Source organism: Brachyhypopomus gauderio, chromosome 20 (genome assembly GCF_052324685.1).
Source record: "Brachyhypopomus gauderio isolate BG-103 chromosome 20, BGAUD_0.2, whole genome shotgun sequence".
Classification (NCBI taxonomy): Eukaryota; Metazoa; Chordata; class Actinopteri; order Gymnotiformes; family Hypopomidae; genus Brachyhypopomus; species Brachyhypopomus gauderio.
In genome coordinates, this window is record NC_135230.1 from 440,550 (window position 1) to 507,022 (window position 66,473).

General features: G+C 46.0%; 1 protein-coding gene across 1 annotated transcript; it reads right to left on the minus strand.

Annotated features, from left to right (window-relative positions):
• Positions 1-31,463: 31,463 nt before the first annotated feature.
• LOC143483966 (uncharacterized) lies at positions 31,464-45,901 on the minus strand. The gene is made up of 7 exons (XM_076982352.1): positions 45,785-45,901; positions 44,176-44,204; positions 44,028-44,049; positions 43,869-43,899; positions 33,666-33,711; positions 31,941-32,084; positions 31,464-31,854 (listed from the first exon to the last, which is right to left on the minus strand). Exons 1-7 carry the CDS (start codon positions 45,846-45,848, stop codon positions 31,657-31,659), a joined length of 534 nt encoding a protein of 177 aa, XP_076838467.1. The 5' UTR covers positions 45,849-45,901; the 3' UTR covers positions 31,464-31,656.
• Positions 45,902-66,473: the final 20,572 nt, after the last annotated feature.

Consider the following 66,473-nt stretch of genomic DNA (forward strand, 5'->3'; position numbering starts at 1 on the left):
GTTCTCTCTACCTGGCTGCATCAAAGTAGCTACCTAGAGACGAAGAGCGCGCACACCTTCGGGAACAAAGCGGTATTGGTTCTGCACTCGAACCCTGTGCAGCACGCGACGCAAGAAGTAACTAGTTCGCTACTTTTATTTCTTTTGCGGAGTTCGCTAAAACCAATCGCTTCAGCTAGCCGACGATTAAGAACGGTTTGAACATTCGCGCGACGGCCGGACCTCCGCGAGTTCATCTTAACGTCGACAGCGACCACTTCCCCGGGACACCACGCAACGGACCATCGAGGGACCGCCGATTGAACAGCCACCACAGCTTCCCCTGGACGGAGCAACGCGATCCAGCGGAACCTTCTTCACGAAAGCGCACGAAAGAGTCCTCCTCAAGAGGCTACCTGGCCTACTGCGCGGGCCGCGGACTGAACAACTCAAAGTAAGACTGTGCATCTGGGCAGACTTAGAACAATATCTTGTTTTACCGTTTTCTGTGTGCTTAAATCGATGCTTTGTGAACGCTTGTTTGCAGTGGTGTTTATAATCACGTTCATGTTAAACCGTACTCTGTTTAAGGCTTAAAGAGATATTCTGTTCAAAGCTTAAATAGGTATTCTGTTTAAACTTGTTCGGTTATTCACACTGATTCTTTTATTTCATAGTTAATACTTAACTCCTCGTATAACTGTTAAACGTGTGTCCCACTATACGCTCGTTGAGGTTGTATAGTGACCGACGATACCGTGTCTTAGTTGGAGGAAATTTGCGTTGTGTTTGTGGCTGTAGTGAGAACTCGGTTTAAGTTTTGCGCCATCGAGTTTCTCTTTGTCTCAAAGATCTCCGCGCGCACTAGAATACACATCCACACACACACCCGCATACACACACACACACACACTAGTCTACCCTCCTGTCCCCTTTGTTTGCTATGCTTTTATTATTATGCTTTGTGATCAATAAAAGTTTTTATGTTTAAATACTGTCGTTTGAGTCGTTGTTTCTCTGTTACAACCTGAAGCCAGAACTATTATTTGAACTGTAACCTTCAGATTTATAGTTTGTTAATCAAACAATTTGGGCTACGGGAGTTGACCACAATTAGTGGCGACCTTAGTTAAATGAGTTTATACAAAATTTGGATAAATTTAACACGGTCTGAACTCCCACCATTTCGTAGGTAATTTTATGAGACTGATTACTAAATAAATTTGGCCAGCACCTACATAATTGGTGCGCCGCGTGAGGGATAGTTGCTTGGCTTCAGTTGTAACCGCGACAACGACTGCGCAGTAACAACCGCATAGTTAAAGGTATATACACCCATCCCGCCACTAGGTGGCGCCAAAATCTAAAAACAAAGGTTTTGTTTCATATACACTCATCCATACCGGATAACACTAGATGTAATTTCAACACATAAATACATCACATTTTCCCTAAGAATAACAACTAACCATACTTCTCTAATTTGATCAGTGTTAATTAATGAGCAACCACCTTTTACGGTCGAATCTTATTAATTAGGACTTTTGTTGATCACATCTGGGGTGTTGTTATTCAGTAACCATTGACTGGTAATGAATTAACTAAGTTATATTGATAAGCACTGATGTTTTGATATACTGATGTTGATTGAATTCAGAGTAGCCTTTTCACCTAACTGAAAGTTCGGTTGCTTGCTCCTGTTGAATAGAATTTAATGCTGGTACACATCACTGGAGGTAGCTAGCGCATGTGCTAACTGTAGTCCACCCTTGCCGCAACTAGAATAGATCCCTTAGCCGCTCCAGTACATTGGGTTTGCAGAAGTTGCTGCTCCTCGCTTGTTGCCCTATTTGATATAGTCAAGGCTTGGTGCTAGCTTCATATTCCCTTTTAATACACTGCTTGTGGTTTCTATTTGAGACATTCAAGGCTTGGTGCTAACGTCCTACACCGTTTGAGTACATTGCTGGTCCCCATCTGATAGATTCAAGGTTTGCTGCTAGCTTCAGATTCCTTTTGAGTACATGCTTGTTGTCGTTTGACCTAGTCAAGGCTTAGTGCTGGTCCTATACACATTGAGTACAGTGCATAGCCTGCTTGCCCCTAGGAGAACTGAGCCCTAGTCATAGGCCTGAGAATGAGCACAGCATCAGCATCCCGACGCAACTCTGGGGAGCAACCCCAGCAACCCCCTCACATCTCCCTTCCCAACCTGATCAGCCAACTCATCCGGCTGCCTGAAGAAGAGGAGAACAGCATCCAGCAATATTCCAGGGAGGACTGTGAGAGGAAGATAGGTGAAATGGTGGCTTTTATCCAGCAAGCTTCTGAGGTCAACATTCAGGAGGCCATTGGTCGAATATTCCTGCTCTTCCACAAGAAAACCAGGATGGAGCTAGATGCCCTGCAGGAGGAGGTGGATGACCTGACCAGTGCGCGACAGAGGCAGGAGGATGCCGGCTCGGGAGGTGAGAGCGACCTGGAGGTGAGGACCATAGTGAAGGCAGTCAGCAGGATGTCCCTTCGCTCCCAGAACCCCAGAGATGGCCATGTCGTGCCTCCCTTGGAGCCAATACCATCTCGCTGGGACTCACGAGGTACCAGACAACCCAGCCTACGCCTCAGTCCGCCACGGCCAGCAGTATCAAGGACTGCTCCACGCCACCACACTTCAAGTTATGACTCGGAGGAGGAACACCCTGAAGAGCTCCGCCCAATACGGGCTCCCCGAACCCCCTCCAGGGTTCTCACGTCCCGCCACGCGCCTGAGAGACCCCGAACTACGCATCAGCACTACTCCTCCATGTCCCCCTTTTTCTTCTCACCCCCACGACGAGAGTCAACTCGCTGTTTGTTTGCTCGCTCTTACCGTTCTGACGCTCAGCACCAGGAACAAGTTCGCTTTGCTGACCAGCAGCGGAAGGGCCTCCTAGAGGTGCGGAGAGCTGCACACTCCAGACCTCTCTACCAGGACTTCAGAGACTACGGTCCTGATGACTACTCCCCGGAAAGAGAAGAGCCCCTGCACCACGACAGATATGACGGACGCATCCTCCAGTCTCCTCAGCGTGGCAGGTACGAGCCACATCACTATAGCTTCGCCCGAGAACCAAGACCTAGTGATGCCCCACGCCTGAAGCAGCTGGACGCCCTCGCCAAAGACATTGAGCGCTTTGATCCAGAGAAGCGCGACCACAACGTTGAAGACTACCTCAGAGAGATAAGGCATTGTCTTCTCGACCTGCCTCACTCCACTCACAGAGAGAAAGTCAAATTAATCTGGAAGACGACTTCCAGATCGGTCCACGCATTCATAGAGGCCCAGCCAGCCGACACCCGTGATGACTTTGATCTGCTCTGTGAAGCTCTAGCAGAGGAATACTCCCCGTTTGCGGATGAGACCTCTGCGACCATTTCAGCCATCCAAATCAAGCATGGCCGCAACGAACATCCCCGTGACTTCTACACCCGCTTGAGACACGCCTACTTCCAAGGAAGAAATGGCCCAGGACTGGAAGAAGACAGAGCCTTCAAGTCACTCTTTCTGCACAACCTGCATCCATGCGTGCGCACCCACGTGACTCTCCTCACCCGGCAAGGTGACCCATCCATGCGTGACATCCGGAAGATGGCACAGATGGCCTGGGAGACTGTTGTCCGATCGGTGGATAAGAGAGAAGAGAATCCCCAAGTACTCGCCATGCAGAACTCCGCGAGCGAACCCATAGAATTGGAGGGCGCGGAAGTACCAAATGGTAACCGTGTCCACCATGGGGCTAGCCTGTCTCACCGCTCCCACTTGGAGAAAAAGCCAAGGGATTGGAGAGACGGACACAAACAGTCCAAGGGGGGTGATCTACACCAGTCAAGGGCACCCCAGAAGAGCCGTGGCAACCACTACTCCTCCCATGAGCCTAAGCGATCACCTAGAGAGAACAGATGGGACAACCAGGATTGGACCTCTCGACGCCAAGAACACAGAGACCGAGGCAGAAGTCCAGAGACAGAGTCACAAGACACTGCTGAATTAAGGACGGAGCTTCAGCTTCTCAAAGATGCAATCACAAAGATGTCCCAGGAGAAGGACATGAACACCAACCGGCCAACCAAGGACCGTGAGAAACGCTCTTGTGAGGATGGAGGCCCCTCAGTCACATGACTAGGCCGAGAACCCTCCTCACCGCTATCCCGGATCCATCTCATTGGCTGGGGAAGGGAACTATCAAGTGAGAACGCACCGCCACCAGCTGCAGAGCAAACTTCATCCATCCTTTCTACTTCTTCCTCTCCACTCCTGCAGTTCCTGGGAGACCTGGTCTGGAAAGGCAGCGCCCAACGCATCTATACCAGTGTCTTCCGAGAAGATCACCAAAGTGTCAACACGCTACTGGATACCGGATCAGAGATCAGCCTCATCCGCACCGACACATTCTCCACCATGAGACAGGCCTCATCCGCCATGGGGAGATGCCTCAACATTGAGTCCCGTCAGCTTAGCATCACCTGCTATAATCAAGACCATGCCCCAACCAACCAGAGAGCTTGGTTGGAGTTCACAGTCCCAGAGATGAAGCACGTGGACCCAGTCAACATCTCTAAATTTGACGCGTAACAGCTGCCCAGCGGTCAAGACCTGCTCGATAGGCTGGCTCCTCTGATCAGGTGGTCATGGACCCAAGTCACAGTCTGTAAGCCTGTCAGTGACAGGACCAAGACATACAACTGTGACTGGAGAACAATTCCCCAAGCATGTCAGGTGGTAAAAGGGTTGGACTTGATTGTCCCAGCCAGGTCTGCTGGCATTCCGTTTCGACTCATGGTCTTGAGAAGACAGAAGTTTGACTACCCAGGGGCTTTCTTTCATCCCGCACCGTGGTTCCTTGAGCTGAACCTCACCACATGTGGCACTCCTCTCCTTGAATTGACCAGTCGTTCAGCTTACCTTCTGGTACAGAATCCCACTAACTGTACTATCCAGGTGCCTGCTCGTACAACGTTGGGCTATTTGATCGACAGCACATTCCATGACTTTGAGCTGTCCATCCCCGTGATTGGCGAGTTGCCAAGCCTACTTGAAGGTCCCCAGATTCACGACGACGTGTTCTTTACCCTGCCTTCGAGAATGATAGCCATCGTTCCAGACAGGATGCCAGGCTCGGTTTGTCGAGTTGATCTCAGTAAGAGGAACAAGATGCTTGTGTATGCAGTCATGCATAGTAGTCAGACCCAACCTTCTGTGAATGAGCTGACCACTGACCTTCCCAAAGAACCTTACCCAGGGTTTGAGGAGGAGATCCGGCAGCAACCCTCTGAAGAAGCTGATGTCCTGACAACAGACCTTAATCAACAAAAGCTGCGAGGACCGGGAAAAGCACTGCAGGGCATGATCATCTTACTCAACGCTACCGCCCAGACCTTTAATCATCTATACCATGTAGTTGAGTCAGAACTTGTAGAGCTCAGTAGGGTTAAACAGTTCCTACAGGATGCACTGAATGAGGTTAGTTCCTCGATAACTAGCCTGAGCAAGGGTAGGATACCTCCTTACTCTGTCCCCATTGAATGAATGAATGAATGAATGTTCGATTTATATAGCGCCTTTCCAAATTCCCAAGGCGCTTTACAATTTAACACAGGTACAAGTCACAGACAACCAATCACACACCGGCGAGAAGCGGCAGCCAATTGCGCACAGCGTACTCTCTACCGGGATCCACAGCCCCCTGGGGGACTGAATGGGGTGCAGGAAGGGGAGAGAGGACAGACCCTAGTGGCAGAGCACCATCCACCACTGGGCATACAAGCACACACACACACACACGCTCAGACACAGACACTACATTTTTTATTGAACATAGAGACACAGACAACCACTCAGGGAGAATTTTTTGTTGACTGCCAATTTACCTAACCTCCATGTTTTTGGACTGTGGGAGGAAACCGGAGATCCCGGAGGAAACCCACGCAAACACAGGGAGAACATGGAAACTCCACTCAGATAGGGACTTGAACCCAAGACCCCAGTGCTGAGAGGCAAACGTGCTAACCACCAAGCCACCGGGTTGCCCATTGAAATAGTCGGAGGCATCATAAAGTCAGCAACTGTCGCCACAGATGGAAAGTGCAAGGCCCTTATGTCAAGTAAGGGTGATGTCACCGAAACTAGAGTAGAAACGGCAGGTGACAGGTGTCTTGTTAACACACCCCAGCATGAGGGTGTAATGACATATGAACGCCATGACACGGCTATGAGGATGAGGCTCCCAAACCAGACTGTACTCATTAGGGTCCCACCAGGGGCCACTATACACTTAGATGACGCTGTCCTGTACCACCTCAGTTCTAAAAGATACGAAACAGAAATTGAGTTAGTTGATGTCTTTAGAGGCCATAGTTTGCATCTAGGAGATGCCCTTCAACAGCAGCTTCTGCTGGAAGGGACTAAAACAGTGCAGGTCAGCCTGGACGAATCAGGGATCCAGACAACCTGGCTGAGCCCCATAGCAAGGAGACCTGTGGGTCAGTGGAACCTGGTTAACACAGCTGTCTTTGGCCTTGTCTTCACCGGTTGGTTCATAACTGCAGGTGTCTGTCTGATGCTCCTGAGGTACACCCGAGCTCCACACACTCGAATTGACTCACTCACAAACATCCCTCAACACCTTCGCCTTCAACCACCACTTGACAAGGCAGTAGACCCTGACCGTTCCTCTCCACAGTTGTATAGACATAAAACCCATACAACCCATACCTTCATTTTAATGTTAGAAAGATGCCACACCGACACTACCTAGTGCAGGTGTAGTTAGTTGCTTATAGTTTGTTGTAGATTTTGATTGCCTTTTACTTTCTTTTTCCCTCTTTATGTATTTTTCCCCAATATTGCATGTGATCTGCACAGATGTTAGAGTAGATATTCTGCCCAGATGATACAGTCTAAATGTTCTGCTCAGATGTCAGTCATCACTTCCTGCCCAGTGTCATGTTTCATGATCTGCCCAGATGCTGTCAGTCTTGAATGTTTAGGTCAGTCGACCCAGGAGTGAAAAGGACACTGCATGGACATTGACAAGGCGCTGGGGACCAAGGTGGGTGCTCACTAATCGGCGCCTGCTGTGGATGACAGGTGAACAGCGTGCTCTGAGGGCTCTACAACTTCACTATCAGACCAAGGGGGGAATGTAGGTACCATGCCTCCACAGACAAAGGAAGGGGGGTGCTCCCCCTAGGTGCATGGCCCACGTCAGGACGGATGTGGAACTACGTCATCAGATGAATCCCCTTTAAAAGGGGGGATCCCCCTTTGTTCGTTCTCTCTACCTGGCTGCATCAAAGTAGCTACCTAGAGACGAAGAGCGCGCACACCTTCGGGAACAAAGCGGTATTGGTTCTGCACTCGAACCCTGTGCAGCACGCGACGCAAGAAGTAACTAGTTCGCTACTTTTATTTCTTTTGCGGAGTTCGCTAAAACCAATCGCTTCAGCTAGCCGACGATTAAGAACGGTTTGAACATTCGCGCGACGGCCGGACCTCCGCGAGTTCATCTTAACGTCGACAGCGACCACTTCCCCGGGACACCACGCAACGGACCATCGAGGGACCGCCGATTGAACAGCCACCACAGCTTCCCCTGGACGGAGCAACGCGATCCAGCGGAACCTTCTTCACGAAAGCGCACGAAAGAGTCCTCCTCAAGAGGCTACCTGGCCTACTGCGCGGGCCGCGGACTGAACAACTCAAAGTAAGACTGTGCATCTGGGCAGACTTAGAACAATATCTTGTTTTACCGTTTTCTGTGTGCTTAAATCGATGCTTTGTGAACGCTTGTTTGCAGTGGTGTTTATAATCACGTTCATGTTAAACCGTACTCTGTTTAAGGCTTAAAGAGATATTCTGTTCAAAGCTTAAATAGGTATTCTGTTTAAACTTGTTCGGTTATTCACACTGATTCTTTTATTTCATAGTTAATACTTAACTCCTCGTATAACTGTTAAACGTGTGTCCCACTATACGCTCGTTGAGGTTGTATAGTGACCGACGATACCGTGTCTTAGTTGGAGGAAATTTGCGTTGTGTTTGTGGCTGTAGTGAGAACTCGGTTTAAGTTTTGCGCCATCGAGTTTCTCTTTGTCTCAAAGATCTCCGCGCGCACTAGAATACACATCCACACACACACCCGCATACACACACACACACACACTAGTCTACCCTCCTGTCCCCTTTGTTTGCTATGCTTTTATTATTATGCTTTGTGATCAATAAAAGTTTTTATGTTTAAATACTGTCGTTTGAGTCGTTGTTTCTCTGTTACAACCTGAAGCCAGAACTATTATTTGAACTGTAACCTTCAGATTTATAGTTTGTTAATCAAACAATTTGGGCTACGGGAGTTGACCACAATTAGTGGCGACCTTAGTTAAATGAGTTTATACAAAATTTGGATAAATTTAACACGGTCTGAACTCCCACCATTTCGTAGGTAATTTTATGAGACTGATTACTAAATAAATTTGGCCAGCACCTACATAATTGGTGCGCCGCGTGAGGGATAGTTGCTTGGCTTCAGTTGTAACCGCGACAACGACTGCGCAGTAACAACCGCATAGTTAAAGGTATATACACCCATCCCGCCACTAGGTGGCGCCAAAATCTAAAAACAAAGGTTTTGTTTCATATACACTCATCCATACCGGATAACACTAGATGTAATTTCAACACATAAATACATCACATTTTCCCTAAGAATAACAACTAACCATACTTCTCTAATTTGATCAGTGTTAATTAATGAGCAACCACCTTTTACGGTCGAATCTTATTAATTAGGACTTTTGTTGATCACATCTGGGGTGTTGTTATTCAGTAACCATTGACTGGTAATGAATTAACTAAGTTATATTGATAAGCACTGATGTTTTGATATACTGATGTTGATTGAATTCAGAGTAGCCTTTTCACCTAACTGAAAGTTCGGTTGCTTGCTCCTGTTGAATAGAATTTAATGCTGGTACACATCACTGGAGGTAGCTAGCGCATGTGCTAACTGTAGTCCACCCTTGCCGCAACTAGAATAGATCCCTTAGCCGCTCCAGTACATTGGGTTTGCAGAAGTTGCTGCTCCTCGCTTGTTGCCCTATTTGATATAGTCAAGGCTTGGTGCTAGCTTCATATTCCCTTTTAATACACTGCTTGTGGTTTCTATTTGAGACATTCAAGGCTTGGTGCTAACGTCCTACACCGTTTGAGTACATTGCTGGTCCCCATCTGATAGATTCAAGGTTTGCTGCTAGCTTCAGATTCCTTTTGAGTACATGCTTGTTGTCGTTTGACCTAGTCAAGGCTTAGTGCTGGTCCTATACACATTGAGTACAGTGCATAGCCTGCTTGCCCCTAGGAGAACTGAGCCCTAGTCATAGGCCTGAGAATGAGCACAGCATCAGCATCCCGACGCAACTCTGGGGAGCAACCCCAGCAACCCCCTCACATCTCCCTTCCCAACCTGATCAGCCAACTCATCCGGCTGCCTGAAGAAGAGGAGAACAGCATCCAGCAATATTCCAGGGAGGACTGTGAGAGGAAGATAGGTGAAATGGTGGCTTTTATCCAGCAAGCTTCTGAGGTCAACATTCAGGAGGCCATTGGTCGAATATTCCTGCTCTTCCACAAGAAAACCAGGATGGAGCTAGATGCCCTGCAGGAGGAGGTGGATGACCTGACCAGTGCGCGACAGAGGCAGGAGGATGCCGGCTCGGGAGGTGAGAGCGACCTGGAGGTGAGGACCATAGTGAAGGCAGTCAGCAGGATGTCCCTTCGCTCCCAGAACCCCAGAGATGGCCATGTCGTGCCTCCCTTGGAGCCAATACCATCTCGCTGGGACTCACGAGGTACCAGACAACCCAGCCTACGCCTCAGTCCGCCACGGCCAGCAGTATCAAGGACTGCTCCACGCCACCACACTTCAAGTTATGACTCGGAGGAGGAACACCCTGAAGAGCTCCGCCCAATACGGGCTCCCCGAACCCCCTCCAGGGTTCTCACGTCCCGCCACGCGCCTGAGAGACCCCGAACTACGCATCAGCACTACTCCTCCATGTCCCCCTTTTTCTTCTCACCCCCACGACGAGAGTCAACTCGCTGTTTGTTTGCTCGCTCTTACCGTTCTGACGCTCAGCACCAGGAACAAGTTCGCTTTGCTGACCAGCAGCGGAAGGGCCTCCTAGAGGTGCGGAGAGCTGCACACTCCAGACCTCTCTACCAGGACTTCAGAGACTACGGTCCTGATGACTACTCCCCGGAAAGAGAAGAGCCCCTGCACCACGACAGATATGACGGACGCATCCTCCAGTCTCCTCAGCGTGGCAGGTACGAGCCACATCACTATAGCTTCGCCCGAGAACCAAGACCTAGTGATGCCCCACGCCTGAAGCAGCTGGACGCCCTCGCCAAAGACATTGAGCGCTTTGATCCAGAGAAGCGCGACCACAACGTTGAAGACTACCTCAGAGAGATAAGGCATTGTCTTCTCGACCTGCCTCACTCCACTCACAGAGAGAAAGTCAAATTAATCTGGAAGACGACTTCCAGATCGGTCCACGCATTCATAGAGGCCCAGCCAGCCGACACCCGTGATGACTTTGATCTGCTCTGTGAAGCTCTAGCAGAGGAATACTCCCCGTTTGCGGATGAGACCTCTGCGACCATTTCAGCCATCCAAATCAAGCATGGCCGCAACGAACATCCCCGTGACTTCTACACCCGCTTGAGACACGCCTACTTCCAAGGAAGAAATGGCCCAGGACTGGAAGAAGACAGAGCCTTCAAGTCACTCTTTCTGCACAACCTGCATCCATGCGTGCGCACCCACGTGACTCTCCTCACCCGGCAAGGTGACCCATCCATGCGTGACATCCGGAAGATGGCACAGATGGCCTGGGAGACTGTTGTCCGATCGGTGGATAAGAGAGAAGAGAATCCCCAAGTACTCGCCATGCAGAACTCCGCGAGCGAACCCATAGAATTGGAGGGCGCGGAAGTACCAAATGGTAACCGTGTCCACCATGGGGCTAGCCTGTCTCACCGCTCCCACTTGGAGAAAAAGCCAAGGGATTGGAGAGACGGACACAAACAGTCCAAGGGGGGTGATCTACACCAGTCAAGGGCACCCCAGAAGAGCCGTGGCAACCACTACTCCTCCCATGAGCCTAAGCGATCACCTAGAGAGAACAGATGGGACAACCAGGATTGGACCTCTCGACGCCAAGAACACAGAGACCGAGGCAGAAGTCCAGAGACAGAGTCACAAGACACTGCTGAATTAAGGACGGAGCTTCAGCTTCTCAAAGATGCAATCACAAAGATGTCCCAGGAGAAGGACATGAACACCAACCGGCCAACCAAGGACCGTGAGAAACGCTCTTGTGAGGATGGAGGCCCCTCAGTCACATGACTAGGCCGAGAACCCTCCTCACCGCTATCCCGGATCCATCTCATTGGCTGGGGAAGGGAACTATCAAGTGAGAACGCACCGCCACCAGCTGCAGAGCAAACTTCATCCATCCTTTCTACTTCTTCCTCTCCACTCCTGCAGTTCCTGGGAGACCTGGTCTGGAAAGGCAGCGCCCAACGCATCTATACCAGTGTCTTCCGAGAAGATCACCAAAGTGTCAACACGCTACTGGATACCGGATCAGAGATCAGCCTCATCCGCACCGACACATTCTCCACCATGAGACAGGCCTCATCCGCCATGGGGAGATGCCTCAACATTGAGTCCCGTCAGCTTAGCATCACCTGCTATAATCAAGACCATGCCCCAACCAACCAGAGAGCTTGGTTGGAGTTCACAGTCCCAGAGATGAAGCACGTGGACCCAGTCAACATCTCTAAATTTGACGCGTAACAGCTGCCCAGCGGTCAAGACCTGCTCGATAGGCTGGCTCCTCTGATCAGGTGGTCATGGACCCAAGTCACAGTCTGTAAGCCTGTCAGTGACAGGACCAAGACATACAACTGTGACTGGAGAACAATTCCCCAAGCATGTCAGGTGGTAAAAGGGTTGGACTTGATTGTCCCAGCCAGGTCTGCTGGCATTCCGTTTCGACTCATGGTCTTGAGAAGACAGAAGTTTGACTACCCAGGGGCTTTCTTTCATCCCGCACCGTGGTTCCTTGAGCTGAACCTCACCACATGTGGCACTCCTCTCCTTGAATTGACCAGTCGTTCAGCTTACCTTCTGGTACAGAATCCCACTAACTGTACTATCCAGGTGCCTGCTCGTACAACGTTGGGCTATTTGATCGACAGCACATTCCATGACTTTGAGCTGTCCATCCCCGTGATTGGCGAGTTGCCAAGCCTACTTGAAGGTCCCCAGATTCACGACGACGTGTTCTTTACCCTGCCTTCGAGAATGATAGCCATCGTTCCAGACAGGATGCCAGGCTCGGTTTGTCGAGTTGATCTCAGTAAGAGGAACAAGATGCTTGTGTATGCAGTCATGCATAGTAGTCAGACCCAACCTTCTGTGAATGAGCTGACCACTGACCTTCCCAAAGAACCTTACCCAGGGTTTGAGGAGGAGATCCGGCAGCAACCCTCTGAAGAAGCTGATGTCCTGACAACAGACCTTAATCAACAAAAGCTGCGAGGACCGGGAAAAGCACTGCAGGGCATGATCATCTTACTCAACGCTACCGCCCAGACCTTTAATCATCTATACCATGTAGTTGAGTCAGAACTTGTAGAGCTCAGTAGGGTTAAACAGTTCCTACAGGATGCACTGAATGAGGTTAGTTCCTCGATAACTAGCCTGAGCAAGGGTAGGATACCTCCTTACTCTGTCCCCATTGAATGAATGAATGAATGAATGTTCGATTTATATAGCGCCTTTCCAAATTCCCAAGGCGCTTTACAATTTAACACAGGTACAAGTCACAGACAACCAATCACACACCGGCGAGAAGCGGCAGCCAATTGCGCACAGCGTACTCTCTACCGGGATCCACAGCCCCCTGGGGGACTGAATGGGGTGCAGGAAGGGGAGAGAGGACAGACCCTAGTGGCAGAGCACCATCCACCACTGGGCATACAAGCACACACACACACACACGCTCAGACACAGACACTACATTTTTTATTGAACATAGAGACACAGACAACCACTCAGGGAGAATTTTTTGTTGACTGCCAATTTACCTAACCTCCATGTTTTTGGACTGTGGGAGGAAACCGGAGATCCCGGAGGAAACCCACGCAAACACAGGGAGAACATGGAAACTCCACTCAGATAGGGACTTGAACCCAAGACCCCAGTGCTGAGAGGCAAACGTGCTAACCACCAAGCCACCGGGTTGCCCATTGAAATAGTCGGAGGCATCATAAAGTCAGCAACTGTCGCCACAGATGGAAAGTGCAAGGCCCTTATGTCAAGTAAGGGTGATGTCACCGAAACTAGAGTAGAAACGGCAGGTGACAGGTGTCTTGTTAACACACCCCAGCATGAGGGTGTAATGACATATGAACGCCATGACACGGCTATGAGGATGAGGCTCCCAAACCAGACTGTACTCATTAGGGTCCCACCAGGGGCCACTATACACTTAGATGACGCTGTCCTGTACCACCTCAGTTCTAAAAGATACGAAACAGAAATTGAGTTAGTTGATGTCTTTAGAGGCCATAGTTTGCATCTAGGAGATGCCCTTCAACAGCAGCTTCTGCTGGAAGGGACTAAAACAGTGCAGGTCAGCCTGGACGAATCAGGGATCCAGACAACCTGGCTGAGCCCCATAGCAAGGAGACCTGTGGGTCAGTGGAACCTGGTTAACACAGCTGTCTTTGGCCTTGTCTTCACCGGTTGGTTCATAACTGCAGGTGTCTGTCTGATGCTCCTGAGGTACACCCGAGCTCCACACACTCGAATTGACTCACTCACAAACATCCCTCAACACCTTCGCCTTCAACCACCACTTGACAAGGCAGTAGACCCTGACCGTTCCTCTCCACAGTTGTATAGACATAAAACCCATACAACCCATACCTTCATTTTAATGTTAGAAAGATGCCACACCGACACTACCTAGTGCAGGTGTAGTTAGTTGCTTATAGTTTGTTGTAGATTTTGATTGCCTTTTACTTTCTTTTTCCCTCTTTATGTATTTTTCCCCAATATTGCATGTGATCTGCACAGATGTTAGAGTAGATATTCTGCCCAGATGATACAGTCTAAATGTTCTGCTCAGATGTCAGTCATCACTTCCTGCCCAGTGTCATGTTTCATGATCTGCCCAGATGCTGTCAGTCTTGAATGTTTAGGTCAGTCGACCCAGGAGTGAAAAGGACACTGCATGGACATTGACAAGGCGCTGGGGACCAAGGTGGGTGCTCACTAATCGGCGCCTGCTGTGGATGACAGGTGAACAGCGTGCTCTGAGGGCTCTACAACTTCACTATCAGACCAAGGGGGGAATGTAGGTACCATGCCTCCACAGACAAAGGAAGGGGGGTGCTCCCCCTAGGTGCATGGCCCACGTCAGGACGGATGTGGAACTACGTCATCAGATGAATCCCCTTTAAAAGGGGGGATCCCCCTTTGTTCGTTCTCTCTACCTGGCTGCATCAAAGTAGCTACCTAGAGACGAAGAGCGCGCACACCTTCGGGAACAAAGCGGTATTGGTTCTGCACTCGAACCCTGTGCAGCACGCGACGCAAGAAGTAACTAGTTCGCTACTTTTATTTCTTTTGCGGAGTTCGCTAAAACCAATCGCTTCAGCTAGCCGACGATTAAGAACGGTTTGAACATTCGCGCGACGGCCGGACCTCCGCGAGTTCATCTTAACGTCGACAGCGACCACTTCCCCGGGACACCACGCAACGGACCATCGAGGGACCGCCGATTGAACAGCCACCACAGCTTCCCCTGGACGGAGCAACGCGATCCAGCGGAACCTTCTTCACGAAAGCGCACGAAAGAGTCCTCCTCAAGAGGCTACCTGGCCTACTGCGCGGGCCGCGGACTGAACAACTCAAAGTAAGACTGTGCATCTGGGCAGACTTAGAACAATATCTTGTTTTACCGTTTTCTGTGTGCTTAAATCGATGCTTTGTGAACGCTTGTTTGCAGTGGTGTTTATAATCACGTTCATGTTAAACCGTACTCTGTTTAAGGCTTAAAGAGATATTCTGTTCAAAGCTTAAATAGGTATTCTGTTTAAACTTGTTCGGTTATTCACACTGATTCTTTTATTTCATAGTTAATACTTAACTCCTCGTATAACTGTTAAACGTGTGTCCCACTATACGCTCGTTGAGGTTGTATAGTGACCGACGATACCGTGTCTTAGTTGGAGGAAATTTGCGTTGTGTTTGTGGCTGTAGTGAGAACTCGGTTTAAGTTTTGCGCCATCGAGTTTCTCTTTGTCTCAAAGATCTCCGCGCGCACTAGAATACACATCCACACACACACCCGCATACACACACACACACACACTAGTCTACCCTCCTGTCCCCTTTGTTTGCTATGCTTTTATTATTATGCTTTGTGATCAATAAAAGTTTTTATGTTTAAATACTGTCGTTTGAGTCGTTGTTTCTCTGTTACAACCTGAAGCCAGAACTATTATTTGAACTGTAACCTTCAGATTTATAGTTTGTTAATCAAACAATTTGGGCTACGGGAGTTGACCACAATTAGTGGCGACCTTAGTTAAATGAGTTTATACAAAATTTGGATAAATTTAACACGGTCTGAACTCCCACCATTTCGTAGGTAATTTTATGAGACTGATTACTAAATAAATTTGGCCAGCACCTACATAATTGGTGCGCCGCGTGAGGGATAGTTGCTTGGCTTCAGTTGTAACCGCGACAACGACTGCGCAGTAACAACCGCATAGTTAAAGGTATATACACCCATCCCGCCACTAGGTGGCGCCAAAATCTAAAAACAAAGGTTTTGTTTCATATACACTCATCCATACCGGATAACACTAGATGTAATTTCAACACATAAATACATCACATTTTCCCTAAGAATAACAACTAACCATACTTCTCTAATTTGATCAGTGTTAATTAATGAGCAACCACCTTTTACGGTCGAATCTTATTAATTAGGACTTTTGTTGATCACATCTGGGGTGTTGTTATTCAGTAACCATTGACTGGTAATGAATTAACTAAGTTATATTGATAAGCACTGATGTTTTGATATACTGATGTTGATTGAATTCAGAGTAGCCTTTTCACCTAACTGAAAGTTCGGTTGCTTGCTCCTGTTGAATAGAATTTAATGCTGGTACACATCACTGGAGGTAGCTAGCGCATGTGCTAACTGTAGTCCACCCTTGCCGCAACTAGAATAGATCCCTTAGCCGCTCCAGTACATTGGGTTTGCAGAAGTTGCTGCTCCTCGCTTGTTGCCCTATTTGATATAGTCAAGGCTTGGTGCTAGCTTCATATTCCCTTTTAATACACTGCTTGTGGTTTCTATTTGAGACATTCAAGGCTTGGTGCTAACGTCCTACACCGTTTGAGTACATTGCTGGTCCCCATCTGATAGATTCAAGGTTTGCTGCTAGCTTCAGATTCCTTTTGAGTACATGCTTGTTGTCGTTTGACCTAGTCAAGGCTTAGTGCTGGTCCTATACACATTGAGTACAGTGCATAGCCTGCTTGCCCCTAGGAGAACTGAGCCCTAGTCATAGGCCTGAGAATGAGCACAGCATCAGCATCCCGACGCAACTCTGGGGAGCAACCCCAGCAACCCCCTCACATCTCCCTTCCCAACCTGATCAGCCAACTCATCCGGCTGCCTGAAGAAGAGGAGAACAGCATCCAGCAATATTCCAGGGAGGACTGTGAGAGGAAGATAGGTGAAATGGTGGCTTTTATCCAGCAAGCTTCTGAGGTCAACATTCAGGAGGCCATTGGTCGAATATTCCTGCTCTTCCACAAGAAAACCAGGATGGAGCTAGATGCCCTGCAGGAGGAGGTGGATGACCTGACCAGTGCGCGACAGAGGCAGGAGGATGCCGGCTCGGGAGGTGAGAGCGACCTGGAGGTGAGGACCATAGTGAAGGCAGTCAGCAGGATGTCCCTTCGCTCCCAGAACCCCAGAGATGGCCATGTCGTGCCTCCCTTGGAGCCAATACCATCTCGCTGGGACTCACGAGGTACCAGACAACCCAGCCTACGCCTCAGTCCGCCACGGCCAGCAGTATCAAGGACTGCTCCACGCCACCACACTTCAAGTTATGACTCGGAGGAGGAACACCCTGAAGAGCTCCGCCCAATACGGGCTCCCCGAACCCCCTCCAGGGTTCTCACGTCCCGCCACGCGCCTGAGAGACCCCGAACTACGCATCAGCACTACTCCTCCATGTCCCCCTTTTTCTTCTCACCCCCACGACGAGAGTCAACTCGCTGTTTGTTTGCTCGCTCTTACCGTTCTGACGCTCAGCACCAGGAACAAGTTCGCTTTGCTGACCAGCAGCGGAAGGGCCTCCTAGAGGTGCGGAGAGCTGCACACTCCAGACCTCTCTACCAGGACTTCAGAGACTACGGTCCTGATGACTACTCCCCGGAAAGAGAAGAGCCCCTGCACCACGACAGATATGACGGACGCATCCTCCAGTCTCCTCAGCGTGGCAGGTACGAGCCACATCACTATAGCTTCGCCCGAGAACCAAGACCTAGTGATGCCCCACGCCTGAAGCAGCTGGACGCCCTCGCCAAAGACATTGAGCGCTTTGATCCAGAGAAGCGCGACCACAACGTTGAAGACTACCTCAGAGAGATAAGGCATTGTCTTCTCGACCTGCCTCACTCCACTCACAGAGAGAAAGTCAAATTAATCTGGAAGACGACTTCCAGATCGGTCCACGCATTCATAGAGGCCCAGCCAGCCGACACCCGTGATGACTTTGATCTGCTCTGTGAAGCTCTAGCAGAGGAATACTCCCCGTTTGCGGATGAGACCTCTGCGACCATTTCAGCCATCCAAATCAAGCATGGCCGCAACGAACATCCCCGTGACTTCTACACCCGCTTGAGACACGCCTACTTCCAAGGAAGAAATGGCCCAGGACTGGAAGAAGACAGAGCCTTCAAGTCACTCTTTCTGCACAACCTGCATCCATGCGTGCGCACCCACGTGACTCTCCTCACCCGGCAAGGTGACCCATCCATGCGTGACATCCGGAAGATGGCACAGATGGCCTGGGAGACTGTTGTCCGATCGGTGGATAAGAGAGAAGAGAATCCCCAAGTACTCGCCATGCAGAACTCCGCGAGCGAACCCATAGAATTGGAGGGCGCGGAAGTACCAAATGGTAACCGTGTCCACCATGGGGCTAGCCTGTCTCACCGCTCCCACTTGGAGAAAAAGCCAAGGGATTGGAGAGACGGACACAAACAGTCCAAGGGGGGTGATCTACACCAGTCAAGGGCACCCCAGAAGAGCCGTGGCAACCACTACTCCTCCCATGAGCCTAAGCGATCACCTAGAGAGAACAGATGGGACAACCAGGATTGGACCTCTCGACGCCAAGAACACAGAGACCGAGGCAGAAGTCCAGAGACAGAGTCACAAGACACTGCTGAATTAAGGACGGAGCTTCAGCTTCTCAAAGATGCAATCACAAAGATGTCCCAGGAGAAGGACATGAACACCAACCGGCCAACCAAGGACCGTGAGAAACGCTCTTGTGAGGATGGAGGCCCCTCAGTCACATGACTAGGCCGAGAACCCTCCTCACCGCTATCCCGGATCCATCTCATTGGCTGGGGAAGGGAACTATCAAGTGAGAACGCACCGCCACCAGCTGCAGAGCAAACTTCATCCATCCTTTCTACTTCTTCCTCTCCACTCCTGCAGTTCCTGGGAGACCTGGTCTGGAAAGGCAGCGCCCAACGCATCTATACCAGTGTCTTCCGAGAAGATCACCAAAGTGTCAACACGCTACTGGATACCGGATCAGAGATCAGCCTCATCCGCACCGACACATTCTCCACCATGAGACAGGCCTCATCCGCCATGGGGAGATGCCTCAACATTGAGTCCCGTCAGCTTAGCATCACCTGCTATAATCAAGACCATGCCCCAACCAACCAGAGAGCTTGGTTGGAGTTCACAGTCCCAGAGATGAAGCACGTGGACCCAGTCAACATCTCTAAATTTGACGCGTAACAGCTGCCCAGCGGTCAAGACCTGCTCGATAGGCTGGCTCCTCTGATCAGGTGGTCATGGACCCAAGTCACAGTCTGTAAGCCTGTCAGTGACAGGACCAAGACATACAACTGTGACTGGAGAACAATTCCCCAAGCATGTCAGGTGGTAAAAGGGTTGGACTTGATTGTCCCAGCCAGGTCTGCTGGCATTCCGTTTCGACTCATGGTCTTGAGAAGACAGAAGTTTGACTACCCAGGGGCTTTCTTTCATCCCGCACCGTGGTTCCTTGAGCTGAACCTCACCACATGTGGCACTCCTCTCCTTGAATTGACCAGTCGTTCAGCTTACCTTCTGGTACAGAATCCCACTAACTGTACTATCCAGGTGCCTGCTCGTACAACGTTGGGCTATTTGATCGACAGCACATTCCATGACTTTGAGCTGTCCATCCCCGTGATTGGCGAGTTGCCAAGCCTACTTGAAGGTCCCCAGATTCACGACGACGTGTTCTTTACCCTGCCTTCGAGAATGATAGCCATCGTTCCAGACAGGATGCCAGGCTCGGTTTGTCGAGTTGATCTCAGTAAGAGGAACAAGATGCTTGTGTATGCAGTCATGCATAGTAGTCAGACCCAACCTTCTGTGAATGAGCTGACCACTGACCTTCCCAAAGAACCTTACCCAGGGTTTGAGGAGGAGATCCGGCAGCAACCCTCTGAAGAAGCTGATGTCCTGACAACAGACCTTAATCAACAAAAGCTGCGAGGACCGGGAAAAGCACTGCAGGGCATGATCATCTTACTCAACGCTACCGCCCAGACCTTTAATCATCTATACCATGTAGTTGAGTCAGAACTTGTAGAGCTCAGTAGGGTTAAACAGTTCCTACAGGATGCACTGAATGAGGTTAGTTCCTCGATAACTAGCCTGAGCAAGGGTAGGATACCTCCTTACTCTGTCCCCATTGAATGAATGAATGAATGAATGTTCGATTTATATAGCGCCTTTCCAAATTCCCAAGGCGCTTTACAATTTAACACAGGTACAAGTCACAGACAACCAATCACACACCGGCGAGAAGCGGCAGCCAATTGCGCACAGCGTACTCTCTACCGGGATCCACAGCCCCCTGGGGGACTGAATGGGGTGCAGGAAGGGGAGAGAGGACAGACCCTAGTGGCAGAGCACCATCCACCACTGGGCATACAAGCACACACACACACACACGCTCAGACACAGACACTACATTTTTTATTGAACATAGAGACACAGACAACCACTCAGGGAGAATTTTTTGTTGACTGCCAATTTACCTAACCTCCATGTTTTTGGACTGTGGGAGGAAACCGGAGATCCCGGAGGAAACCCACGCAAACACAGGGAGAACATGGAAACTCCACTCAGATAGGGACTTGAACCCAAGACCCCAGTGCTGAGAGGCAAACGTGCTAACCACCAAGCCACCGGGTTGCCCATTGAAATAGTCGGAGGCATCATAAAGTCAGCAACTGTCGCCACAGATGGAAAGTGCAAGGCCCTTATGTCAAGTAAGGGTGATGTCACCGAAACTAGAGTAGAAACGGCAGGTGACAGGTGTCTTGTTAACACACCCCAGCATGAGGGTGTAATGACATATGAACGCCATGACACGGCTATGAGGATGAGGCTCCCAAACCAGACTGTACTCATTAGGGTCCCACCAGGGGCCACTATACACTTAGATGACGCTGTCCTGTACCACCTCAGTTCTAAAAGATACGAAACAGAAATTGAGTTAGTTGATGTCTTTAGAGGCCATAGTTTGCATCTAGGAGATGCCCTTCAACAGCAGCTTCTGCTGGAAGGGACTAAAACAGTGCAGGTCAGCCTGGACGAATCAGGGATCCAGACAACCTGGCTGAGCCCCATAGCAAGGAGACCTGTGGGTCAGTGGAACCTGGTTAACACAGCTGTCTTTGGCCTTGTCTTCACCGGTTGGTTCATAACTGCAGGTGTCTGTCTGATGCTCCTGAGGTACACCCGAGCTCCACACACTCGAATTGACTCACTCACAAACATCCCTCAACACCTTCGCCTTCAACCACCACTTGACAAGGCAGTAGACCCTGACCGTTCCTCTCCACAGTTGTATAGACATAAAACCCATACAACCCATACCTTCATTTTAATGTTAGAAAGATGCCACACCGACACTACCTAGTGCAGGTGTAGTTAGTTGCTTATAGTTTGTTGTAGATTTTGATTGCCTTTTACTTTCTTTTTCCCTCTTTATGTATTTTTCCCCAATATTGCATGTGATCTGCACAGATGTTAGAGTAGATATTCTGCCCAGATGATACAGTCTAAATGTTCTGCTCAGATGTCAGTCATCACTTCCTGCCCAGTGTCATGTTTCATGATCTGCCCAGATGCTGTCAGTCTTGAATGTTTAGGTCAGTCGACCCAGGAGTGAAAAGGACACTGCATGGACATTGACAAGGCGCTGGGGACCAAGGTGGGTGCTCACTAATCGGCGCCTGCTGTGGATGACAGGTGAACAGCGTGCTCTGAGGGCTCTACAACTTCACTATCAGACCAAGGGGGGAATGTAGGTACCATGCCTCCACAGACAAAGGAAGGGGGGTGCTCCCCCTAGGTGCATGGCCCACGTCAGGACGGATGTGGAACTACGTCATCAGATGAATCCCCTTTAAAAGGGGGGATCCCCCTTTGTTCGTTCTCTCTACCTGGCTGCATCAAAGTAGCTACCTAGAGACGAAGAGCGCGCACACCTTCGGGAACAAAGCGGTATTGGTTCTGCACTCGAACCCTGTGCAGCACGCGACGCAAGAAGTAACTAGTTCGCTACTTTTATTTCTTTTGCGGAGTTCGCTAAAACCAATCGCTTCAGCTAGCCGACGATTAAGAACGGTTTGAACATTCGCGCGACGGCCGGACCTCCGCGAGTTCATCTTAACGTCGACAGCGACCACTTCCCCGGGACACCACGCAACGGACCATCGAGGGACCGCCGATTGAACGGCCACCACAGCTTCCCCTGGACGGAGCAACGCGATCCAGCGGAACCTTCTTCACGAAAGCGCACGAAAGAGTCCTCCTCAAGAGGCTACCTGGCCTACTGCGCGGGCCGCGGACTGAACAACTCAAAGTAAGACTGTGCATCTGGGCAGACTTAGAACAATATCTTGTTTTACCGTTTTCTGTGTGCTTAAATCGATGCTTTGTGAACGCTTGTTTGCAGTGGTGTTTATAATCACGTTCATGTTAAACCGTACTCTGTTTAAGGCTTAAAGAGATATTCTGTTCAAAGCTTAAATAGGTATTCTGTTTAAACTTGTTCGGTTATTCACACTGATTCTTTTATTTCATAGTTAATACTTAACTCCTCGTATAACTGTTAAACGTGTGTCCCACTATACGCTCGTTGAGGTTGTATAGTGACCGACGATACCGTGTCTTAGTTGGAGGAAATTTGCGTTGTGTTTGTGGCTGTAGTGAGAACTCGGTTTAAGTTTCGCGCCATCGAGTTTCTCTTTGTCTCAAAGATCTCCTCCCCCATACGCACGTACACACGCACGCGCATCCGCGCGCACTCGAATACACGCACGCGCATCCGCGCGCACTAGAATACACATCCACACACACACCTGCATACACACACACACACACACACTAGCCTACCCTCCTGTCCCCTTTGTTTGCTATGCTTTTATTATTATGCTTTGTGATCAATAAATGTTTTTATGTTTAAATACTGTCGTTTGAGTCGTTGTTTCTCTGTTACAACCTGAAGCCAGAACTATTATTTGAACTGTAACCTTCAGATTTATAGTTTGTTAATCAAACAATTTGGGCTACGGGAGTTGACCACAATTAGTGGCGACCTTAGTTAAATGAGTTTATACAAAATTTGGATAAATTTAACACGGTCTGAACTCCCACCATTTCGTAGGTAATTTTATGAGACTGATTACTAAATAAATTTGGCCAGCACCTACAGCGGTGTTCCTCGTCTCCTTTCACCGTTAATGCCTCGGCGGCTAACACGCTTTAGCATCCCGATGGCTAGCATGGTTACCACCCTGATGACCAACATGGTTAGCATCCCGATGGCTAACCCTATTAGCATGCTTATTAGATAGCTGTCGATTGGCACGAATTGCAAGCTGGTGGTTGGGACGACTCTTAGCATGCTTGTTAGCATGCTGCTGGCTAACACAGTTTGCAGCCTGGTGGTTGGTCCGCAGATGGCCAGAGTTATTTGCATGCTTAGCAGCCTGACTGGAGTCGGGTCTCTGATGCTGATTGGGGTGTGTTTGATGTCCTTGATGTCCTGGAGAGGGAGGCAGTATGTTGTGATGAGACAGCTCAGTTTCTGCTACTTCAGTTGAGGTCACAGCTTCATATCTGTTATCGAGAAGAATGTTCTGTTCTGGAGATTGCTGCTTGCCGCCGCTGCTGTGCTGGTTTCTGCTACGTTCCTTCCCCCGAACAACAGTCCAGCCCTTATCATTGTTGTTGTTAACGGGATTAGGAGTTGAGGCCAAGATGAGCTTAGGCTTTGCCCCCAGCACATCCCAGCGACAATGGAGAGAAACGTCTCTTTCTTTGCCAGTCACAGGGACGGTTTTGTCCACGGTTTGTGTGGCAAGAATCGAGTCCAGATATTCTTCCTTTTCCCTTATTGAATGTAAGGTATGGATTCTTTCCTGAAGTTCTGCAACACTCTGAGATAGTTTGATACACTCAGAGCAAATAGATGATGTGGAAGCATGAGCCATAATCGCAAAAGCACCGGGCACACAAGGCTCAAATATCCAAGTTAAAAATCCAAAGTGCAAAATTAGCACCCAAGAAGTTCTGGCAGGTATTTCACAGCTGAAAACAATATCAGCTGCTGATAAAACAGTGCACAAAAACTACTCACAAGGTTGAGGCGCAAAAAACAGCTCACTCGCAGTGTTGGACTGTCGGAATGTAAAAAATGCTAAATTATCCTTTATAGATGAATGTAAAAAAGCTTACCAAGTGAAGTAATGAGTAATGGATCCTTTTAACTTGTAAAAATAACTTTAACTTTTAGATATAACTCAAATAAATGAAAGGACAGGCAGAGCTATCTATATATATATATATATATATATATATATATATACACACACACAAACACATACACACACACACACACACACAATATTTCCAAAAGTAATTGCTCACCCATCTAAATTATTAGAATCAAGTGGCCACATGTATATAAAATTAAGCACCTAGGCATGCAGACTATTTCTACAAGCATTTGTGAAAGAATGGGTCGCTCTCAGGAGCTCAGTGAATACCAGTGTGGAACTGTGATAGGATACCACCTGTGCAACAAATCCAATTATGACATTTCCTCGCTCCTAAACAGTCAACTGTCAGCTGTATTATAGATAGATAGATAGATAGATAGATAGATAGATAGATAGATAGATAGATAGATAGATAGATAGATAGATAGATAGATTGATTGATTGATTGATTGATTGATTGATTGATCACTTTGGGAGGTTCCCCTCAGGGAAATTAAAATTCCAGCAGCGTCATTACAGTAGAAAAATAGAGAAAAGGAGAAAAAAATAATGCCTATATACAGATTAAGGAATTAAAAAGCTAATACTACTACTAATAATAATACTAATAATAATAAATAGTAAAAAACAATAGAATATCCGAGCCAAAGTGTCCAGCAGAAGAGGTATCACACATACTTATAACTTTTGCACTCCGTTTAAAAACAATTATTGCACTGTTTATGTTTTAGTGAGCCTTTAAGGTTATTGTATATAGTCCGGATTTTGTCTGTTTTCCTGTGACCCCTCCTCCCCTGCAAAGAGGAGTTGTACAGTCCAATGGCATGAAGGACAAAGCAGTTTTTAAACATGTTGGTCCTGCACATTTGGAAGGAGCAGTCGGTCACTGAACACACTTCTCTGGTTACTGATGACAGTGTGCAGAGGATGACTGCCAACGTCCATAATGCCCAGCAGCTTGTCCAAGGTGGTCTTCTCTGCCACAGTCACCGTCACAGTCACAGTCGTTGTTGCAGGACCAGTCCAGCTTGTTGTCCAGCCACAGGCCGAGGTACTTATAGGAGTCCACAGTCTCCACCTCAACACCCTCTATTAGAACTAGTTGTGACTTTGGTCTTGACTTCCCAAAGTCAATGACCAGCTCCTTGGTCTTTGAGGAGTTGAGCTGCAGGTGACTGCTGTGGCACCAGACAGTGAAGTCCCTCACCAGGCTACTGTACCCCTCATCTTGATCATTCCTGATACACCCCACAATAGCTGTGTCATCGGCAAACCTCTGAATATGACACAACTCCGAGTTGTAGCAGAAGTCCGCAGTGTACAGGGTGAAAAGAAGAGGGGCCAGACTGCTGATCACAGTGTAAGACGTGATGTCCTTCAGTCTGACGTACTGTGGCCTGTCAGTAAAGTAGCTGTAGATCCATGTGACCAGGCAGGGGTCCACTCGCATCCTGTTCAGTTTATCCTGGAGCATAAGGGGCTGGATGGTGTTGAAGGCACTCGAGAAATCCAAGAAGAGGAACCTCACAGTGCATTTTCCCTTATCCAGGTGTGAGTGGGCTTGGTGTAGTAGGTAGAGGATGGCATCTTCCACACCAACCCCTGCCCGGTACGCAAACTGCAGACAGTCCTGGGCATGTTGCACCTGTGGTCTGAGGAGACAGAGGACGAGCTGCTCAAAAGTCTTCATCAGGTGTGATGTGTGTGCCACTGGTCGGACGTCGGCTGCTGTAATAAATGATGGAAGGTGTGTTGAGAGTAGAGGGAGATATGGCTGGAGTGAGGGAGAGGGTGGGGGAGACATGGACTGACTGAAGTGGTTGAAGAAGTTATTCATCTCGTTGGCCTTCTCAACAGTCCCTCCTATGACTCTGGTCTTTGTGTTGTGGCCAGTGATGGTCTTAACACCTTTCCAGACCTCCGTCATGTTGTTCTCTTCAAGCTTTTGCTCCACCTTTCTCCTGTAGCTGTCCTTGGCTTTCCTCACACAACGTTTCACCTCCTGCTGTGCTGCTTTCATCGCCCCCCTGTCCCTGCTCCGGAATGCGGCTGTCACGTCCAGCCCCTCCCTTCTCCCTGGCCCTGCCCAGTTTCCCCGTTCCCAGGATTTCTCCCTCTGTCTGTTACACCCCTGTCTTTAGTGCCCGCACCTGAGTCTCGTTACACTCCCCTGTTTCAGTGTACATAATCCCCGTGGTGTTTCACTCCCGTATCGGTCATTGTTTGTTCATGTGAATACGTTCTACCTTGCCCCCGTCCTGCTTTGCCTTGCTCTCTTTGTGTTCTCTAGCTTAGTGTAGATCCTTGTTGCCCTTTAGATCCGTTGCGTGTTGTCTCTTTTGTCTATATTTCCATTGTTGCTTTCCCTGTCGCTCGTGTGTTCTGTTTGCTTAACCTTTTTTATGGTTAACCCGTCGTGTTCTGTTATAGTTCCCCCTTCGTCGTGTTTACTGGTGGTCTGGTCTATTCTCTCGTCTGCTGCCAGGTTTTGTTACTCCCTCTCCCCTTCATCGTTATAGTTCTACCCGTTTTATTCATGTAGTTTGCGTTATGTTTATGTCGTTTGGTAATGTCACTATGTGTGTTAACTTTGCTTGGTTGTCTCGTTATTTTGTTCTATGGTTTTAGCCTTTCGTTGTCTAGTACTATTCCTACTTTGTATTCTGTGTTTCAGTCTCGTGTGTTGTTACTCCCCTTTTAATAAATACCCTATTTCTGCATTTGCGTCACTCCCATCGTTCTGATACATAACAGCGGCCTTCTTCCTATTGAGGACAGCTTTGACTTCCTGCGTTACCCATGGCTTATTGTTAGGGTAACATCATACAGTCTTCATGGGGGACACCACGTCTACAAAGAAGTTGAGATAATCCATCAGACAGTATGTCATCCCCTTTATGTCCTCACAGTGTGGGCTAAGCAGCACATCCCAGTCCGTGGTTTGGTGGAAAATCTAACATTTTCCTTTTTGTTATGCTTTATTTAGTATATGTTAATCACAATAGTCATATGATCAATGTATACGCTAGAGCAGGGGTGCCCACAGTTTTCAGCTTGCGAGCTACTTATAAGATGACCCAGTGAGAAAGATCTACCGGGGGTGGCGGCGAACGTAATTTGTTGACCGGGGGGGGGGGGGGGGGGGGGGGGGGGGGGGGGGGGCGAACGTAATATGTTGAGGGGGGGGGGGGTGGCGAACGTAATTTGTTGAGTGGATTGCAGATTGGCTACCGTGAATGTCAATCAAAATACAACCGTCAGTGCTGATGTGCGATTCATCTACTACTATTTTATGTGACGCGATCTACGCACATTCCTTCGCAATCGACCGACACTTCCTTCCTTCCTTCGACGTAATGAGCACCCCTGCGCTAGAGCTCTTTACCTATATATATATATATGTGTGTAACGCAGCACGCGCTGCAGAGCATTGTGACGGACACAAACGCTGTAATGAGCGAGATTAATTGTAGGGAACTCCAGAATCGAGGTCCTAGTCACAGGCAGGGGTCATAACAGGCGAGCCATCCAGATGAGACAGGTACAAGGGCATGGTAAAACAGACGACGATAAGGCAAAACAGGGAAACACAGTACAAAGCACAAACAACAGGACAACAATTTCCACTAGGCAGCAATGACAGAACATAGAATCACTGGAATAACAAAACACGAGAGAACAAATAACCGACAAGTGGCTAGGGAAACACAGGGGCTATAAATACATGGAACTAACAAGACACAGCTGATCACACTGACAACACAGGCGTGGCAGACAGACGGAAACCAGGGCAACAGAAAAGCAGGGCGGGGCTAACGGGCAAGGAACAACACAGGCACGAGCAGATACCTTGTGTGTATGTAACTGATTAATCCATACTTATATGGATTATAAAATAATAAATTCATTTTACTTTATTACCTTACCCAACTGCTTCTGACTTTTATTGTGCTCACCCTTTAATGTTTACAGAATTTTAAGCACAGTGGTGTCAAAGCAGTCTCTGAGGGCATCTTCCATTTCAGGGGACCACCTCCTGATGGTGTTGGTTGTTGCAGGCTGCCTTTGAACCAGGGGTGTGTACTCCGGCTGTAGGTAGACCAGGTTGTGGTCAGACTTGCCTAGTGGGGGGAGGGGAGTGGCTATGTATGCATTCCTGATAGTAACATACAGTAAATCAATGGTGCTGTTTTTCCTTGTTGGGTATCCACGGCCTGGTAGAAGGCAGCTAGGTTAGAGTCCAAAGTGGCATGGTAAAGTCTCCAGAGATGATCACAAAAGCCTCAGGATGCTGTGTCTGCAGCCTTGCTGTGACCGAATGGATCTTCTCACATGCCGTGACTACATCTATGTAAACGATCATGGAGATCACGTGACTGAACTCCCTCGGCAGGTAGTATGGCCGCATGCTAACTGCTAACAACTCCAAGTCCAAACAACAAAAGATCGTCTTTACAGAGATGTGTCCAGGGTTACACCAGCAGTTGTTGACATAAATGATGAGCCCCCCACCTTTGCTTTTTCCGCATGCTTTAGTGTCCCTGTCGGCTCTCACAGTAGTGAATCCCCACAGGTCCACATTAGCATCCGGTACGAGCTGGGATAGCCATGTCACCGTAATATAAACAAGATGCACGCACAGTAAATCCGCTGGTTGTTCAGTGCAGACAGCTCATCGATCTTGTTCAGTGAGTTCACGTTCCCCATGATGACAGATGGGATGGATGGTTTACAGCATCTCCGCTTGTCCGCATGCTCAGCCTCTAGCTTAGCCTTTAGCTTAGCCTTTAGCTTAGCCCTGGCTTTAGCTCCCCTTGATCTCCTCAGTTCCGCCGATATGGGGTGTTATATTCCGGCTCGTCCCATTGATCTCAGCAACAGAAGCACATGGTTGCGTCTTAAGGTTACAAATATATCCATGGGATATATTCATGAAACACACTATGTCTTCACAAGAACAACAAAAAGGTAGAAAAGTGCAAAAAATAACAAAAAAGAACGAGTTTGGCGGTTTTGACAGTTTCCAGGAGAACGGTACTTGTCTGACTGCATTGTGTAAAGTTTGGTGGAGGGGGCATTATGGTGTGGGATTGCTTTTCAGGTACTGGGCTTAGCCCCTTCGTTCCAGTGAAAGGAACTGTGAATGCTGACAAATGCTGAGGAGAGCGAGAGATATTAAAGGGAATTCGTGGTCAAAAGGGCAGGCAGGAGTCATAACAGGAGAACCATGCAGGTTATACAAATACATGGGCATGACGGACACAAAACGATAGCAAAACCAGGCAGGGTAACAAGAGCAGAGAGAGAACAATGGAGATAGTAAATACCAGGAGCAGCGATGACAAAACACAGATCCACAAAACAACCAACTAGAGAACTAGTAGAAACACAGGGATTATAAGTACACAGAACTAAACTAGACACAGGTGAAGACAATCTCTTGTGAAGTTAGAGTATTTATACTCCATTAGAAGTATTCATACACCGTTAAGAGTTTTTATACCACATTAAGTATATTAATACCCCGTTGAGTACAGTGATGCCGGTAACGCGTTACTTAGTAACGCGTTACTGTAGTCTGACTACTTTTTTCAGTAACGAGTAGTCTAACGCAACTACTATTTAAAAACTAGTAGTCAGATTAAAGTTACTTATCTAAAGCATCGTGCGTTACTATTTCTGCATTTCGGGGGAACGTAGGTTATATTTATTCATTCTTATTTTTTGGCTACACGTTTCTTACGCGGTTACGTCATCTCTGCTCTGCGGCGCCAAAGTCAGACGTAAGGAGAGGTTCGCCTTTAGCAGCTGGAAATACAGGCATTATTTTGATTTTATTTCGGCTAAGGAAGACAACATTAAGGTCCGTTGTACACTCTGTCCTGGCGACAGAGTGCTGTCTACTTTCAAAAACACAACGTCAAACCTGAAATAAAAAACCGGGGCTTGGCGGCGAACGTAAATTGTTACTGGGCGGGGTGTAAAATGGACTAAATTCAGTATTATATCGCGATCGATCGATCGCCGGTGGTTGGCGCCAGATCGAACTAGTAACTCATTGAATCATAGATGTGGATCAGAGTTAAATAAACTAGATTTTTTTTCGGCGTGAGATATCGGAAGTGTGGCGTGTAAGCGTGTGAAGACAGTCAAATGCGTGTGTCTCAATGCGTGAGAGTTGGCAACCCTGTAAGTGGGCGGAGTTGAACAGAGACTGTCTTATTTATTTATTTAAAAAACATGTAAGCCTATTTCAAGAAAAAGTTTACAAATGCCAGTGTCATTTTTGATGTTCCGGTTAAAATACATGTCAATAAAGTGAGTATTGGCAGAACTGGTAGTCATTTTCATGTTATAGGGGCGGGGGATCAGCCTCTGCTGAAAGTAACTAAAAGTAATCTAACTTAGTTACTTTTAAAAGCAAGTAGTCAGTAACTTAACTGAATTACTTTTTAAAGAAGTAGTCAGTAGTCAGTAGTCGGATTACTGTTTCAAAGTAACTATGGCAACACTGGTTGAGTATTTGTACCCTGTTAGAGTATTTATACCACACTAATTGAGTATTTAGGGCAGTTCGGATAATTGTGGTTAGGGTAGCGCAACAGGTGGGTGGCAGCATTTGGTTTTAAGGAGCATTTGTCAGGTCAAAGGTATGTCACATTTTTGGTTATGCACTGTTTTAGTCGTGATACTTTAAGTGGTCTTTTCAGCTTATATAGCGAGGGTTAGGGGTTAGGAGTTAGGGTTAGGTTAGGGTTAGGGTACGAATGACACACTCTGGGTGGAACAGCATGTCATGACAGCCATGTTTATGCTGGAAGCTATGTAGCCGGCTCTGTTTGACCACACAAGCAACACCCTAGCTTGCAACTGACATCGGTTGTGCTCCTAGAGCTCACAGCGGTCAACCTTTATCTTTGAGCCTAATCATTGAGTTACCCTCCTTCTCTCTGTAAAATTGGTATGTTCCTCTAATATGATAGATGATAGAAATGATAGATTCATATCATATATAGATTGACTTGGTTTACAGCCGATGTTCTATGTTTTATATATTCTATATGTTTTATGTTCAATATATTCTATATGTACTATATGTTCTATGTTTTGACATGTTCCAATATGTTTCTATATGGTTCTATATATTCTATATGTTTCCATGTGGTTCCATATGTTCTATATATTCTACGTTTTATACGTTTTTTTCCTATATGAGACTGTCCTCCTGTGTCCTGTACTCTAATGATGTTTACTCTCACACTGATGTATAAATGAGATGCCCTAACAAATTCAAAAACTGCACCTGAGTACTGTTTTCTAATCCATGTTACATGGGTGTGCAGAATGACTCAAATTCACTTCTGTGGACATACTGTACACAAAGAAACTGCAAATTGACAAATATAAAATTAGAAAATGTTATATAGATTAAATGACTTTACATGATTTGGTAGGCATCACAGGAGAAATCGATCTGGCTCAGTCTGGTCAGAAAGTCCTCAGTTAAGTATGGCAGTACAGGCAGGAGCTTCACATACACCCACGACTCAACAAACTTCAGATTATCTAAGTTGCCTTCATTAAGATCCTTCAGAGCATCAGATATCACTGCGATGTCAGCACCTGCCTCTGTGTCCTGAAGAAACAGCAATGGAGGGAAGTCAGTCACCTCTCCAGGTAAATACGATGTTGCATACCTGTATTTTTTAAAAGGCTACCAACCAGTTCAGCCAGAAGACTGAGTGTTGACTGGAGGATCTGTCCAAGCTGGTTTTGAAGACGCTGTAGTTTTTTAGTCAGGAAGGTGTCATTGCTCCGCACACCACACAAAATATGGCTGCTCACATTCTCCACTGCATCCAACACCTATAATAACACAATGACCTGCCAATGACCTCCAGACTCTAGACACAGTCCCTCTCCTGATATTACTCTAGACACAGTGCCTCCCCTGACATTACTCTAGACACAGTCCCTCCCTTGATATTACTCTAGACACAGTCCCTCTCCTGATATTACTCTAGACACAGTCCCTCTCCTGACATTACTCTAGACCAGGGGTGGCCAACCCATCAGAGACCAAGAGCCACTTTTTTACTGTTACTGCAAAGAGCCACATCATACATTGGCATGTAAATTGTTGACATGAAATTGTTTTATTACATCAAAACACTGTTTTCATACAAAATATGAGTTTTCATATTTCATATCGATTGATCGCGATATAATAATAAGTATTATATCGCGATCAATCGATCGCCAGTAGTTGGCGAATTAGTAACTCGTGTGAACGTGTGAAGACAGTCAAATGCGTGTTTTCCACTATGCCGGTTTTAAAAGTATTAAGCCTGGTTTAAGCCTGGTTTATACTTGACGCATGGCGTGCGGCGCGAGGGTCTGTGCGGCGAAAATGACGTAATCGCTGTGGCTCCGCCTGTGCGCAAGTGCCTCGCGCGCTGTCAATTCGCGAGGTCGTGCACCTCTCGAATTTTGTAACTTCGCGCACGCCGCACCTCAGAGCAATGAACAAAGTCATGTTTGAAGGGTTCATACACCTTTACAAGGAGGAATTAAAGCATGTGTACGTCACTTTCAAGGTCCATTTCAATATTTCCCAGCACGATAAACTTAAATAAGTTAAAAATGTATACATATACTCGAAATAATTTGCTTTTAATCACATTATTTAATGGTTGTTTATTTTCAAAACGCCCAATCTTAACGTCTTCATGTTCTCTCATGTTTTGTCCTGGAATTACAAGAGGCTCGTATTTGTTAACGTAATACAAGAGAAATGTTCAGTCAGACAGATATTTGTTGTGAAACGAAGTAGTTACAATTTCGAGCATTTTCAAGTACTTTAGCCTAAATTTCAGCACTTTTCAAACCTGAAACACAAAGCAACATTAAAATTGGTCAGGTAAATGTTCTTTCCCCTGTTTTTGAGGGGTGTTTCTTTATACTACCACATATCGTTTCGGAGAACACTGCACGCAGAAAGTATAAACGCTTCCACCGTTCGCGCAGGGTCGTGCGAGGTGGGCGGAGTCACGCGCTACGGTCACTCGCGAAAGTATAAACCAGGCTTTAGCGGCTCGCTAGGCTTGTAAACAAACCACACAGCACGTAGATGTAGCAGTGTGTCACCCTCAGAGCTGATCAGGTAACCGGGCCACAGCACAGACCGTTAGTGCAGGTGAGAGCAGACCGGCTGGGGAGCCGCATGAAACCAGGCAAAGAGCCGCAGGTTGGCCACTCCTGCTCTAGACACAGTCCCTCCCCTGACATTACTCTAGACAATCCCTTTCCTGACATTACTCTAGACACAGTCCCTCTCCTGATATTACTCTAGACACAGTCCCTCCCCTGACTTTACTCTAGACACAGTCCCTCTCCTGACATTACTCTAGACAGTCATTGGACTGACAATCAGACTTTGGTTCTTACCATGAAGGATGCATCCGTTAATTCGGCCAAGTTGCATGTGTCTGTTCTATTCACAAGGAAAGGGAAAAAACACAACATGTTATAATGTTTAGCACAGGCAGGCGTGACGCAATCACAGGTTTTCAAGTATTTTAATAAAGGGGTCAGACAGAACACTAAACAGTACAAAACAAGGCAAGGAAAACCACAGACAGCTGAGAAACTAACGAATGTAAACGAAGCAAGCAGGCAAATACTTAACGGTAACAGAAACACTAATGTACTATGAAACACACACATAACCAGAAGAAAAAGCAAATCAAAACAAACACAAAACAGCAGAACTACTAGGGAGAAGGGAAACTAAGAACCAACAGAAAGAAATACACTAGAGCTGGGACGAACTGAACTATAACGCCGGGAAATTAACCAGAAACAGCAATGAAACAAAACAAACCGGGACATGGGAATCGTGGCAGGAAACAGAAGCGATGAAAAAAACACAACACGAGCCAGAAACAGGGAGAGCAAGGCAGACAGGAGTAGAGCGAGAAACCGAGGGAGACAAACAAACAAAAAGATCGACTTACAGACAATGACCGACAAGAGGACTGTGGAAACGCGGGGAATTTAAACACAGACACAAAAGGAATTAAACAAGACACAGTTGGGAATGATAATGACAGGGAGTGAGTGACAGAGGGGAAACCAAGGAGACGAAGAAATAAACAGGACTAGAGCAAACAATACAAGACAGGGGCGGAGGCAGGAGCCATATGTGACACATGTAATACTGTATTTTTTAGAACAGATTTGCAAAAATTGCACCCAATGCTATTACTGGGTGTTTGTCTAAAATGTCTTACAGTTTTACAAATATGTATATTTGCTAGCTTGTTTACTAGCTGTTACTTATGATTATTGATTTATAGTATCATAACTATAACTATATAACTATTACTATATAACTAGTACCTTGGGCTGTTAATGTCATTTTGGGTTTCATAAGAAAAATGCACTCAAAATAAATGCATTTTTGGCTTATGAAAGTATAGGAGTATGAAAGTGTCATATTTGGCAAATGTTATCCTCCTATACATGGATAGTATATATTTTATAGTCATCATAGAAGTAGGTAAATAAACTCCATGCTGTGCATTACAGATCTTTACAACCTGAAAGACATGCCAACCGTTCTGAAAGATTTTGACAATACCACCAACACACACACACACACACACACACACACACACACACACACACACACACACACACACACACACTCTGCTCCTCTCTCGCTCTCAGTCATCCAGCTACTGATGCTCCCCTCATCACCTGCACCTGTTGGTTCTTCTTTCTACCTGTGCTGCACACTGTTCGGAGCCCACATGTTGAAAGCACTGCTGGATGTTGCTCTCCTGGCGTTCTGAGACTGTGATATTTTAATGCCATCTGTGCTTGCTGAGTTGATACAAGGCATATGTTGAACTCTGCCTTTGTTTGTTTTGGATATTAACAATGTGCCGCTGCCACTCGCCTCCTGCACCACCTTCCTGCCCCCTCGCCTCCTGCACCGCTTTCCTGCCCCCTCGCCTCCTACACCATCTTCCTGCCCCCTCGCCTTCTGCACCGCCTTCCTGCCCACTCGCCTCCTGCACCGTCTTCCTGCCCCCTCGCCTCCTACACCATCTTCCTGCCCCCTCGCCTTCTGCACCACCTTCCTGCCCACTCGCCTCCTACACCGTCTTCCTGCCCCCTCGCCTCCTACACCATCTTCCTGCCCCCTCGCCTTCTGCACCACCTTCCTGCCCACTCGCCTCCTGCACCGTCTTCCTGCCCCCTCGCCTCCTGCACCGTCTTCCTGCCCCCTCGCCTCCTGCACCGCCTTCCTGCCCCCTCGCCTTCTGCACCACCTTCCTGCCGTTACAGGATGTGCAACCTGAAGGGAGCAGTGTGAGCGGGAAAGGAAATCAGCTCCGCTCCCTCGTTGAGAATATCGCCAGCTGCGTGCAGGGTCTCTCCTTGTGGGCTGGTTGGGGCGAGACCACAGCCCCTGCAGGTGCCAAGGCAGTACATTGCCATATTGCTTCTCCAGTGATCTATGGGAGAGACCAAGAGCTCTGCGAAGGGTTTGTGGCACAGTGTGAGCTGGACTTCACATACCAGAACATACCAGAGTTCTCACATTCCCAGAACTCATGCATGGTGACTGAGTATATGGTGGAGTTCCAGACACTGGCGGCTGGGACCAGTTAGAATGATCCAGCTCTTGTGGAAATGGTCTGGCTTGCCGGTGGATGTACTGATGCCGGGGTTAGATGTGCCATTTCCGCTAGAGTGGTGATGCTAGCTCCTACCTGGGGCTCACCATCTACACCGAAGGCACTGTGACTACTTGGCCAGGAAACAAGTACCTAACTTTATCTGTAGAACCATCCTGGCACTACGGACTTGTGCTAATGGGCCGCCCAACGGAGGATGGGTTCCCTTTTGAGTCTTGGTCCTCCCGAGGTTTCTTCCTAATCCCCACCCTATAGGGAGTTTTTCCTTGCCACTGTCGCCTTTGGCTTGCTCATTAGGGATCTGGACCCATACAATTGTAAAGCTGCTTTGTGACAACATGTGTTGTGAAAAGTGCTATATAAATAAAGTAGGGGTGGGACGCGATCAAAAAAATTAATCAAATTAATCAGAAGCTTTGTAATTAATTAATCGAAATTAATCGCATTTCAGTATTTAACATGATAAATATTCATTTAAGTTTGAATGATGAATGAATCAATGAACATAAGCATAAACTTCAACATCTTGTTCATTTTTCCACCAGTCTACTACACAGACCAATAGATGAGTGCAGAAAACAACACGGTGGCTTGGTGGTTAGCACGTTTGCCTCTCAGCACTGGGGTCTTGGGTTCAAGTCCCTATCTGAGTGGAGTTTCCATGTTCTCCCCGTGTCTGCGTGGGTTTCCTCCAGGATCTCCGGTTTCCTCCCACAGTCCAAAAACATGAAGGTTAGGTAAATTGGCAGTCCCTGACAAATTCTCCCTGAGTGTGTGTCTGTGTCTCTATGGTCAATAAAAAGTAGTGTGTGTGTGTTTGCTTATATGCCCAGTGGTGGATGGTGCTCTGTCACTAGGGTCTGTCCTCTCTCCCCTTCATGCACCCCATTCAGTCCCCCAGGGGGCTGTGGCGTCCCCCAGAATGTGTTGCGCCTGTGCAGAGAGATTGAGAGAGAGAGAGAAAGAGAGCCTGTGCGCTAGTCTATGCTGTCCGGTAGACAAAGTAAAGGAACGTGGTGGTAAAAACACATTAAACCACTTTTGTTACCTCGCATGAACTTTGTGTTTTTGGCCGGTGTCACATTTCTCTCTATATATGTCTGTATATACAGTACAGGCCAAAAGTTTGGACACACCTTCTCATTCAATGTGTTCTTTATCTCCATGACTATTTACATTGTGGATTCTCACTGGAGGCATCAACTATGAGTGAATTATGGAATTATGTACTTAACGAAAAAATGTTTTATATTCTAGTTTCTTCAAAATAGCCACACTTTGCTATAATTACTGCTTTGCACACTCTTTCCATTCTCTCAGTGAGCTTCAAGAGGTAGTCATCTGAAATGGTTTTCAGGTGTGTCTTATGAGGGTTAATTAGTGGAATTTCTTGCTTTATCAATGGTGTTGGGACCATCAGTTGTACTACACAGCCGACAGCCCTATTGAACAACTGTTAAAATTCATATTATTGCAAGAACCAATCAGCTAACTAAAGAAAAACGAGTGGCCATCATTGCTTTATGAAATGAAGGTCAGTCGGTCCAGAAAAAAGCATCAAGCGCTACAACGAAACTGGCACACATGAAGACCGACCCAGGAAAGGAAGACCAAGACACCTCTGCTTCTCAGCACAAGTTCATCCGAGTCACTAGCCACAGAAATCGCAAGTTAACAGCAGCTCAGATCAGAGACCAGTTGAATGCCACACAGAGTTCTAGCAGCACACCCATCTCTAGAACAACTGTTAAGAGGAGACTATGCAAATCAGGCCTTCATAGTCAAATAGTTGCTAGGAAACCACTGATAAAGAGAGGCAAACAGAAGAGATTTGTTTGGGCCAAGAAACACAAGGAGTGGACATTAGACCAGTGGAAATCTGTGCTTTGGTCTGATGAGTCCAAATTTGAGATCCTTGGTTCCAACCGCTGTGCCTTTGTGAGACGTGAACGGAAAAGGTGAATGGATGGATTCCGCATGCCTGATTCCTACTGTGAAGCTTGGAGGAGGAGGTGTGATGGTGTGGAGTACATGGAGGAGGAGGTGTGATGGTGTGGGGTACATGGAGGAGGAGGTGTGATGGTGTGGGGTACATGGAGGAGGTGTGATGGTGTGGGGTACATGGAGGAGGTGTGATGGTGTGGGGTACATGGAGGAGGTGTGATGGTGTGGGGTACATGGAGGAGGAGGTGTGATGGTGTGGGGTACATGGAGGAGGTGTGATGGTGTGGGGTACATGGAGGAGGTGTGATGGTGTGGGGGTACGTGGAGGAGGAGGTGTGATGGTGTGGGGGTACGTGGTGGAGGAGGTGTGATGGTGTGGGGTACGTGGTGGAGGAGGTGTGATGGTGTGGGGTACATGGAGGAGGTGTGATGGTGTGGGGTACGTGGTGGAGGAGGTGTGATGGTGTGGGGTACGTGGTGGAGGAGGTGTGATGGTGTGGGGGTACGTGGTGGAGGAGGTGTGATGGTGTGGGGTACATGGAGGAGGTGGTGTGATGGTGTGGGGGTACGTGGTGGAGGAGGTGTGATGGTGTGGGGGTACGTGGTGGAGGAGGTGTGATGGTGTGGGGGTACGTGGTGGAGGAGGTGTGATGGTGTGGGGGTACGTGGTGGAGGAGGTGTGATGGTGTGGGGTACGTGGTGGAGGAGGTGTGATGGTGTGGGGTACATGGAGGAGGTGGTGTGATGGTGTGGGGGTACGTGGTGGAGGAGGTGTGATGTGTGGGGGTACGTGGTGGAGGAGGTGTGATGGTGTGGGGGTACGTGGTGGAGGAGGTGTGATGGTGTGGAGTACGTGGTGGAGGAGGTGTGATGGTGTGGAGTACGTGGTGGAGGAGGTGTGATGGTGTGGGGGTACGTGGAGGAGGAGGTGTGATGGTGTGGGGGTACATGGAGGAGGAGGTGTGATGGTGTGGGGGTATGTGGAGGAGGAGGTGTGATGGTGTGGGGGTACATGGATGAGGAGGTGTAATGGTGTGGGGGAGCTTTTCTGGTGATAGTTTTGGGGATTTATTCAAAATTGAAGGCACACTAGACCAGCATGGCTACCACAGCACACCACAGCTGATCTCCATGCCGTGTTCGGAGCTTGCAATGTTAATTTTGTCAATAAGTTCTTGAATTCACTTTAGCGATGTGGCCAGGAGCGCAAAATCGTCTGCAAACCTTAGGTTATTAATTGGTCTGCCGCTGACAGTTGCTTCATCTTGGTGTTCTTAGTGAGGCTCTCCGTGCCTCAAGTATGTCTCGTCTTGACCCTCCATCATCCAGGACACATGGAAGACAAGCATCCAGACTTTTCTCTGTCCTGGCTCTAAGGTGGTGGAATGAACTTCCCTTGTGTGTCCGAACATCAGTCACTTGCTGTCTTCAGACGCCGACTGAAGACCCACCTCTTTCAAGTGCACTTTGCATAATTATGCTTCGTCTATTGTGCTTTTTCGTCTCTTTCCTCAGGTGTTAGTTACAGGTATTGCTTACTGTCTTTTTCTCAGGTATTGTGCATAATTGGGTTATAGGAATTGTTTACTGTCTTTTTCCTCAGGGGATGTGTATATTCAGGTATAATTGTTAGGTATCATTTGACTTTCGTCTAGTGGTTTTTCCAGCTTAGAGTACCTTGTGTTCAGAACTATCTATTCTACCTTGGAGATTCCAAGCAACTACATAGCACTTTTGTAAGTCGCTCTGGATAAGAGCGTCTGCTAAATGCCATAAATGTAACTGTTCTTCCTCATCCAGTGCGAGTCTCATTATGTGTTCTAAAAAATATTGAAGAGGTCTGGAGACAGAATACATCCATGGCTGACACCCACATTTTGTCTGAACTTGTCAGGGTTAGACCCAGGCATGTGCCTCCGGCCGCCACAAGGAGGAGCCCGCGAGCTAGACCTGGGGTCAATCGGACGCAATAGGCATCAGGTGTTTGTTGCCTATTTAAAGCGAGCAACTTCAGCAGCTCATTGCTGAAGTTGTTAGTAGTTGTTACACTCACAGCCCAAGCCGTTTATTCCTCTCTGCGTCTCATTCGCATACTCTCTGGTTCTTTCTCCCTGAGTGTTCTCAGTCTCTCTCTCTCTTTGTCTGTCTCTTTCTCTGCTGTTTCAATTTTCTTTTATTTTCTAAGTTGGTTTGTCTGCCAGTGTTCTGGTTGACAGACCGACAGGTATTCTAAGGTAGAAGCTCTAGGTCTTGCATCTGAGCTTCTCTTCCCCTCCCTTGCCTCTTATTTTTCTCCTGGACACGTTGAGCTGTTCTCCGTGTATTTTTGTTTTCCCCGTCTTTCACTGCAGCGACGCAGTTGACTTTTGTTCCGCATGTTTTTTGTTTATTTACTTACCTGGTGTTTTCGCACGTCGAGATTCCTCCGTGTTCTGCTGTTATCCCTTCGGGGTTTTTTTTGTTTTCGTTTTCCCGCTATCGCGGAGGTTTCTGTTTGCCGTTTTTGGCATTTATTTATTTATGGGTTTGCCCTTGAGTCCTACACACTGCAAAACCAGCGTGACCCCGCCGTGTTCGGGGGTGCCGCATTACAGAACTAGGTTGGATTTGTCGAGTTCGTTCTTACAGTACTGGTTGTCTGCGTATAGAGGTTCTTGATTAACTCGACGATTTTTGGGTGTACGCCGTAATGATTTAGAATTCGCCTTAAGCCTTCGTGCCATACTCAAATGCCTTCTTGAAATCGATAAACACCATGTAGAGGTCTTTGTCTTGCAGCGCTAGATGTTTTTCTGCAAGGAGTCGTAAAGCAAACATCTGCTCAATTGTTCCTCGTCTGGCTCAGAAGCTGGCCTGCTCTTCGGCCATTTGTGTTTCGATCACGCTCTTCATTCGGCTGCGTATGATCGCGAGTATGATCTTGCTCGCGTGACATATCAGGCTTATAGTTCAATAGTTCTCGCATTTGGTGGAGTCTCCGTTCTTTGGCAAGGTTACTATAAAGGCTAAAACATACTTGCTGTTAACTACGCGTACGCGTACGCATCATGGCTGCTTCGCGTATCCTGCGTCGGTTTGGCGCGTAGGTCTTGCACGTCCTCCAAAAGTTAACGCGACGCGTACGCGAGGTGCAATACAGACAAAACCGCTAGGGGCAGTGTAGCCGCTAACCAGCATTAAAATGGACACAACGATATCCAACGACACAAATTCGCCATTCTCACCACGTCTTTGATTTAACGGCCTTACATACCACCTACGAAGGGATCGCTGTCGTCGTTTTTTCTGCCGTGACCGTAAAATTACCCAAAGGCTAATCTCCTCGAGTGTTGCCATGTTTGCATCGTTAAAATACCGAAGCCCTTTCTACGTTCTGCCCTCTAGTGGACGCCTCCAGTTTCACGCGTTGCACATAGGCTAGTATGTTCTCAGTAATGTTCCCAACGCAGCCGGTTGTGTACGCGAACGCATGGGCAAACAGCAAGTATGTTCCAGCCTTAAGTGATTCAGTCCACAGTGTTGGAAACCATCCGGTTGCCCATATTCAGTTGCAGATCTTGTGCATAACCTTTACTGACGCTTGGCCACCCAGCCGTATAAGGTCACCCTCTAGCTCGTCAATGCCAGGTGCTTTTCTGCTTTAGTTTAGCAATTGCAGCTTGGACTTCACTTTCCAAGATGCAAAGCAGTTTGTCGTGCTGCATGTTGGGTCAGAGTTCATCTAGCATGCTCGTTTCGACTTTGATCTTAAAGTTGTAGAGCTCGCTGCAGCACTCGGTCCATCATGCTTCAACTTCTTTTTCAGTTGTCCAATATAAAACATGTTTTCAGTTATTTCACCTTTTTTTGTTAAATACATAACTCCACATGTGTTCATTCATAGTTTAGATGCCTTCAGTGAGAATCTACTGAAGTATGTGTATGTATGTAAATATCACCTATACATAACTTATACAAACTACGCACTCTGTTGCCTGTGTAGATGTTTGTACGGGTTAGCCGTTAGTAGGAATCACACTATTCATAGGCATAGCTGGTTCACCACCGTTCATCAAATTTGTTATGGGCCCAACCTAGACTGGGACGTGACAAGTAAGGGACAGTGAATGTACAAACAAAGACAGACTTTGTGGTAGAAAAGCTGCAGACCCTGGAGTTGTTCCGTGGTTAGCAGCATCAGAGCATGGACGTCTCCGTTTCCTGGTCAGGAACTCGTGGAAGAGCTACCTGGACTGAACAAGTGGGCTAGGGTAAGTCTGAAGAGGTTGGCCTGTGATTGAGGGTTCTGCTCTTCTGGATGTTTCTATGTATACATTTGCATAGGTTGTTAAAAAAAATTGTGTTTTATGTAACAAAGGAAAGCTATCTGCTGGTGCTGTGCCAATATCATTGTTTCTACAGTACTGTTTATGGGTTGGGGTGTCTGTTGTGTAACGACATTATGGGACACAGTGAGGATCATAGGTATGACAGCGACAAGGACTGCGAGCCACGCGACAACGGGCCTATATCCTAATGGATTAGAAGAGCAGGTGTATCAGCTGAAGCACAAAATGGAGGTACTGACAGACTGGCTGAGTAGCTCCTTACACATGCAGACTGAGATCCTTAAACAGTGGAGACAGAAGGATAAATCCAGTCCCCGTCTTCATTCAGTTGTCTGGTCTTCTCCGTTAACCACATCCACACCACATATGACAAACCATGCCAATTTGCCTCAACCTAGCAACAGGGAGCCGCACCAACCTGGATCACCTGGTAAGCAGTTTTGGACAGACCCCTCCAACAAACTTACGCATCTAGCTTTTGCAGAGAAACTACAGTGCTTACATCACTTCCTGTGTGCTCAACTGGATCAATTGTTATCATCAATCCCTCCTCTTGTCCAAAGAAGTTAGGAAAATTAAAGAAAAAACTTATCTAAACTCATAACTTTAAATTCATGTGGAATGGTTTAGTATATATTACACATATAGACATAAATACATAGAAAGGAATGTTGTAGTGCATATTATACACAGAAATAAATATATACAGTGGGGGGGGGGGAGTAATTTATCTGTCACCAATTGTGCAAGTTAAAAATATTAGAGAGGCCTATAATTGACATCATAGGTAGATCTCAATAAAAAAAAATTTGAAAAGCACATTGTCTGATTTTTTAAAATTTATTTATTTGCAAATTATGATGGAAAATAAGTATTTGGTCAGTAACAAAAGTTCATCTCAATGACCGAGATGACAGAGGTCAACGTTTTCTGCAAGTCTTCACAAGGTTGGCACACACCATTGCTGGTATGTTGTGCCATATTTTTGTCAATTGTGATTTTTACACCACAATCGAAATTTGTCCTCCGCTTTTAACCCATCTGTGCAGTTAGAACACACACACACCAGTGATTACTAGGGGGCTGTGGATCACACGTGCCCAGAGTGGTGGGCAGCCCTAGCCCGGCTCCCGGGGAGCAGTTGGGGTTAGGTGCCTTGCTCAAGGGCACCTCAGTCATGGCCTCAGGTCTGGGAATTGAACCCACGACGCTCCGGTCACAAGACCAGTTCCCTACCACCAGGCCATGACTGCCCCTATGTTTGAATGTGTGACTGTTAGAGGTTGTGGGCAAGTGTCTTTTATACTGATAAGTTCAAACAGGTGCCATAAATACAGGTAATGAGTGGAGGACAGAGGAGCCTCTTAAATAAGAAGTTACAGGTCTGTGACAGCCAGAAATCTTGCTTGTTTGTAGGTGACCAAATACTTATTTTCCGTCATAATTTGCAAATAAATTCTTTAAAAATCAGATAAGGTGATAAAAAAAAAAATTCATAGATGAGGTCTACCTATGATATCAGTTACAGGCCTCTCTCTTCGTTTTAAATGGGAAAACTAGCACAATTGGTGACTGACTAAATACTTTTTTACCCCACACTGTAGGATGGAATGTTATAGTACAGTATAAATATAGAAAGAGAATTAAACATATTTGTTGAATTTGCTGACCTGTTTCCTGTGAGACAATTTTTTGAGCCTTCTAAGGAAACAAAAATGTTATAGCATTAAATAAGAACTTGTAAAATATATATAGCGAATTAAATTAAAATTAAAAATTGTTTTATTTTTTTTAACACTGTCAAGATATTTCTTAGAATTACAACTTACCATAAGTATTGCTAGTCTGACACTGAAATGAAATGAACAGTCAGACATAAGTAGTACACATCAAAGTACAGTAATTAAGAAAAGCGTGTGTGTGTGTGTGTGTGTGTGTGTGTGTGTGTGTGTGTGTGTGTGTGTGTGTAAACTGTACCTGTGCATGAAGCAGTACAATTAAAGTTCCTGAGGGAAGATAGAAACACATTAAACAAAACAGAAAAAGAAAATCTTTCATCAATCAAATGAGACTGTGGACGACAGTGAGCTTGTGGACGACAGTGAGCTTGTGGACGACAGTGCGAGTGTGGACGACAGTGCGAGGGTGGACGACAGTGCGAGGGTGGACGACAGTGAGAGGGTGGACTACAGTGAGAGTGTGGACTAGACTGCACCAACATGTAAACATTTTCCCCCACATATCTGGGTCACAGGGGCAGCAGCCTAAGTAAAGAGTTTTAAACTTTTTAAAAAGGCAGTTTAGGCACAGCTTGGTTTTAAAGCACACCTGTGGTCCAGGTGTAAACAGTGAAGAAAAACACAGTAAATGATTTTTGGCAAACGGGAGCATGTACACAGCTGAAGCCCATATGCAGGTATTTAAGCTATTCATCAGAATGTCGTGTGGTAACTTTTGGTGGTTTTGATTCCAGTCGGAACCTTTTATGTTCTGGAACCTGTTTATTTAGGTGGAAATGTGCCAAATGAATTCTTCCTTCAAGGAAAAGGGCTTTATCTGTGTGTGTTAGAAAGGGAGGAAGAGATGAGACTGTAAAGGTGTGCGTGTGCGTATATATATTTATACAAGACTGAAAACTTATTTTATTTAGTCCTTTTATTATTTCAGAATTCCTCCAGTACATTCTACTCAAGCAACTAAATGCAACTGAGCAGAATTTATCAAAGCTGTAACCACCGTTTTTAATGGGCTGGGCTGGACTGATCAGAGCTGTAACCACCATTTTAATGGGCTGGGCTGGACTGATCAGAGGTGGAACCCCTGTTTTTAATGGGCTGGGCTGGACTGATCAGAGGTGGAACCCCTGTTTTTAATGGGCTGGGCTGGACTGATCAGAGGTGGAACCCCTGTTTTTAATGGGCTGGGTTTTTAATGGGCTGGGCTGGACTGATCAGAGGTGGAACCCCTGTTTTTAATGGGCTGGGCTGGACTGATCAGAGGTGGAACCCCTGTTTTTAATGGGCTGGTCTGTTTAGAAGGTAATTGCTTAGTTTTCAACTTTATGACCTAAAGTCATTAAATCAACTATCAGAAGGTCGAATCTACCAAAGGGAAGGAATGAGAGGGTGGAGTTGGCAGGAGTGGTGTTGACCTTTGACCTAATGAGAGAAGAGGTGAGATGGGGAGGGAGGGTTATCAATCAATTTTTGAGAGAAGGTGAACACCCATCTCTCTCTGATGATGCCTCTTCTTTTACCCCTAGAGCAGGGGTCACCAACCTTTTTGAAGTTGGGAGCTCGCGGGCGACATGGTCACGTTGGTGACCCCTGCCCTAGAGAGAATCTAATATAGTAATGCTGCTTTTACTGTGACTGGGTACTGACAAGCCAAGTGTGTGTGTGCATGTATGTGAGCATCAACTGTGTGATCATATCATGTCAGTATGGACCAGACTCTCTGGGGAATGTTTCCAGTATCTTTTTGAATCTCTGCCATGAAGGATTAAGACTGAAAGTAAAAGGGAATCTAACTCGGTACTAGCAAGGTGTACATAATAAAGTGGCCGGTGTGTGTGTGTGTGTCTCACCTATCCAGAGAGCACCTAAGACTCTTCCTCTGGTGTTTTTCATAGTGGTGCTCTGTACAATCATCACCTCATCGTCACGATCTGCACAAGAACAATACAAACGTAATTATATCGAGGAAGCTACTCTAGAAAAAAAATCTAGTTTATTTACCTCCGATCCATATCTATGGCTGGCGATTGATCACGATATCCAAACCCCTACCCCGCTCAACAACTCACGTTTGCCCCCCCCCCCCCCCCCCCCCCCCCGCTCAACAATTAACGTTCGCCACCCCCCATCAACAACTCTCACACTCTGACATGAATCCAAAACTTGAGAGCCCTGAATTCACCTTCGAACTTGAAGAGACACATCAATGTAAGTTATAAATATAACGCACAGAAGACACACCAGCTTGAGCTGTCAGTAACGCTAGTTAGGTTAGATATCTTGGCTAACTAACCTAATTATGTTCATGGCGTGCTGCAGTATTCACTTAAAATTAGCTGGCAATCATAAAGGTGATGTCACGCTGAGTTGTGTTTTTTAGCAACAGTAAGCCGTGTCTCTTTTCATGCTGACTAATCATGTGCCCATTTTTATTATAGTGTAGTGTTTTTATAGGGTAAGGGCATTTATTGAGGGTAAACGCAGGGCAGTAGGCTCACCCTTAGAATCCGACGGACGGATTTTACGTCCAAATTACACCTCGTTTTCTCAGCTAAATTAAGGCGAACTTGTACTTCTGCGTCAAACCTACAACTCTGTTTTTTGTGTACGAAGTGTTAAGCCCAGTTTTTTAAGTTGCTACTTGTTTGTATATACAGAACACTTGTATTTGTGGTCTTTGACATCTTTGATTTGTAAGTGATATATAAAAACAATTGATAATCAAACTTTGACGGCTTTCTTTAAGGAATTCAAAACAATACTTGTATTTTTACTTTCAGTACTTGAGTAATAAATTTTAGAATAAACTACTTGCAGTACAAAAAATGCTGAATACTTCTGTACTTTTACTTAAGTAAAGTTTTTAAAGAACACTTCAACTTCTACTCAAGTCAATTTTTTGATAGAGTACTTGTACTTTTACTCAAGTATGGGTCTCTAATACTTTATACAACACTGCCAACAGGTCCATAACTTTCACCCAGCCACACTAAAGGCCCCATCACTAAGAGTGCATATAACTTTGATCCAGCCACACTAAAGACCAACAGTGCACAACTTGCAACTAGGAACTTTGCTGCTAGGGAGCCAGTGAAGACGTTCCAGAATAGGCGTAATATGCTCCCAGGATCTGGTATGAGTCAAAACCCTCGCAGCTGAGTTTTGCACATACTGAAGCCTGTTCAACAGCCGAGCCGGGTATCCATGCAATACAGCATTGCAGTAGTCAAACCTAGATGTCACAAATGCATGAACAACAGCCTCAGCAGCAGTAAGGGAAAGAAATGGTTGGATCTTAGCAATGTTCCTTGAATGAAAAAAGGCTGTCTTACAGATGTTCTTACAGATGTGTTGTTCAAAGGAGAGAGTTGAGTCTAGAATGACTCCCAGATTTCTGATCTGGGTTGATGATGAAACAGTAAATTCAGGAATAGAGACAGCACTATTGCTGATATTCTTGAGTGTAACTGGAGAAGCAATTAATATAGCCTCTGACTTGTTACTGTTTAGACTCATGAAGTTCTCCTTTATCCATGTCCTCACATCAGCTAGACACTTCATAAGAACAGAAGGCGGTAGACTGAGAGACGGTTTAGTGTATATTGTAACGCCCGCCGATGGGCAGCGTTGAGGGGTGGAGTCTACAGGCCCCCCAGCAGGCCCCGCGATGAGTTCCCCTGTTTCCCTGAATGTGTTTTTTTATGCGTGTTGATATTCCCCCCTCCCTTTTCCCCTTAGAATCAGTGTGGTTTTGCCACTTTATGTTGTTAATATACTACTAATAAAATAGCATAGAGCTAAACGTTGGTGTCATGGCTCATTCTTATGCTCCTGACTTGACGGTGTTACAATATGTATATCTGCACAAAACAGACTTGCATTTCCTGAAGGAAATACTATAGGGCTTGAAAAAGTGTGCCCTAGAGTGTAATGTGTGTAGAGTTTAGTGTATTGTGTATACTGTACAGGGTGTGTTGTGTGTATGAGAACATTCTGAACATTCCGCCATTCATTTCAATGGAGCTTTTAGAATTTTTAAACTTAAATTCATTAAAATCTATAAATCCTATCAACTCAAAAAATACATAGCACAAGTCAAAGTGTCAAGACCTTTGAAATGCAGTTTGAACAGAATCTGTATGTTAAATGGTTCGGGCTGTATTAAATGCACAAATAGTGACAAGAAGAAGAAGAAGCAGTGGGATAACTTTTCAAGCCCTATAACAAACTGTAACCCATGACCCCAAATAATGTCGCCAAAAGGAAGCAAATACAATATGAAAAGTAGTGAGCCAGGAACTGAACCCTGAGAGACACCATGTGACAGAATGCATGATTTAGATCAGGGGTACTCAACTGGCGGACCGCGGTCCGGATCCGGACCCGAACGCAGTCCTGTCCGGACCCAATCTCATTCCTGATTAACTGGATACGGACCAAAAAAAAAACGGAGCATTTATTTCAGGGCTATTGAAAAAACACTCCGTCACGAGTGCTACGTTCACCACCCCGCTCGACAACTTACGTTCGCAACCCCCCCCCTCAGGTCACAGGTATCTGCCAAAATCGGACCGCAGACAAATTTAGTTGAGTATGCCTGATTTAGATCTAAAACCTCCAATTGAAACAAACTGTTGCCAGTCTGTGAGGTAGGATTGAAACCAAGCAAGAACAGTTCCAGACATCAGATTACAGAGCCGAGTTAGTAATATCTTATGGCAGCTGTAAGGTCTAGTAGTAAAAGTAAATAACCCCTGATCAGCTGCTAGAAGAAGATCATTTACACCCTCACTAGTGCAGTTGTGTCAGTAAATTAACTGGCAACCTTCTCCAGTGTTATTCCAATAACTTGTCTGGCAACCTTCTGAGTGCTAGTTCAAAATCTTATGTGACAATCTTCTGAGATCTACTTCAGTAAATTATCTGGCAACCTTCTTAGTATTGTTGAAACACATGAGATGTAGGAGTTCCCAGACTGGACTACTGCAACATTGTCATTGCTAGCCTTCCCAAACACACCATTAGAGCCCTGCAGCTGACATATAACACTGGGTCACACAACAAACCACTGGGTCACACAACAAACCATTGGGTCACGCAACAAAACACTGGGTCACGCAACAAAACACTGGGTCACGCAACAAAACCCAGACGTAGACAAGTGAGCGCATTACCCTAGGGAGCCTCATCACCCTAGTGAGCGTAATTACCTTAGTGAGCCTCATCACCCTAGTGAGCGTAATTACCCTAGGGAGCCTCATCACCCTAGTGAGTGTAATTACCCTAGGGAGCCTCATCACCCTAGTGAATGTAATTACCCTAGGGAGCCTCATCACCCTAGTGAGCCTCATCACCCTAGTGAGCGTAATTACCCTAGGGAGCCTCATCACCCTAGTGAGCGTAATTACCCCAGTGAGCCTCATCACCCTAGTGAGCGTAATTACCCCAGTGAGCCTCATCACCCTAGTGAGCGTAATTACCCTAGGGAGCCTCATCACCCTAGTGAGTGTAATTACCCTAGGGAGCCTCATCACCCTAGTGAGCGTAATTACCCTAGGGAGCCTCATCACCCTAGTGAGCGTAATTACCCCAGTGAGCCTCATCACCCTAGTGAGCATAATTACCCCAGTGAGCCTCATCACCCTAGTGAGCATAATTACCCCAGTGAGCCTCTTCACCCTAGTGAGCGTAATTACCCTAGTGAGCCTAATCAAATGAAATAAAATCAAAAGGTATTTGTATACCACTTTCCTACAATGCCTTACATTGACCAAACTGCTTAAAAAAGCAAAACAAATAAAACAATATCATAAAACTATTTAAGTTTTAAATTTGGCTTTAAACTGAACCAGGTCAGAACGCAACTCTAAGGGAAGACAATTCCAGGCCATTGGACCAGCAACAGAAAAGGAACAATCCCCCCCAGTGTAATCACCCTAGTGAGGGTATCACTGTAGTTTTCTTACAATGGCTTCCAGTAGTAATACTGAATAATGAACAGTTCTGTTCATTCTTCATCACAGAGTTATGTATGTCCATTAATTGTAAAGTGACATTGGGTATATTGAAACATTTTATATAAATCTAACTTCATTCATTCGTTCGTTCATGGTGAATGGAGACAATACTGAAGCTTCCCAAATTAAATGTACCTAATTATAAATAACATGTTATGAATTATGGTGCATTTTCTGGAGCTACTGTTCATGTTCTTGGATTCAGCATTAAGTTCTGACAGTCTGACAGATTTTTGAAAATATCTAAGATAACACCAGTTTATAGTTATATGGTATATCATTATATAGTATAGACAGTTATATAGTAATCTGGTTAAACACTAAATGAATTACATTTACATTTGCATAAATTCTAATGTAAAGAGTATTTCTAAACTGAAAAGTAGTGCCATCTTACCTGTTAGACTTGTATGTGAGGGTGTGAGTGGATGTGAGGGTTTCAGTGTATATGAGGGTGTGTTGGTATTTGTTTCTATGTGGGTGGAGGAGACATCATAGCCTAAGGATATCCTGAAACATCCACCTTACAGATGTTACAAATTAGCTTGCTATCTATTGCTTTAAAATCAGTTTTTCCAGTCTTTCAAATTCAAATTCAACATTTCTAAAATTACTAAGACTGAAAGTTATTGGAACATTTTCTAAGGATCCACTTTTTAGCTGTGCAGCCAGTGGATTCATACTAGCCCTATGAATGCCTTATGCATAAAATGTCCCCAAAAGTCAAATGTTCCTGAACCAATTACCCCATGCCTAAATATCCCACATCCACAAATGCCCCTGAACCAAATGCCCCACGCCCAAACATGAGATCCCTGCCTATGGAGTTTCTCCTTGCCACTGTCACCTGTGGCTTCCTCATTAGGGATCTGGACTCATGCAGTTGTGAAGCTGCTTTACAAATAGCCTACAAAATATATGACATAAAAATTAAAACCAAAATTTTAAAGGAATAAAAATAGAAATGAAAATAAATAATGAATTTAAAATATCAATTTAGAAAATAAAATATAACCTAACTAAGAATTAAAGATACAAATAATAGGTAAAAGATAAAAAAAACTGGAAATTGAGAGAAATTAAAATTATTAAATAAGAATAAGTAAAAAAAATTTGAATTAAATAGGGTTAGGGTTAGTAAAATAGGCTACATAGCTACACTAACCAAAAGCAGTTCAAGGTGGTGGATGGTGCTCTGCCACTAGGGTCTGTCCTCTCTCCCCTTCCTGCACCCCATTCAGTCCCCCAGGGGGCTGTGGATCCCGGTAGAGAGTACGCTGTGTGCAACTGGCTGCCGCTTCTCGACGGTGTGTGATTGGTTGTGTAAGAGTTGTACCTGTATTAAAATTGTAAAGCAAGCTTGGGTATCTTGAAAGGCACTATATAAATTGAACATTCATTCTTTCATATGCTATATAGTGAAGAATGGAGCAGAATTAAGAATTAGGCATAAACCATTGAAACACAATCCTTTGAAATTCAAGGTTGACAGTAAAAAGAAGGTCACACAACTCGCTGGTGTCTCAAATATAGTCAGATTGGTTGAAATTATTATTGATGACTTCAACATTTTCTTAGACAGACTAAAGCAGTTTTTGCCTAAAGGCAAACCAAACATTCACTAGCCCACTAGCCCACTCACTAGCCTTGGTACTGACACAGTGCATTGAAAGCACCAACACTCAAGATACCTAATCTGAATGCTGCAAGGCAAGTTTAACTTGAATTTACATATATAGCTTCAAGGTGCTTCAAGAGTTACAATCTGCATGAATGCTATAGGGAAATGGTACTATTGGATCATACTCTTGAATAACATTTTGATCTGTATTGGATTATGGAGATATTTTGTTTATCATGAGGCTTTAAGGTTTATTACTAATTGCAAGATGTCTATTCATCACTGTGAATTATTTTCTCAAACTGGTTGGTCTGCATTGGCCATTTGAAGGGCGTGTCATTGGTATACTTTTATTAATAAGGCAATATTGGGAATTCTGCCTACGTATCTCTCCATTTTAGTCACTCTGAGTAATGTTAATTCATATTCTGTCCGTTCTCAAGATTATCTGTTGCTTTCTGTCCCTTTTGCCCCAACGGACTTGGGTAGAAGTGTTAGTGTTAGAGTTAGGGTTAGGGTTTCTGTCCCTTTTGGGTAAAAAGGGCTTTTGTCTACTCTGCACCTCATACATGGAACTTGTTACAGAAAGACTGGAAATTAATTGAGTTAATCTCTTTGAACATTTTTAAATCCAATCAGCAGGGTATCTGCACATTTTAAAATCTCAAATTCAATGACTTTTAAGACCTTTTTAATACCTCTCACAAGAAAAAATAATACTATCGCCGGGGATGCAGGTGTGTTCCACATCATTGCCGGGGGGGGGGTGGCGAACGAGAATTGTTGACGGGGGGGGGTTGGCGAACAAAAATTGTTAACGTTGTTGAGGCCGTATACGCCAACGCTAGGAATCTCGCACTAGGACCCTGGAGCGGTTATTTTCTGCAATAGCGCTAGATTCGGCAAAGTTCACATCGCACCAGAACAACTGAACAACACACACTTATAATAATTTAATGCCTCCCCTCATAAAATTCCAGACATTTAAAGACATTTTTAGGCCTTGAATATGGAAAACTAAATTTAAGACATTTTAAGACTTTTTAAGGACCCGCGGGTACCCTGAATCAGAGAGTTTTTGAGGCCGATTCCATGACATGCACTTGTTTTTCATAAGGTGTTTGAATAGTTTTGTCTCATGTGTAAAATGCAACTGTGTTATGTGTTTGCTGCCCTTTTGGCCAGGTCTACTTTGAAAAAGAGATTTTCAATCTCAATGGGACATTTCTTGGTAAAATAAAGTTACAATAAATAAAAATATATAAATAAATAATAAGATATAGTTTATAGCAGGGGTGCCCATCCAGTCGATCGCGGTCTACCAGTCGATCGCGGGCGGAGTTTCAGTCGATCGGGAGAAGTGTTACCATGTAACCATATATTTAAGGCTCTGACAAAAAAAAAAAAAAAAACTAATCAAACCATTGTTTATGAGAGGCCAGTATGTATTTTCATAATAATAAGATACAAAAAATAAAATTAATTATTTACACAACCTTTTCTGCTTTTCTGATGAATGCTGGGTAGGGTTTGCCACGGTTGCTAGGTTGTAACCAGGGACTCTAAAGCGCGAAGACGAAGAAGCCAGAATGGCGGTGGCTGAAGAGATAATGGCGGAAGACAAAAAAGCTAAAAATTATCACTTTCATCCCGAGTGGGAAGAGAACCACTTTTTTACTTATTCAAATTCAAAGTTGGTGTGTCTGATCTATAATGCTACTGTGGCCATACCGAAGAAGGGGAATTTGGAGCGACATTTTCTCACAGTTCACAAGAGCTATGCTAATGATTTCCCGGCGAAATCAGCTCTACGAACCGAAAAGGTAAATGAAGTGAGGAGACAGCTAGCAGCAAAGCAGGCAGTGTTCACGAGACCTGGTAATAGGAGTAATGCCTGGTTTAAAGGGGTGTTTCTTTATACTACCACATATCGTTTCAGACAACACTGCAAAGAATGTGACGCAGAAAGTATAAACGCCTCCACCGTTCGCGGAGGTTCGCGCGAGGTGTGCGGAGTCGCGCGCTACGGTCACTCGCGAAAGTATAAACAAGGCTTAAAGCTGCCACACGTGGCCTGTTTAACCCTCCTGTCGTGTTCGGGTCAAATCTGACCGATTTACAACTTAAACTGCTCATAAATATTGTGTTTTACATCTGATTGCTGCAAGGCCTTATGCCATCCTCCACACTATGCACTGGAACATATAAAAGTGATGATCATCTTTTTCATTGAATTTTGAGTGTTTTAAACCAACGTTTTACATCTGTGTTGTTGCCGGTCAAGCGTGACCGTCACAGGAAACGAATGGGTATTCAGAATATATTCATCTATCAGACAGAAAACATCCCCATACACACTCACACACACCTACACACACACCTACACACACAGACACACACACACATACACACACAGACACACACACCCACAGACACACACCTACACACACACACACTCGCTCTCCCACACACACACACACACACACGCACACCTATACACACACCTAAACACACACACACACACACCTACACACACACACCTAAACACACAGACACACACACAGACACCTACACACACACACACCTACACACACACACTCACTCGCTCACTCACTCGCTCACACACACACCTACACACACACAGACACACCTACACACACAGACACAGACACACACACATGTTATGCCTATGTTTGCAAGGCCCCTCTGATCTGAGTGTGACATGCCACTCATGTGCATGAATTCACACACACACCTACACACACACGCACACACACACACCTACACACACAGACACATACACACACACCTACAGACACACACACATGTTATGCCTATGTTTGCAAGGCACACTCTGATCTGAGTGTGATGAATTCACACACGCACACACACACACACACGCTCACTCACTCACACACCTACACACACCTACACACACACCTACACACACAGACACACACACATACACACACAGACACACACCTACACACACTTACACACTCGCTCTCCCACACACACACACACGCACACCTATACACACACCTAAACACACACACACACACACCTACACACACACACCTAAACACACACAGACACACATACACACACACACTTACTCGCTCACACACACACCTACACACACACACACAGACACACACACCTACAGACACACCTACACACAAACCTACACACACAGACACACACACACACATGTTATGCCTATGTTTGCAAGGCCCCTCTGATCTGAGTGTGACATGCCACTCATGTGCATGAATTCACATGCGCGCGTGCGCACACACACACACACACACACACCTACACACACACCTAAACACACACAGACACACACACACCTAAACACACACAGACACACACACACCTAAACACACACAGACACGCACACACACACACACTCACTCACACACACACACCTACACACACACCTACACACACAGACACACACACAGACACACACACACACACACCTACAGACACACACACGTTATGCCTATGTTTGCAAGGTGGTGAAAATTTTTTTTGTGTGTTAAAACAGACCGGTCTCTGAAGACCGGGAACACTAAAGTAAAAAACGTGAGGTCAACAAAACCGAAGGGTTAAGGTGCTCAGCTCCTACTGCCCGAGAAGTAGGAAAAGCTAGCTGACTCCTCCCTGTGCCAGAAGTCCCACTAAGGGAGAGAAGTGTTTTTTTTATTATTCTCATCTTGAATTAGGCATAGGCCTATTCATATCCATATACTGGACTTAGAAGAGTATGTTACTATCTTGAATTACACATATTCATATCCATATACTTAGAAAAGTATGTTCCGATTTTTATCCGTTTTCCAGTTGAATTTAAATCCATCTGCCAGTTTCCCTGCCAGTGCCACTGCCAAGTGAAGTTTAGCATTCTTAAATATTGGACTTCTCCTCCTTTCTGCTTTGAAGGGATCTTTTCTAGAGTTTGTGTGTTTGTGTGTGTGTGTGTGTGTGTTAATCTGTGGAATTACTTTTTTTTTTTATTTAGATATGGGTTTTTTGACTGCCCAGCCTTTTCTGGAGTTTTTTGACTGCTCTTTTCTGTAGTTTTGGTGTGTGTGTGTGTGTGTGTGTGTGTGTGTGTGTGTGTGTGTGTATGTGGCTAAGAGAGATAGAGATGGTGTGAAGTTCTTGTGAGATTCTTGTTCTGTTTTGACAACCTATTTTTGACGCATTGATCATTTCCTCATTTGTTGGATTTACTGCTTATTCTCCACCTGTGCAAATAAAAAAACAACTACATTTGAACTGTGATTGGGGTTCCTTGTTTAAATTATTGCCCGGCCCTTGTGGTTGACTCGGTAGATCTCAGCATGCCATCAACTTCAAAAGTAGATCTTGGTTAAAAAAACCAGTTAGGTGAGACCAGGTAAAATTATTTGCAGTTGGCTCAGAGAAGATTCTGGCAAACCACCAGCTGACTCAAAAGAGGAAAGCGGTTCCCAACACTGAATACAGTAAGGCTGGGGATGTCTTAACCCTTTCTGTCCTCATTTGAAATCTGTCTGGCTAGTGAGCGAAACATGTTTTACAAACAGCTGCTGAAGCACGACACCTGCTAGTAGCTACATAGTAGTGATGAAGGTAACTTGAAATCCTGAATGGCATATAGTCAGATTGCTGGAAGTCAGGAGATGATGGAACTTGTCTGAAGAGAAAGGGGAGAAAGAAGCCAGGGAGTTGGGAGGTGGGTTAGAGATCCTGGAAGGAAGACTGTGGACAGAGGGAAAGGCCTGATGGACAGCTGAGATAAGAAGATAAGATAAGAAGGCCTGATGGACAGCTGAGATAAGAAGATAAGATAAGAAGGCCTGATGGACAGTTGAGATAAGAAGATAAGATAAGAAGGCCTGATGGACAGCTGAGATAAGAAGATAAGATAAGAAGGCCTGATGGACAGCTGAGATAAGAAGATAAGATAAGAAGGCCTGATGGACAGCTGTGATAAGAAGATAAGATAAGAAGGCCTGATGGACAGCTGAGATAAGAAGATAAGATAAGAAGGCCTGATGGACAGCTGAGATAAGAAGATAAGAAGGCCTGATGGACAGTTGAGATAAGAAGATAAGATAAGAAGGCCTGATGGACAGCTGAGATAAGAAGATAAGATAAGAAGGCCTGATGGACAGCTGAGATAAGAAGATAAGATAAGAAGGCCTGATGGACAGCTGAAGATAAGAAGATAAGATAAGAAGGCCTGATGGACAGCTGAGATAAGAAGATAAGATAAGAAGGCCTGATGGACAGCTGAGATAAGAAGATAGATAGATAGATAGATAGATAGATAGATACATACTTTATTGATCCCGAAGGAAATTTAGCAGCCAGTAGCAGTTACACCAAACAGTTAAGGAGACACACAGCAATTTCACAAAAACGTATATGACATTCACAAACAATACAAAGACTATACAATACAAGTGTACAATTATCCAGTATCCCGACCAGATTGGTAAAACTGGAAAAAAATGTGCAATGACCAGTAGTGCAAATAAATGGCATGTGCTTAGAAGTGTCAAAGTGTCGAAGTATAAAAGTGTAAAAGTGACAAAGTGTCGAAGTGACCATGATGGAGTGTCATCTGTCCCCCTCCCTCTTCCGACTCCACTGGGAGGAGTTGAAGAGTCTAATCGCTCTCGGGACAAATGATTTTCTGAGTCTGTCTGTGGAGCTGCTCTGTGACAGGAACCTGCCACTGAACTTGCTCCTCTGGTCCATAATGATGGTGTGCAGTGGGTGACCATCATCCTCCATGATGGAGAGCAGTTTGCGCATTGATCTCCTCTCCACCACCGTAACCACAGAGTCCAGCTCCACACCAACTACAGACCCTGCACGCCTGACCAGCTTGTCCAATCGCATCTCGTCCCTCTTCTTGATGCTCCCTCCCCAGCACACCACAGCGTAGAAGAGGCAGCTGGACACTACAGTCTGATAGAACATCTGCAGGAGCTTCCTACAGATGTTGAATGACCCCAGCCTCCTCAGAAAGTAGAGCCGGCTCTGCCCCTTTCTGTACAGGAAGTCTGTGTTGGTAGACCAGTCCAGCCTATCATCCAGGTGTAGACCGAGATACCTGTAGGTCTTCACCGTCTCCACATCAACCCCCTCAATAGAGACAGGCTGTGTGGGTGGTCTGGTCCTGCGGAAGTCCACCACCATCTCCTTGGTCTTGGAGGTGTTTAGCAGCAGGTTGTTCCTGTTGCACCATGCTGCAAAGTCACCCACAAGGTGTCTGTACTCCTCCTCCTGTCCTCCTCGTACACAGGCCACAATGGCAGTATCATCCGAAAACTTCTGCATGTGGCACGTCTCAGAGTTGTACTGAAAGTCTGAGGTGTAGAGTGTAAAGAGGAATGGAGAGAGTACAGTCCCCTGTGGAGCTCCTGTGCTGCTGACCACAGTCTCAGATGTACAGTCCTTCAGCCTGACGTACTGAGGTCTGCCAGTGAGGTAGTCGGTGATCCAGGAGACTAGGTGCGGATCCACCTTCATCCTCACCAGCTTGTCTCTTAGTAGGAGGGGCTGTATGGTATTGAAGGCGCTGGAGAAGTCAAAAAACATGACTCTCACAGCACTGCCCCCCCTGTCCAGGTGAGAGTGGGTCCGGTGGAGAAAGTACAGTACGGCATCCTCCACCCCCACTTTTTCTCTATAGGCAAACTGCAGAGGGTCCATTGCATGTTGGACCTTGGGTCTGAGCTGGTGTAGAAGCAGACGTTCCAGGGTCTTCATGACGTGTGATGTAAGTGCGACTGGCCTGAAGTCATTGAGCTCACTGGGGTGCGGTTTCTTTGGTACTGGAACCAAGCAAGATGTCTTCCACAGTGTGGGGACCCTCCGCAAGCGCAGACTCAGGTTGAAGATGTGCTGTAGGGGGGCCCCAAGCTCAGCAGCACAGGACTTCAGTAGTCTGGGACACACCCTATCTGGTCCAGCTGCCTTCCTAGAGTGGAGTCTCCTCAGCTCACCTCTGACCTGTTCTGTAGTGAAGGTGAGTGGAGGGGGAGACAGGGGGGCTGCCGTGGTCTGCTGGGTGTGAAGAGGGTGAGAAGAGGGGGGAGTGGGGGCTGACCTGTCTATGTTGTCTGCCCATGGGGGGGGTGCATGAATAACAATAGGAGAAGGTGAGGTGTTGATGTCCAGGCAGTCAGAGACTGAAGTAGCAGGAGAAAAGATGAGGGGGGAAGTGGAGGAGGTGTCAGCTGGAGCCATAGGGTCTTGAGCAGGGCAGTCAAACCGGTTATAGAAGGTGTTGAACTCGTTGGCTCTCTCACCGTCACCATCTGTGGCACTGTTCACCCTCTGCTTGCAGCCTGTGATGGTCTTCATACCATTCCATACCTCCCTCATGTTATTTTCCCTCAGCTTCTGCTCCACCTTCTTCCTGTAGGAGTCCTTGGCCTCTCGCAAGTGGACTTTGAGCTCCCTCTGTACACTCCTAAGCTCCTCCTGGTTGTTGTCTTTAAAGGCCCTCTTCTTTTTGTTCAGAAGGCCTTTAACACTGCTGGTTATCCAGGGCTTGTTGTTGGCAAAGCAGCGTACAGTTTTCACAGGAACAACCACGTCCATGCAAAAGTTCATGTAGTCAGTCATGCAGTGTGTCATCCCCTCGATGTCCTCTCCGTATGGCTCCTGCAGAACACTCCATTCAGTGGACTCGAAGCAGTCCCTGAGAGCCTCTTCAGCACCAGGAGACCATTTCCTGAAGGAGCGTGTTGATGCAGGTTGTCTACGGACCTGGGGCGTGTACTGGGGCTGCAGGTAGACCAGGTTGTGGTCAGATTTTCCAAGAGGGGGGAGGGGTGTGGCAGTGTAAGCTTCCTTTACATTAGAGTACAGGAGATCAATGGTTCTGTTTTTCCTGGTGGGACAGTCAACATACTGGTGGAAAGCAGTGAGTACTGAGTCCAGCGTGATGTTGTTAAAGTCCCCGGAAATTGCTATGTAGGCCTGCGGATAGCGAGTCTGTAGTCTTGCGATGGATGAGTGAATGACGTCACAAGCGATCTCAGCGTCAGCACGAGGAGGAACGTAAACACAAACAACAATGGCGTGCGATAGCTCTCTGGGCATGTAGTAGGGCCGTAGACTCACCGCCAACAGTTCAACATCCCGGCAGCAGATGATCTCCTTTACAGTCACATGCCCCGGGTTACACCATCTGTTGTTCACATACAGCACGAGCCCCCCGCCTTTGGATTTGCCGCTCTGTTTTGCTATCCGCTCTCACGGTGGTGAAGCCGGGAATGTCCACGTTAGCATCGGGAATGTTGCTGGTTAGCCACGTTTCCGTAAAGCACAGAATGCTACACTCCCGGTACAGCCGCTGGCTACTCACCAGCGCCGCCAGTTCGTCCGTCTTGTTGGTCAGTGAGTTCACATTCCCCATCACCACGGAGGGAATCGATGGTTTAAACCTCCAGCGTTTCTCAATGCGCTTAGCCTTTAGCTTAGCTCCAGCTCTACACCCGCGGTAGGGTCTGCGTAGCTCCGCCGGGATTTGATGCATCTGGCCGGTGCGTCCCTTTGTTCTAAGCGCCAGGAGCTCGACCCTCTTGTACACAAAACTTGTTCTTGACGTGGTCGCGATAGTAGATTCCATGTCCATAGGACACACTAACTTATCACTAAACTAGCGATAACACCAAACAAAGATTGAAAAGTGAAGAAAAGTGGCTAAAAAAGTTCACGAAGACGGAGCTACTGGAGTAGGCAGCCGCTCCTCACGGCGCCGGAAACAACATAATTCCAACAACAACAAGATAAGATAAGAAGGCCTGATGGACAGCTGAGACAAGAAGATAAGATAAGAAGGCCTGATGGACAGCTGAGATAAGAAGATAAGATAAGAAGGCCTGATGGACAGCTGAGATAAGAAGATAAGATAAGAAGGCCTGATGGACAGCTGAGATAAGAAGATAAGATAAGAAGGCCTGATGGACAGCTGTGATCTATTCTTCAGAGAAAGTGACAAAATCATCAGGAGCAAGAGAGGAATGAAGAGAGGGAGGGGAGGATGATACTGATGAGCTGAGGTGATGGGGTGATTATGATGGTGTGAAGGTGAAGGGGTGATTATGATGGTGTGAGAGGTGAAGGGGTGAGTGTGATGGTGTGAGGGGTGATGGGGTGATTATGATGGTGTGTATCAGGGAAATTTTCAGTGAGACTGGAGTTGTTCCACACTCGCTGGGTCAATTTGGCCATGACTGCTGTTGCCTTGGCGATTCTGCTGTTTATCTCTCCGTCTATGGACAGTGTATTATAGATGAGGGACCCAAGGTAGATGAAGTTATCAACTACGCCCAAGATATATCTGTCAATGGTGACTTTTCAGTCTCACTGAAAAGACTAAAATGTGAGTCTACCAGGCCTGCTCAGCACTCTCCTCTATGGTAGCGAGTCATGGACCACCTACGTGAGACACGAGAGGAAACTCAACAGCTTCCACGAGGTGCCTTCGACGCATTCTCCACATTAAGTGGCAGGACATGACCCCCAACACCATGGTACTGGAACGGGCCAGCATGGGCAGCATTCACTCCATGCTGTGCAAAAGACGCCTTCGGTGGCTCGGCCATGTCAGACGGATAGATGCTGGTCGCATTCATAAAGACCTCCTCTATGGCGAACTGTCAGTAGGCTCCAGGAGGGCAGGGCGCCCAAAACTGCGCTACAAGGACGTCTGTAAGAAAGATCTTAAAAAGTACGACATCAGCATACAGTCGTGGGAGAGCCTAGCGGGAGACCGCCATGCTTGGCACCTTGCTGTCAGGCAGGGAGAAAGAGACCTAGAGGCAGCATGGATATCAGTCGCCACAGACAAACGAGCCAGGCGGAAAAAACGACAATACCAGCCCCAGCAGCCAACACCTTTCATCTGTACCAGGTGTGGCAGAGACTGTCACTCAAGAATTGGCCTCCACAGCCATTTCAAGAAGTGTAAAAACACTGTTTAGGAACTACTCCATCGTCTCCCGAGAAGGAAGGATGCCGACGACGACGACGACGATCAGGGAAATTTGCTAATGTCATTTAAGATCACATAAGAACATTATGATTTAGTACATTCACAGAAAAACTGTGAATAAGGTTGACCAGTGATTCGGTTCAGTGATTCATTTGTAATCATGTCTTTGTTTGTTATGGATGTCATGGACATCATGGATAAAGGATGAGTCTTGTTTCCTTTCAAGGTTTCTTCCTCATGTCCTTAGAGAGTTTTTCCTTGCCACTATCGACCTTGGCTTGCTCACTGGGGACTTGAACTCAGACACTTGTAAAGCTGCTTTGTGACAACAACTGTTGTAAAAAGCGCTATATAAATAAATTTGATTTGATTTGTTAACTGGTGTCAGAGGAATGTGCAGAGACAGAAAGCTTGTGTACAACTGATACGTCAGTCTCTTCAGCTGAAAACAGGAAAGCTGTTTAGGAGGAATACACACGTGAGACCAAAGCTGTCTACTGTGCATTCTCCCCCCTCAGTTTCTCAGTGTGCCCAAATGTACTGTAAACATGTGATAACGGAATAAAGGAGATCAGACTGCCCTCTCTCCTCAGAGTGCTTGTTCTAGACGAGACTCTCGTGCTTTTGTAATAAAACTAGTTTAACCACGTCCTCATCTAATTTCAGGACATTTCCATGAAAAATTGGTGTCACAAACGAGGGTCGGCGAGAGGCATCCCCGGAGACTGATCTTATAAATTCCTGACAGGGAATGACGTCACCACCCGTCTCTGGAGATGTTCTCCGCCCGATCTCACGGACCGCAGTAAGTGGAATTATTTAGTATAGGAATGTTTTACTTTTTTTTTCCTCAAACGTAGTATTTCCACCAGAGTCTGCACGGAGGAGGTTCTCTGTAATAAGTTAGGGATATAGAGAGATATTGCCTACAAGTCTGGGCAAGCCGCCTGACGCAGTCTGGGATAAAACCCAGACAGGCAGAGTGCACTAGTTAGACGTAATTGTTAGAAACAGCACATGATCTATCCTGGGAATATTCACATTGTTGCCATGCCACATACCGAGCGTTCTACCCAAGCGATTCTCTCTCCATGTACTGACCTCCATTCTGCCCCTAGCCCTACTGTACCTTCTGGACTCTGTGTTCCCGGTGTGACCCTTATTCAAAGTTTTAATGTTTCCTTTCATTTCTATGCCGATGACACACATATATATCTGTCTGTTAAACAAAATGACACTGGTAGGTTGGCTGATCTTACCAACTGTCTGACAGCTATAAAAATGTGGATGACCTAATTGTGGGTTCTGAGAAAATGTGCAAAAAGGTGCAGTCGTCTCTTGATTGTGTTGATTTAAAGGCAAAGCCTTTTGTGAAAAATCTTGGTGTGACCTTCGATTCCCATCTTGGTTTCTCATTACACATCAAGACGCTTCTTCAAACTTGCTTTTTTCAGCTTAGAAATTTCAGTAAAGTTAGAAATTTCTTGTCCTTTTCGGACCTTGAGAAAATAATTCATACTTTTATTTCTACACATTTGGATTACTGCAATGCCTTATTTACTTGTTTAAGTCCAAGAGAAGTGGCTCGTCTCCAGCGTGTTCAGAATGCGTGTATTTAAATTATACTGTATTGCATTGTTTTTGCAAACCTTTTTGTAAAGCACTTTGAGTTACTCTAGAAAAGTGCTATATAAATAAAGTTTTACTTACTTACCCTGGACCATCCTGACTTCGCGTGCAGCACCCCTGTGCCTCGTACTCTGAATAGTTTTCCGTCGGTCTAAGTGCTGTATATTTGCTGTATATTAATAAAAGCGGCTTTTGGGTGTCAGGGCTGGCTCGGATGCCGCTCCTCCTGTAACCACTGGGGACGCCCGGGTCAGTCCTAGACTTAATGGACGCAGTCAGCTGTGATCCATCTCAGCTGTAGGTATGGCTTCTTAAAGAAGCTTGTCAAGACAGATCACAGCTGATTTGTTTTGGTCATGCTGTTACATTCTCAGCCTTTCTCTCTGTTTCTCAGTCTCGAAGTTGCATTCCCGTGTGAAGGTGTCTCGCCACCTTGTCCTCTCTCTCTTCTCTACCTTTTACATTTACTTATTCAAGTGTCTATCTCCTGCGCCACTTACTGGCCCATCTCAATTTTCCTCCAGCTATTTCTCTTCCAATCAGTTACTCTTATTTTGGGAAGGGTTTTTTTTGTTGCAGGCCGACCCAATCTGAACTGAGAGATGAAAGGGGTGAGTGTGATGGTGTGAGAGATGAAAGGGGTGAGTGTGATGGTGTGAGAGGTGAAAGGGGTGAGTGTGATGGTGTGAGTGGTGAGTGTGATGGTGTGAGTGGTGAGTGTGATGGTGTGAGTGGTGAGTGTGATGGTGTGAGAGGTGAAGGGGTGAGTGTGATGGTGTGAAGGGGTGAGTGTGATGGTGTGAGAGGTGAGTGTGATGGTGTGAGAGGTGAGTGTGATGGTGCGAGAGGTGAGTGTGATGGTGTGAGTGGTGAGTGTGATGGTGCGAGAGGTGAAGGGGGTAAGTGTGATGGTGCGAGAGGTGAAGGGGTGAGTGTGATGGTGCGAGAGGTGAAGGGGTGAGTGTGATGGTGCGAGAGGTGAAGGGGTGAGTGTGATGGTGTGAGAGGTGAAGGGGTGAGTGTGATGGTGTGAGAGGTGAAGGGGGTGAGTGTGATGGTGTGAGAGGTGAAGGGGTGAGTGTGATGGTGTGAGAGGTGAAGGGGTGAGTGTGATGGTGTGAGAGGTGAAGGGGTGAGTGTGATGGTGTGAGAGATGAAGGGGTGACCAACAACAACCAACAACAAGCCTGCAATTTAACAGAATCTAAGTAATTAAAACTGAAAACAACAACAGGATGTTCCAAGAGAGGAAGAACAAAAACACATCCTACTGCATTCTGATCAGACACATGACTGGAGAACGTTTAAAACATTACTTACATTTAACACGTTACTTACATTTAACACATTATTTGGTTGGATGTAGTTTTTGATGATAGTCTCTGATGTCTAGTAGAGGGTTAGGGTTAGAATACAGAATTGTGTGTAGTTATATCTGAATATCACAATCAATCAACAGTCTTTTATTATTAACGTTAGCTTAACACCTGAACCATGCAGCAATACTTTAATTAATAGCATCAGCTAAACACCACAACCTGACATCTGTATTTTATTAATAACATCAACTGAAGACCACAACCAAACAGTAGTCTTTTATGGTTTTATTTTTGTTATTTTCATTAATGAATTACTTCATTCAAAGCCATAAATATGACACCTATTAATAACAGCAAAAACAGAAGAAGCACTCCACCCTTCTGTGACACATCAGAAAGATGTAATGTAAACAAAGTTTTAAACAAAGGTTTTAATAAACTGCAGAGTGACAGCTTGTCATCTCACTACTCTCAGAACAGTCAGAAGAATGTTCCTCTGGCAAATAGCTGCAGACACCTGAACAAAAGTCAATGAAAGGCTAGTACATTAAAAGTAAATGAAAGGTTGTGTTGATTTGTACTTCATACTTCAAGCCAACCATGATCTCATGATGTGCCAGGAAACTCAGGGCTGTAATAATACATTTAATTTACTTATTTACACTATTTTGAGATTAGCCAGTTAACCCCTTAACCCCTAGCCCAAGTCCTAACCCTTCACCCCTAGTCTTAACCCTAACGCCTATCCATCTGTATAAAGCACTGCTGAAGTTGAATCTGCAGCTCTCTCCTGTGACACAATGCCGGTGCGATGAGAGAGAATTAGGGTTACACTTAAGGTTAGGGTTAGATTTAGGGTTGGGCCACTCTTCCACTCCAAATTTATGAAAGCAGCACACACATTATGAAAGAATGTGTCCTGACCTCAAATTTAGGTACACTTGTACAACAATACAGCTTTATGGGTTTTAAGGGTTAGAGGTTAGGGTTAGGATAAAAGGTTAGGATTATAGATGTCAGCCTTTGCTCCTGGTTATGAAGAGGCAGTTGGAGTAAGGATTAAGGTTCCTGTTTGAGTGTTAGTCTTACCACGGTTTCTTCCTAATCCCTGCCTTGGAAGTTTTTCCTTGCCAAAGTTGACCCTGACTTTAGGGATCATTGGCATTATGTTGCTTTGTGACAACATATTGTGTTGTAAAACGTTTGTAAAAGAAACATTGTGTGAATGTTATTTTGTTTGCTTTTTGTTGTTTTCCTGTATAGTGTACTAACCCCCTGTAGGCATAAGTAGTGTTTTATTATTATTTATGTATAGTATACTAAACCCTTGTAGGTGTAAGTAGTGTTTTGTTATTATTATTTACTGTATAGTGCACTAACCCTGTGTGTAAGTATTTTATTCATATTTTGTACTTGTAGTACCATGTAGACCGGTCTCATCTGCTCATGATGAATTACAAATCAATGTGAAATTTGAACAATGTGTTAAAAATCCAGGCAAACTAGTTCTTCTGGACTGCTATTGACATCACAGCACATCAGCGCACAGTGTTACATCTGCGGTGCACAGAGAATGTGACTGATCCTTATGTAAATAAGATTGGGCTGGTGTTCTGACTCATATGAGGTGTTGGGGAACGTGACCCGAGATGCACGTGCTGACCTCCATCCTCCTGGGTGGTGTTGAAGGGTGGAACCGAGTTAGCGTGATTAGAAAGTCCTGGGGAAAAAGTACAGGGTTAAAAGTTTAGGTTTGTGTTGAATTTTAAGGTAGTGATTTCTTGAAACTTCCTGAAGTTGACGTGTACTTTTCATTCTTGACCTCTTTTTAATAAATTTTTTATATTTGAATAAATACATTTATTTTATTGTTTTGCAACTTTTTGCTATTTTGGAAAAAATCTTCCCTAAGTGACAGATAATACACTTTATTATTTTATT

Excerpts from the sequence above, each read along its gene's own strand:
- LOC143483966 (XM_076982352.1), bottom strand. The coding sequence starts at position 45,848 with ATGATTGTACAGAGCACCACTATGAAAAACACCAGAGGAAGAGTCTTA. Across the intron at positions 44,050-44,175 it reads TTGTACTGCTTCATGCACAG|TGTCAGACTAGCAATACTTA; the intron begins GTACAGTTTACA and ends ATTTCATTTCAG. Across the intron at positions 31,855-31,940 it reads TCAGTCTTCTGGCTGAACTG|GACACAGAGGCAGGTGCTGA; the intron begins GTTGGTAGCCTT and ends CTGTTTCTTCAG.